General features: G+C 41.7%; 2 long non-coding RNA genes across 2 annotated transcripts in view; both read right to left on the bottom strand.

Annotated features, from left to right (window-relative positions):
* The window catches only part of LOC141148523 (uncharacterized), a 19248-nt gene extending 12852 nt beyond the window's left edge, over window positions 1-6396 (bottom strand). The window contains exon 1 of the long non-coding RNA XR_012245230.1: window positions 6220-6396. This is a non-coding gene — a long non-coding RNA (uncharacterized lncRNA). The remainder of the gene's footprint in view (window positions 1-6219) is intronic.
* A 17795-nt stretch (window positions 6397-24191) lies between these two features.
* On the bottom strand, window positions 24192-68989 carry LOC141148522 (uncharacterized). Its single transcript, XR_012245229.1, has 3 exons — window positions 68803-68989; window positions 28327-28419; window positions 24192-26985 (listed from the first exon to the last, which is right to left on the bottom strand). It is a non-coding gene; the product is annotated as an uncharacterized lncRNA (long non-coding RNA).
* Between the last annotated feature and the right edge of the window lie 3100 nt (window positions 68990-72089).

The raw sequence follows: 72089 nt of genomic DNA, 5'->3' as shown, positions 1-72089 counted from the left end.
CGCGCAGCGTGACTGAACCAGGCTGTGAAGGGTACCAGCCGCAAGGCTTCTCTTCCTGATTCCCTTACTGAAGATGGCGGCGCCTCCACCTGGGAGCCAAGGGACAGATCGGCTTCAGGTGAGGACATTGTGGGATCCCTGGATAGGTAAGTGTCTTAATATTAAAAGTCAGCATCTGCAGTATTTGTAGCCGCAGACTTTTAATTGTTTGTTTTTTTTCAGAGAAACCCCTGATTTAATAACTTGGACTGTCTGCATTCCAAAAAAGGGGTTTCATTTATGGGGATATCTATACTGTCCTGACATTTTTGGGCCTCAAGTAATGAGATCGGCCGTCTGTACATCAGTATTGATCGATTTTCAGATACAGTATGTTCTATAGTTTTTGGACTCTATAACTTATTTGGTTTATTTTCAACAAAGAAATGTAGCAGAATAGATTGTGACCTAAATTTATGAAGAAACATTATTTATTTGCAAAATTTTATAACAGAAACAAAGAAAACTTTTTTTTTTTCAATTTTTTTTGGTCTTTTTTAACCATTTCAATACCTGGCATTTTTACCCCCTTCCTACCCAGGCCAATTTTCAGCTTTCAGCGCTGTCACAATTTGAATGACAATTGTGCGTTCATGCAACACTGTACCCAAATTAAATTTTTATCATTTTTTTCCCACACAGATAGAGCTTTCTTTTGGTGGTATTTGATCACCTCTGTGGTTTTTATTTCTTGCGCTATAAACAAAAAAAGAGCAACCATTTTGAAAAAAACACAATATTTTTTACTTTTTGCTATAACAAATATCCCAATTTAAAAAAAAAATTTTTTCCTCAGTGTATTCTTCTACATATTTTTGGTAAAAAATCGCAATAAGCGTATATTGATTGGTTTGCGCAAAAGTTCTAGCGCCTACAAATTAGGTTTGTGGCATTTTTATTTATTTATTTATTTTTTACTAGTAATGGCGGCGATCTGCGATTTTTATTGTGACTGTGACATTGCAGCGGATAGATCAGACACTTTTGACACTATTTTGGGACCATTGACATTTATACAGTGATCAGTGCTAAAATATGCACTGATTACTGTATAAATGTCACTGGCAGGGAAGGAGTTAACACTAGGGGGCGATCAAGGGGTTAAATGTGTTACCTAGGGAGTGATCCTAACTGGGGGGGGGGATTGGACTGACTAGGGGAGGAGACCAATCAGTGTTCCTATGTACTAGGAACACACGATCTTTCTCCTCTCCCCTGACAGGACATGGACCTTTGTGTTTACACACACAGATCCACGTTCCTGCTCTGTAACGAGGGATTGCGAGTGCCCGGCGGACATTGCAGCTGCAGGGCACACACATCAGCTCCTCAGTGACGCAGTGGCGCATGCGCGCCCCCTATACTGCCGGGAAGCCGAGGACGTCATATGACGCCCGCCCAGGATGGGAGATCCCATCTGTGGATGTCATATTACTATAGGCGGGGAAGGAAGTGGTTAAATTTCTTTAGAGAAAATAAAAGACCCAGTGGTGATTAAACACCACCAAAAGAAAGTTCTATTTGTATGGAAAAAAATGATAAAAATTTAGTTTGGGTCCAGCATTGCGTGACAGCGCTGAAAGCTTTAAATTGGCCTGGGCAGGAAGGGGGTAAAAGTGCCCGGTATTGAAGTGGTTAATAACATTTAATTACAATATGACTTGCGTCACAATTGTATATGTTATACTATTTTTTTATTTGCTATTTTTTTTTTAACAAGAAACTGGAGTTACCCTATGTGATGGACTCACCCGGGACAGAGGCATTTGGAGGGGATTGAATGCTGGCCTCTTGCCTACTGATTATGGGCCCTGGACTTTGGGGGAACGATGCTCTTTGTTAGCTGTATGCCTGGGGACCCTTGAGGTGGTGTTACTTTGGATTCAGGTCCATGACATCTGTACCACATCTGCAGCAGTTCCGGAGGCCCAGGGGTAGAAGGAGATGGTCACTCCCCAACAAGGATTCATGCACCTGGGATATAGTGACAGAGAAATGTCATCCCAGCAGCCAGATGAGGGAACGGCTGAGGAAGCAGCTGGCTTACCTCCTCAATGGCAGCTACACAGTTTGGTAGAGATGGAGGTCATCCTTTCACCCCAGGAGCAAATCCACAGTCTGGGAGTGGAGGAAGCCGCCTCCCGCCCCAACGGTAAGCCGGAGCGGATGATGTGGAGTCCCCAGCAGAAGTGCTGGCAACAGGGCAGAGTGCTACCAACCTCTGCCCAGCACCGGCAACAACTACACAGTTCCAGGGAGCCGAAACAGTCGGCCCCTCTCCCCAACGACAAGCGGATGTAGTGAAGCTTCTACTCTCAACTGAATCGCTGGCAACAGGGCAGAGTGCCGCTGGCCTCTGCCTAGCACTTATAGTTTCCTCTCAGCTTCAGGAAACTGGGGCAGTTGGCCTCTCTTACCAGCAACAGGCGAAGCCGTGGAATGGTAAAGACCACCCAGCTGAAGCGCTGACATCTGGACAAAGAGTCCATGACCTCTGCCCCACAACTACTAATGACAACAATTCCTTGCAGCCAAGAATGGGGATCATGCGGACTGACTATGTGACATCACTCTGCCCGACAAATGCATGTCTAGACCAGGTGGAGGTCTGGGACCTTGTTAGTCGACTTTTGATGGGGGAGAAATGTGATGAACTCAAACGGGACAGAGGCTATTGGAGGGGACTGAATGCTGGCCTCTTGCCTACTGATTATGGGCCCTGGATTTTGGGGGAACGATGCTCTTTGTGAGCTGTATACCTGGGGACCCTTGAGGTGGTGTTACTTTGGATTCAGGTCCATGTCCCCCCCAAGACACACAGATTCTGGGAACCCTGTATATGCCATATTAGAAATAGTGACTGATTCATACTGTTGGGAGACATACTGTTAGAAGATGCTGATGTCATCAACTTCAGCCACCTGTCTGTTATCTGCTATAATGTAAATAAGTCTAGTATGGTTTCTAAGAGTCTTTCACCCATTGTTGTTTGTGCTAATTAACCCTGCAATTGTATGAAGGAGTTCTGTGTTTATACTTATGATAATGTATATATAATCTACTGTGTGAAGCTTGGTGACAAGTCTGACCTGTAGTGAAATCCTGATTAATCACAACAATGGCCAGGTGGGCATGGAGTCACCTCGGCTGCTTTAGGCTGGGTTCACACTGGTGCGACACGACAGCCGTCCTACTTTGGATCCGACTTTGCCCTGCGACATAAAGCCGGCATGTGTCCGACTTTCAATGAACGGGGATCCGACTTGGATCCCCGCCAATGCCCGGCATTGTTTGGTATTAGGGGGAACTCCGCGCCAAATTTTAAATAAAAAACCGGCATGGGTTCCCCCTCCAAGAGCATACCAGGCCCTTGGGTCTAGTATGGACCTTGAGGGGAACCCCCTACGCTGAAAAAACGGCGTGGGGGGTCGCCCCCAATCCATACCAGACCCTTATCCGAGCACGCAGCCCGGCCGGACAGGAATGGGGGTGGGGACGAGCGAGCGCCCCCCCCCTCCTGAACCGTACCAGGCCGCATGCCCTCAACATGGGGGGTGGTGCCTTGGGGGAGGGGGCGCGCTGCGGCCCCCCCACCCCAAAGCACCTTGTCCCCATGTTGATGAGGACAAGGGCCTCTTCCCGACAACCCTGGCCGTTGGTTGTCGGGGTCTGCGGGCGGGGGCTTATCGGAATCCGGGAGCCCCCTTTAATAAGGGGGCCCCCAGATCCCGGCCCCCCACCCTATGTGAATGAGTATGGGGTACATCGTACCCCTACCCATTCACCTAGGGAAAAAGTGTCAATTAAAAAAAAAACACTACACAGATTTTTAAAGTAATTTATTAGACAGCTCCGGGGGTCTTCTTCCGACTTCGGGGGTCTCTCCGGTTCTTCTCCGCGCTCTCCGGGTCTTCTGCCGGGCTCCTCCGCTATTTTCTGCTCTTTTGCTATAGCGGAGGAGCCCGGTCTGCTGCCTTCTTCTCTTCGGGGGTCTCTCCGGTTCTTCTCCGCGCTCTCCGGACCTTCTGCCGGGCTCCTCCGCTCTCTTCTGCTCTTTTGCCGCTCTTTTGCTATAGCGAAGGAGCCCGGTCTTCAATCTTCTGCCTTCTGCCTTCTGCTCTCTTCTCCTGATGTTGACACGACGCTCTCTGGGGCTGGAATGCACTCTGAGCGCTCCGCTCTGACTTATATAGGTGGTGACCACGCCCCCTTATGCCGTCACAGTCCCTGGGCATGCTGGGACTACGCCCCCTAAAACGTCACAGTCCCAGCATGCCCAGGGACTGTGACGGCATAAGGGGGCGTGGTCACCACCTATATAAGTCAGAGCGGAGCGCTCAGAGTGCATTCCAGCCCCAGAGAGCGTCGTGTCAACATCAGGAGAAGAGAGCAGAAGGCAGAAGGCAGAAGATTGAAGACCGGGCTCCTTCGCTATAGCAAAAGAGCGGCAAAAGAGCAGAAGAGAGCGGAGGAGCCCGGCAGAAGGTCCGGAGAGCGCGGAGAAGAACCGGAGAGACCCCCGAAGAGAAGAAGGCAGCAGACCGGGCTCCTCCGCTATAGCAAAAGAGCAGAAAATAGCGGAGGAGCCCGGCAGAAGACCCGGAGAGCGCGGAGAAGAACCGGAGAGACCCCCGAAGTCGGAAGAAGACCCCCGGAGCTGTCTAATAAATTACTTTAAAAATTTGTGTAGTGTTTTTTTTTTAATTGACACTTTTTCCCTAGGTGAATGGGTAGGGGTACGATGTACCCCATACTCATTCACATAGGGTGGGGGGCCGGGATCTGGGGGCCCCCTTATTAAAGGGGGCTCCCGGATTCCGATAAGCCCCCGCCCGCAGACCCCGACAACCAACGGCCAGGGTTGTCGGGAAGAGGCCCTTGTCCTCATCAACATGGGGACAAGGTGCTTTGGGGTGGGGGGGCCGCAGCGCGCCCCCTCCCCCAAGGCACCACCCCCCATGTTGAGGGCATGCGGCCTGGTACGGTTCAGGAGGGGGGGGGGCGCTCGCTCGTCCCCACCCCCATTCCTGTCCGGCCGGGCTGCGTGCTCGGATAAGGGTCTGGTATGGATTGGGGGAGACCCCCCACGCCGTTTTTTCGGCGTAGGGGGTTCCCCTCAAGGTCCATACCAGACCCAAGGGCCTGGTATGCTCTTGGAGGGGGAACCCATGCCGGTTTTTTATTTAAAATTTGGCGCGGAGTTCCCCCTCAAGAACATCTGAGCACAAGTCGCATGCCGAAGTCGGATCATGCAAGACGGCAATCCGACTTTGATCCGACTTCAATGATAGTCAATAGGCTGAAGTAGGATCAAAGTCGGACCAAAGTAGTACAGGGAGCATTTCTAAAGTCGGAACGACTTGTGTCGGACCAGTTAGGACGGCTCCCATAGGGAAACATTAAATTTCACACGTCATGCGACATGAGCTCCTAATGTCGGAGCGTTTGTCGGACCAGTGTGAACCCAGCCTCAAGGGATTAGTTAATTAGCCCATGTTAATTAGGTTTCTGGTTACAGTTTGTATTGTCATCCTGGTGTATATATCTGTGTGAGATTTCAAATAAAGCAGGCTATTCCTGATGTACACCAAAACTGGTGTTGTCTGGTTCTTGGGGGTTAATATAGCCAGATCCATTGGTCTCGTATTCCAGGACTTAGAAAGCGATATACTGACGGAAGCACTCAAGTGGAGTGTGGGACGTTCCGTCACACCCTATAACGATCGGAGAGGTTGCAGAAAGGAAACTTCAGGGAGAAAGAATTTTCTGACAAAGTCTCCGAAATCCAAACAGCGTACAGAAACAAAAAAAACATTCCGCAGCTTTTTATAAACGGCTCGCTCTGCTTATTTTATACAAAAGCTGACTATTTATAGAAAGTTGCATCACAGATTTCTCTGCGTTCCAAAAAAGTGACAAATTTACGATCTATTATACACAACTTTCTTTTTTTTATTGCCGTCTATAACTCGCCACCACCCGCGCCCGGCTCTCACAGCATCAATGAGATTTCTGTTCTATATTAAAGGATGATGTAATGATTTAAAGGTCCTGATCTTGTTATCTACAAACCAAATCTAAACACAGATTCCTCTACGGCTACCCATCATAATAATTACTCGAACGTTCAGAACTCGCTCTATTATCCATCTACTCATTGGATCAGAATTAAATTCTTACCAGTGGTGGGGATAATGTTCGGTGTATCCTGGGACAGGATAGACAATAATAGTAGACGATCGCTGTCTGAGAAGTTCCAACACATAAGGAAGTGAGACGTCACTGTTAAAGGGCTTTATTATCGCAGGGACTTTAAATATGACATTGCTGCATGTGAGTGATCTGTGTATAGGAAAGGGAAAGGAAAACTATTTCTATTAGTCTTTTTTATGGAGAGCAATAACCAGAAATTTGGCAAACCTTCAACAAATAATAACACACCCATTAATACAATCACCTGCGAAGGAAAAACATTTTTTTTTCTGCATTACTTTTCTTGCCGTGGAATCAACAAAATTCTATTTAACAACTTCAGCTCTGGAAGATTTTACCCCCCTACACAGACAGTGTAGACAGGGGAATCCCACCTGCCGATTCATTGGCTATAGCCGCTAGCAATAATCGCATGTCAAATCCAGCAGGTTGCATGCACCGAAGTTGATCGATGGATCAACTTGGTACATTCAGCCTGCCCATACATGGTTCATATCTCGTCCAGTTCCCTCTGAACCGGGCGAGAGTCGAACCGTCTATGGCCAGCTATAATATTGCTTGTGCACGAATGCGGCTCAGGCTGGTCATGGGCATTGATGACAGCCTGGTCCTGGGCATTGATGACAGTGTTGCCTTATGAGTTTATGTGAAATCTCCATTAATAGCTGTAAAATATTGTAATTATGAATATATTTCATTTAGCTTGTATCTATGGAGGGTGTGCAACACAGCTTCACAGAAGCATCTGTTAGACCAGACAATTCGGTGCCTAGGCTTGTGTATCTAAACAATGGGACCCAAACCTCATTGTTCTACACATATTCACTTCAAAGGATCCCACGTTTGGATATGCAATGAAGGGAGGCCAACCCGCAATCAATACTTAACTTCCCGGGAAAAGGTCAAGTTAATCTCCTGCTCAGAATAGTCACAAGGATTTGCATTAAAGGGGGCTGACTTATGCAAAGTATAGGGATTGGAGATGTAGCCAGTCCTTAACCAGGAATAGGGAAGCCCACCAATCAGAGCCACGCCATGCCAACCAATGAGGCATCAGTCTGTAATGATATACACAGACTACATGGGAGGGAAACACACACTCTATGGCAGAGCAGTCATGCAAATGGAACCTCTATGGGAATAATAAATATGGGAAATATCCCTTGTACGTGTATCTAAATATGTTGGTCTTATGTATTTTCTGTCCTACTGTTTGTAGATTAATGTTTTAAGGAATATACTCTGTATTCCTTCATGCAATCCATGATTTTTACCCTTTTCCTGTACAATTAGATAGCTTGATGTGTATTAGTCTAGGCCTACTTTACTATATACCAATACATTTTTGTTATTGTGTTAAAGCTTTCACTCATGGTCAAAGAACTCTCATTTAACCCAAATCATATCTGAGAGATATTAAATCTCAAATATAGTATAGGGGTAACATAATTGGTGACACACAAAGTTGAGGACCAGGACTCAAAGTATTTAATATAATACCGATATTTGTGTAATGCAGATTTAGGTTATTGGGCTGGACTTTAAACTGAGTCAGTTTTTCCGGTAGTTTGGAGGTCACGGCAAGTTTATCTAGGGAAAAATATAAGTAAATGTTTTGTTTTTTTAGTGGATATCAGAATAAATCTAATGGGGCATACACACGGTCAGACTTTTCGACCGGACTGGTCTGACGGACGCCGACAGGCCAAATCCGGCGAACAATCCGATCGTGTGTGGGTTTCACCGGACCTTCAGGGGACCTTTCCAGTAGCAAATCTGACAGACTTTAGATTTGGAACATGCTTCAAATCTTTACATGGTAACTCCTCCAGACCCAGAAATCCGTTTGTCTGTATGCTAGTCCGATGGACAAAAACCGACGCTAGGGCAGCTATTGGCTACTGGCTATCAACTTCCTTATTTTAGTCCGGTGTACGTCATGACGTACGAATCCGTCGGACTTTGGTGTGATCGTGTGTAGGCAAGTTCGGTCGTTAGAAAGTCCATCAAAAGACCGCCAAAAGTCAGTCGAAAGTCTGTCGAAAGTCTGTCAGACAGGCTGTCGGACTTTTGTAGCTGAAAAGTCCGACCGTGTGTACACGGCATAAGGAGAGAGGATACACCACATATTGTTTTTTTTAAAATATCCCGTAATTATAGTTGAAAAAGTACATTGGAAGTACCATTATAATGGGGAGGAAGTACTTAGTGGGAAAAATTTTGTTTTTATTTATTTGTTTCTTTTGTGCTCCCAAAGCTTCATTGATCTCACTAACCATCGTTTGAGTGTGCTGGATGGTGAGTACATATGTGTTTTATTGGAAAGACACTGAAAGAGTGTGGTCTTGGTTGTTTTGTTGATAAGGTTCAACAGGTTTTTGTTATTTATTTAAATGGTGTGTCCACTAAAGCCATAGGGGTTGATTTACTAAGGGCAAAAAGACTGTGCGCTTTGCAAAGTGTAGTTGGCCACTGCAAGTGCAGTTGCTCTAGAGCAGTGGTTCTCAACCTGGGGGTCGGGACCCCCTCGGGGGTCGAATGATGATTTGCCAGGGGTCACCGAATCCTGGGCTGTTCCTGAAGCCTGCACTGTTCTCTCAGCCTTTTCGTGGCAGGGCTGTCCCTGGAGCCTGCGGCCACCCACTCTTCGCAGGTGCCCATTCAGTTCACGGCATGGTTGGGGGGCAAAGACTATAGGTCAGCTGACTGGTGAGGAATGTGAAGTGGGAGGGGCTGAAGGAGACCCCATCTTCTGATTTCATCATAGGTGTCACTGCTGCGAGACACCACAAAGTCGGAGATACAGTGAAGCCGGAGGCACAGTGAGTAACACTACTTGTGATTATAGTTGCCATTAAAAGTCCCCACTACAGTTCTCAGATCAGCAGATGACCTTGATCAAGAACACCTAAGTTGGCTGATTAGAACTCCCCCCCACCCCCACCAAGGAGCAAGAGAAGGAATAAAAATGGAGAATACATGGAAGGGAGAGGAAAATAAGGGGTTTTAATACTGTAAGAGTGGGACGGACTATGCAACGAAAATAATTTTACTGTTAGGGGTCCCCACAACTTGGAAAATTTTATCAAGGGGTCACGGCACTAGGAAGGTTGAGAACCACTGCTCTAGAGCTTAGTAAATGAGGTAAGGCATCACCTTGCAAAGAGTACCCAATCACATGCAAGGAAAATAAAATAAAACTGAATTTTTGCTTGAACATGATTGGATGGTGGACATCAGCAGAGCTTCTACTCATTTACTAGGCTCTGGAGCAAGTGCACTTGCAGAGTGCAACTGCACTTTGGAAAGTGCACAGTCTTTTTCCCTTTAGTAAATCAACCCCCTAGTATTTGTGTGTAGGACATTGAAACTGAGCTACAAGAGAGTTGTTTGTTGTTTTTTTTTTGCGGTGGGAATTTACAAGCAGTAATATTCTCATTGTTTTCTGTTAAAATACCAAACTGTGGAAGTCTGGTTACTGAAGCTAGTATCTGAGAACAATTAATTTTACAGTGTAAAATATGGTGCATTTACCATACTATATTATACCTTGAAATTATTTTTTTTAGGAGAAATCCTACCAATAATTTGATAAGCTCAATTTGTTGTATAATATTTTTTTGTATGTTTTTTTTTTTTAAAACTGAATTGGGTGTAACAGCTATTGATGTACACCTGGCTGTGTTTACCTTTCTATTGTCATCCTAGAGGGTTACTCTATTGTTCCTTGTGTGCTTATCTTACCACTATTGTTTGTGGTGTGTATACTGTACAGTATCTTCATCTTTTAGCACGTCTCCTCTATCTTTTGTTTCTTGGGTGTGGACTCTATTCTGTGAAGATTATAAGCATAATGGGGCGTACACACGGTCGGACTTTTCGTCTACAAAAGTCCAACGGACACCAACGGACTAAAGCTGGCTGGTAATCCGACCGTGTGTGGTCTCCATCGGACTTCCAACGGACCGTTTCGGCCGGAAATCCGACGTACTTTAGATTTGAAACTTACTTCAAATCTTACGTCGTAACTCCGCCGGACTCAGTTCCTGACGGCCCTTAGGTCTGGTATGGAACTTTAAGGGGAAGCCCCTACGCCGAAAAACCGGCGTGGGGGTCCCCCCCAAATCCATACCAGACCCCGATCCGAGCACGCAGCCCGGCCGGTCAGGAAAGGGGGTGGGGACGAGCGAGCGCCCCCCCCCCCTCCTGAGCCGTACCAGGCCGCATGCCCTCAACACGGGGGGTGCCCCCCCACCACAAAGCACCTTGTCCCCATGTTGATGAGGACAAGGGCCTCTTCCCGACAACCCTGGCCGTTGGTTGTCGGGGTCTGCGGGCGGGGGGCTTATCGGAATCCGGGAGCCCCCTATAATAAGAGGGCCCCCAGATCCCGGCCCCCCCACCCTATGTGAATGAGTATGGGGTACATGGTACCCCTACCCATTCACCTAGGGAAAAAGTGTAAATAATAAAACACACCAAAGGTTTTTAAAATATTTTATTAAACAGCTCCGGGGGGGGGATCTTGCTCCGGCTTCGGGGGTCCCTCCAGTTCCTCTTCTCTCGGCGTCCGGTTGGTTCTTAGGCCGGCCCCTCCGCTGTCCTCAGGTAGCTCTTTAGCCAGCGGAGGTCCGGGCTTCTCTTCCCCAGATGTTGACACGACGCTCTCTCCGGCCTCTTCTCCCGGTGTTCCAGGTCTTCGGCCGGCCCCTCCGCTGTCTTCAGGTAGCTCTTTAGCCAGCGGAGGTCCGGGCTTCTGGGCTTCTGGGCTTCTGGGCTTCGCTTCTCTTCCCCAGATGTTGACACGACGCTCTCTCCGGCTGGACTGGTGTCGACCACGCCCCCTAAAACGTCACAGTCCCAGCATGCCCAGGGACTGTGACATCATATGGGGGCGGGGTCTCCGCCTATATAAGTCACAACGGAGCCCTCAGAGACCAGTCCAGCCGGAGAGAGCGTCGTGTCAACATCTGGGGAAGAGAAGCGAAGCCCAGAAGCCCAGAAGCCCGGACCTCCGCTGGCTAAAGAGCTACCTGAAGACAGCGGAGGGGCCGGCCGAAGACCTGGAACACCGGGAGAAGAGGCCGGAGAGAGCGTCGTGTCAACATCTGGGGAAGAGAAGCCCGGACCTCCGCTGGCTAAAGAGCTACCTGAGGACAGCGGAGGGGCCGGCCGAAGAACCAACCGGACGCCGAGAGAAGAGGAACCGGAGGGACCCCCGAAGCCGGAGCAAGATCCCCCCCCCGGAGCTGTTTAATAAAATATTTTAAAAACCTTTGTTGTGTTTTATTATTTACACTTTTTCCCTAGGTGAATGGGTAGGGGTACCATGTACCCCATACTCATTCACATAGGGTGGGGGGGCCGGGATCTGGGGGCCCTCTTATTATAGGGGGCTCCCGGATTCCGATAAGCCCCCCGCCCACAGACCCCGACAACCAACGGCCAGGGTTGTCGGGAAGAGGCCCTTGTCCTCATCAACATGGGGACAAGGTGCTTTGTGGTGGGGGGGCACCCCCCGTGTTGAGGGCATGCGGCCTGGTACGGCTCAGGAGGGGGGGGGGGGCGCTCGCTCGTCCCCACCCCCTTTCCTGACCGGCCGGGCTGCGTGCTCGGATCGGGGTCTGGTATGGATTTGGGGGGGACCCCCACGCCGGTTTTTCGGCGTAGGGGCTTCCCCTTAAAGTTCCATACCAGACCTAAGGGCCGTCAGGAACTGAGTCCGGCGGAGTTACGACGTAAGATTTGAAGTAAGTTTCAAATCTAAAGTACGTCGGATTTCCGGCCGAAACGGTCCGTTGGAAGTCCGATGGAGACCACACACGGTCGGATTACCAGCCAGCTTTAGTCCGTTGGTGTCCGTTGGACTTTTGTAGACGAAAAGTCCGACCGTGTGTACGCCCCATTATGCTTATAATCTTCACAGAATAGAGTCCACACCCAAGAAACAAAAGATAGAGGAGACGTGCTAAAAGATGAAGATACTGTACAGTATACACACCACAAACAATAGTGGTAAGATAAGCACACAAGGAACAATAGAGTAACCCTCTAGGATGACAATAGAAAGGTAAACACAGCCAGGTGTACATCAATAGCTGTTACACCCAATTCAGTTTTAAAAAAAAAAAACATACAAAAAAATATTATACAACAAATTGAGCTTATCAAATTATTGGTAGGATTTCTCCTAAAAAAAATAATTTCAAGGTATAATATAGTATGGTAAATGCACCATATTTTACACTGTAAAATTAATTGTTCTCAGATACTAGCTTCAGTAACCAGACTTCCACAGTTTGGTATTTTAACAGAAAACAATGAGAATATTACTGCTTGTAAATTCCCACCGCAAAAAAAAAACAACAAACAACTCTCTTGTAGCTCAGTTTCAATGTCCTACACACAAATACTAGGGGGTTGATTTACTAAAGGGAAAAAGACTGTGCACTTTCCAAAGTGCAGTTGCACTCTGCAAGTGCACTTGCTCCAGAGCCTAGTAAATGAGTAGAAGCTCTGCTGATGTCCACCATCCAATCATGTTCAAGCAAAAATTCAGTTTTATTTTATTTTCCTTGCATGTGATTGGGTACTCTTTGCAAGGTGATGCCTTACCTCATTTACTAAGCTCTAGAGCAGTGGTTCTCAACCTTCCTAGTGCCGTGACCCCTTGATAAAATTTTCCAAGTTGTGGGGACCCCTAACAGTAAAATTATTTTCGTTGCATAGTCCGTCCCACTCTTACAGTATTAAAACCCCTTATTTTCCTCTCCCTTCCATGTATTCTCCATTTTTATTCCTTCTCTTGCTCCTTGGTGGGGGTGGGGGGGAGTTCTAAGAAGCCCGGACCTCCGCTGGCTAAAGAGCTACCTGAAGACAGCGGAGGGGCCGGCCGAAGACCTGGAACACCGGGAGAAGAGGCCGGAGAGAGCGTCGTGTCAACATCTGGGGAAGAGAAGCCCGGACCTCCGCTGGCTAAAGAGCTACCTGAGGACAGCGGAGGGGCCGGCCGAAGAACCAACCGGACGCCGAGAGAAGAGGAACCGGAGGGACCCCCGAAGCCGGAGCAAGATCCCCCCCCCGGAGCTGTTTAATAAAATATTTTAAAAACCTTTGTTGTGTTTTATTATTTACACTTTTTCCCTAGGTGAATGGGTAGGGGTACCATGTACCCCATACTCATTCACATAGGGTGGGGGGGCCGGGATCTGGGGGCCCTCTTATTATAGGGGGCTCCCGGATTCCGATAAGCCCCCCGCCCGCAGACCCCGACAACCAACGGCCAGGGTTGTCGGGAAGAGGCCCTTGTCCTCATCAACATGGGGACAAGGTGCTTTGTGGTGGGGGGGCACCGCAAGGCGCCCCCTCCCCCAAAGCACCCCCCATGTTGAGGGCATGCGGCCTGGTACGGCTCAGGAGGGGGGGGGCGCTCGCTCGTCCCCACCCCCTTTCCTGACCGGCCGGGCTGCGTACTCGGATCGGGGTCTGGTATGGATTTGGGGGGGACCCCCACGCCGGTTTTTCGGCGTAGGGGCTTCCCCTTAAAGTTCCATACCAGACCTAAGGGCCTGAGATGCCTGCGACGGGGCTCGCAAGGTTTCAATCTCGCCAAAAAAAGCGGCGAGATTGAATTCCTTTTCTAGTCCCGTCGTACCCGAGTCACGTTCAAAATGAACGGACTTGTCCGTGTGTGGGAAAGTCCGTTCATTCTGAAAGTCCGGCGGAAGTCCGTCGGGAAGACAGGATTCCGGAAAGTCCGGCCGTGTGTAGGCAAGTCTGGCCGTTCAGAAAGTCCGGCGGTAGTCCGCCGGAAGTCTGGCGGCAAGTACGTCGGACCTAGCTTTCCAGAAAGTCCGACCGTGTGTACGCGGCATAAGTGTTATTTTAATGTTTGTGTCTCCACTCTTGTGCATATTCTAAGCGGTAGACTACTGTCAGAAGTCTGTTCTGTGGTGGATTGTTGTATTGTCACTGAACTTGTACATCATGGAGAAATTGATGGCCAGGATTGCTAAAGTTAAAAATAGCTCTGAAATAATAAGAGCAATGGAAAAAAGCCCATGGCACCAGGCACAAGAGTATTTAAATTTAAAGCTTACAGTGAAAAAAATACAGCAAACGTGAGGGTAAGACTGCACTAATTCTTGCGGCTGGCTGGTTGGCTAACAATTACAGACAGTTATTGTTGCAAAATATATCTCTCAAGGAGGATCTAGAAATAACCAAAAGTAATATTAGTACTCTAATGCCCTGTACACACGACCGGTTTTGCAGTCTAAATATCAAAATAAACTGAAGGTTTTAATATATATGTGCACAGGGCCCTTGCCAACTACATTTGGTCTCTTCCATTTACCATATCCTCCAGAAGTCAACCCCCCTCACTGAGGACACACATTTGTATATGATAAGATGGGCTCATCTGATAGGTCGGCCCATCAGCTCTCAGATGTGGGATAGGATCTGGTCCTCCATTTTCAAGTCTTCCAAATGTATCCAGCAGAGGGAGACATCCATTAAGATCCTCATGCACTGGTATAAGACCCCAGGAATCATCCATAAGTATGACCCTTCGAGTTCAGCTAACTGTTGGCGGTGTGGGCAGGCTGTGGGGTCTATATTTCCTATTTTTTGGCAATGTGCCCTGATACAGCCCTTTTGGCATGAAGTGATGTTGCTAATACAGAAAGTGGTGGAGGTATCTCTACCGCTTGACCCACTACATTACTTACTGGGCCTCCCTTTTTCAGGTATTACTAAAAAAAGCAATAGACTCATTTCTTACATCCTCCTTGCTGCTAAGAGACTGATTCCTTTATGCTGGCTATCCAATACTCCCCCACCATGGTCTAGACTTCTAGAGCTTATTGCTGAGACTCGCAGAATGGAGTATATGACGGCCATTGTGCATTATACTATACCCCAATTTGATCAAATCTGGGAGCCTTGGGACAGTTCGGAATATGGGGCACAACTTTCGTCCATCGAGTCCTGAAATCTTCATGCTCCACTCTCTGACTCCACTCGCAGAGTCTCGCCTCCCTCCCATCTCTACCATCCCTCCCAGGTATATAGTAAATTGATACCCTCTGGAGTTTTTTTACCATACTTGTATACCCTAAATCAGCTTTGCCTTACATGTATGACCTCTGTATATGTTTTTGTTATGCTTATAAGTTGATGTACATTCTTTATATTAAGATGTGCAGTACACTTCTGTGTCCTGCCTTTGTGGACATTTCTTTTGTGTTTTAAACCTTTGATTTAATCCTGTACTCAAACGTTCTGTAACCTTTTCTTTGTAAAAATTTTTAAAAAATACAATTAAAAAAAAACAAAAAACTGAAGGTTTTTCTGAGCTCAAGCTGTCTTGCGTACACACGGTCACACCAAATTCCGACCATCAAGAACGCGGTGACGTACAACACGTACAACGGCACTAGAAAAAGGAAGTTAGATAGCCAGTGCGGCACCCTTTGGGCTCCTTTTTCTAATCTCGTCGGAACAGCATACAGACGAGCGGTTTTTCCGATAGTAATTTGTTCCGTCTGAAAAATATAGAACATGTTCTCTAAGTCTGTCTGAATTTTTGACGGAAAAAGTCCGATGGGGCATACACACGGTCAAAATATACGATGAAAAGCTCCCATTGGACTTTTTCTGACGGAAATTCAGACCGTGTGTACGCGGCATAAGAGTTTCTATGACAAATTTGAATGCTAGCCACCAGCAACCAACAATAGAAAACCAAAACAAACAGGGAGAGGTTGGTCAGCTGGCACAGGGGCTAAAGGAGGCAGAGAGTAAATGTAAACAAATGCACCTTCCAGCCCAGGGCAGCTTGTGCAATCTCCACATACCATAGATTGTAATGCAACCAGTTTGAGTATTTCTAGATGCAACAGGAAATTATCTCCATCTGGAGTTTATGTGCTAGTTTCAACAACTCATTGAAAGGTGGGAGCTCTTTTGAAAGTGCCCCTATATCTCGTATGAAGACAGAAAAAGTTGTTAATCAGGTTTTAGCCATTGAATATTCTCAGCCTAAAACCACACCAGTTGTTAAGAGAAACTTTAATACTTTACAAAAAATTTAATGCTACATCTTTTGTTTATTCGGTCACATCGCTCGGTTTTGTTTGTCTTCTGGTGAAAAGATATTAAACCAGAATCAATATACAACAAAGAGGCGTGACGTGGAAGTGTACTCACCACGCTGGGGTGAAGGGCCTAAGGGTTAATAAATATGAAAATACAAGATCATACATCCCTTCCTCGACGACTATTAAGGCTGAGAATGAGGCTTTACCGTATGAGATTAGCAAATGAAACAGAAACGGGATGAGTTTGTGAAGGCATTCCAATCCTTTAAAAGAAACGTTATTGAATCCTTGAATTGGAAAAATGGAGGGAATAACTTGTCCATCGGGAACCAAATCAGTACACTAAAACCCGAAATGAAATACAAAATATAAGCTATGTTTTAGAGGTCTATGGCATTTTAGTTTCACTAGATCAAAGTGGGAATGTCATTGACCATTTACCAATGTACACGTAAGAATGTTGCATTGTTTGCTTTAGATAGGTTAAAGAAAAATAGGGGGATAGAGTAATAACTGTTGTCTACAAGTTATCTTTTTTAGGTTAAGTGAGTTCCTGAAAGTATTTTTACATATAAAGCAGCTGTATGTAGATAGCTGTACACATGCATAAATACACACACCTAACAGAAGGTAAAGTGTAATATTCCATTGTTTTTTTTTTTTTTCTTTCTTTTATATTCTCCCAGTGGCCATAAACGCCTAGCAATTCATTGCAATTCCGAAGGTCTCTCTATCCAGAATGTATGGGATTCAATCTAAATGAATGTGTGTGTCTGAGTGATGTAATGGATGTGCATGAACTGTCTATGTGCAAACAAAGACACACCATTATTGGATGGCCATCAATAAGAAATGTGATCACATTAACCTCTTATGCTTTTATTTTTGTTTCTGTTTGTAATGAGCTCAGTACTGGTACCAGTTTACATTTATACTTTTTTTTTACAAATTTAAATTTATTCGCAAATAAATGAAGCTGTGCACAGATATGAGATCTCAATCCCTATAACTCTGAGAAACTGTAGGGATTTTGTTTTGTTTCTTTCTCCTTTCCTGTGGTTAATGCCCCATACACACGATCGGAAATGCCACCAGCAAAACACCGATGTGAGCTTTTGGTCGGAAATTGCGACTGTGTGTATGCTCCATCGGACTTTTGCTGGCGGAATTCCTGCCAGCAAAAGATTGAGAGCAGGTTCTCTATTTTTCGGTCGGAAAAAGTTCCTATCCGAAAATGCGTTCGTCTGTATGCAATTCGGACGTGCAAAAAACCACGCATATACCAAATAATTTCAAATCTTGTGACGTGCTAGTGGTATCCTCCACCCACGTGAAGGATCAGAAATTGTGGCGCTATCAAAACACACTTGTGTTAACACTATATCCAGTGTACCAAACTAATCTAGTGTACCCATTATTTCAGGTGTAAAAAAATAAAAAATCGAAATGAATACTGAATAAATCAGCTAAATACATCAAATAACTACCATATAAACAGTGACTTGGTGCTGATAATAACAAATTATATATGTGACACCTTCCTTAGATAATAAAAATATATAGATAACTTAATATAAATCATTAACACCTTGCACTTTAACAATGTGACTGATAAATAAAGTCTGTGGAGGATACACACATGTGTGTGAAAAAAATCTGTGATAGTGGTTTAGTAAAAAACAACAATTGTGCCACAGCAAGTCCTTAGTGTATCTTGATGTTAGATGGAACCTTCCACCACACCTCTGTGTTCCGTGCTCCCTCTCCCTATAGACAGTCTCTCACCAGCTCACTTTGCCTCCACTCTCGTATGAGGCTACAAAGCATAGGAGTATCCAGGTTACCAGCAGGGGTTAGGTCTCATCCATCCAGGGATTTGCTCCATATAAAAATGAAAAAACTCCCAATAGTGTGATAACGTACCAACTTTTAATAATCCACACTTCAAATGGTACGTTATCACACTATTGGGAGTTTTTTCATTTTTATATGGAGCAAATCCCTGGATGGATGAGACCTAACCCCTGCTGGTAACCTGGATACTCCTATGCTTTGTAGCCTCATACGAGAGTGGAGGCAAAGTGAGCTGGTGAGAGACTGTCTATAGGGAGAGGGAGCACGGAACACAGAGGTGTGGTGGAAGGTTCCATCTAACATCAAGATACACTAAGGACTTGCTGTGGCACAATTGTTGTTTTTTACTAAACCACTATCACAGATTTTTTTCACACACATGTGTGTATCCTCCACAGACTTTATTTATCAGTCACATTGTTAAAGTGCAAGGTGTTAATGATTTATATTAAGTTATCTATATATTTTTATTATCTAAGGAAGGTGTCACATATATAATTTGTTATTATCAGCACCAAGTCACTGTTTATATGGTAGTTATTTGATGTATTTAGCTGATTTATTCAGTATTCATTTCGATTTTTTATTTTTTTACACCTGAAATAATGGGTACACTAGATTAGTTTGGTACACTGGATATAGTGTTAACACAAGTGTGTTTTGATAGCGCCACAATTTCTGATCCTTCACGTGGGTGGAGGATACCACTAGCACGTCACAAGATTTGAAATTATTTGGTATATGGTTTATATTCACTAAAGTGGCAGCTATAGATAGGACAGCACCAACTGAGGATAGTCATAATCTAGGTTGTTTTCCAGAGGCGCAGTGGTGGTCTACTAAGTATAGGAAGGGTGTCACACCTACAAGGACCGCACGTTAATAAAAAAACCACGCATGCTCGTAAACAATTCGACGCATGCTCGAAAGCATTGAACTTAATTTTCTCGGCTCGTCGTACTGTTGTATGTCACCGCGTTCTTGTTGGTTGAAAGTTCAGAGAACTTTTGTGTGACCGTGTGTATGCAAGCCAAGCTTGAGCTGGAGCGGAATCCCGTCGGAAAAACCATCCAAGATTTTTCAGATGGAAATTCCACTCGTGTGTACGAGGCATTAGAGTGAAGTTCCATCCACTCTGACACTCAGAAAGTACATAATAATACATTACTTTGCACCTTGTGGCATCTTATGGATTCAGTATGTCTTGTGTTTTGTTTTTCTTTCCAAATTGACTCATGTCCTGTTAATATGTTTTATGTCTACATGTTGTCTTCTTAGACTTTAAGTACTTACAAACCCACCAAGTTTGATGCTTATCTCTGCTGGAAGTCTGTTCCAAGCATCCACAACTAGTGTAGTCATTGGAAACCTCTCAGAGAGGTAGAGTAAGGTGTTATTAATGGTTTTTAAGTTTTGTATTTTAGGGTAAATACACAAACATAGATGGATAATCCAGGGCGGACCCAGACTGGGCAAATTATTTTGAAACACAAAGGACCTTAAAGCATAGTTTTTATGTTTGTTTTAGGGAGAAGCCTTGAATGGAATTAATTGCAGTCAGGCCTAACTAAATTCTAAAATATATATTTTTTGGTGGTTCTAATACAACTTCTTGTGGCCTGCTTGACTTGCAAATTGATCTTCACTGAGAATCAATTAATATGTTAACCACCACCGAGAGAGGGCGTTGCCTTTTGTATAGCTGCAATGTTTGAAGGCAGTTTCAATTGTTTTTTAACAATTTAAAGAGAAAGGGGTATCACAAATCTCAGGTTGAGGCAACATTAAATCTGTACCTTTTTTTTCTTTTTCTTTTAACCACTTGCCGACCGCTGTCAGCACATATACGTCAGCAAAATGGCACGGCTGGGCAAAATAACATACCTGTATGTTACTTTGAATTTCCCGCCGTGCACGCACGCTGCGAGCTCCGTGTCTGTGCCTGCGGGACCCGCAGACTCGATCGCCACTGGGATACCCACGATCGTGTCACGGAGCTAAAGAACGGGGAGATGCTGATGTAAACAGCATCTCCCCGTTCTGCCTAGTGACAGGACCCCGATTGTCTGCTCCCTGACATCGGAAGCAGCGATCAGTGTCATGTCACTGCTAGCCCATCCCCCCCACAGTTTCAATCACTGCCCAGGACACACTTAACCCCTCCCCACCCCCTAGTGGTTAACCCCTTCACTGCCAGTGACATTTTTACAGTAATCAATTAAATTTTATAGCATCGATCGCTGTATTAATGCCAATGGTCCCTAAAATGTGTCAAAATTGTCCGATGTGTCCGCAATAATGTTGCAGTCACAATAAAAATCGCTGATCGCCGCCATTACTAGTAAAAAAAAAATATTAATAAAAATGCCATAAAACTATCCCCTATTTTGCATACGCTATAACTTTTGCGCAAAACCAATCAAAAAGTTTTTTTTATTTCAAAAGTCAAAGCCAAAAGTTCCAAACATAAAACACTGTAATTATGAATATGTTTCATTTAGATTGTATCTATGGACAGACAATTCGGTGTCTAAGCTCGTGTATACAAACAATGGGACCCAAACCTCATTGTTCTACACATACTCACTTCAAGGGATCCCATGTTTGAATATGCAATGAGGGGCCGTGGCCAGTCCGTCATGTATACTTCATTTATACTTACAAGGTTAAGATTCCTGCTCAAAATAGTCTGGGACAAGGAATTGCATTTAAGGGGCTGACTTATGCAAAGTAACGGGATTGGAGATGTAGCCAGTCCTTAACCAGGAATAGGGAAGCCCACCAATCAGAGCCACGCCATGCCAGCCAATGAGGCATCAGCCTGTAATGATATACACAGACTAGAAGAAGGGAAACACACACTCTATGGCAGAGCAGTCATGTGAATGGTAAATATGGGAAATCTCCCTTTGTATGGGAGATTTGGTCTTATGTATTTTCTGTCCTACTGTTTATAGATTAACATTTTAAGGAATATACTCTGTATTCCTTCATGTAATCCATGATTTCTCACCATTTTCCTGTACAATTAGATAGCTTAAGGTGTATTAGTCTAGGCCTACTTTACTATATACCAATACATTTTTGTTATTGTGTTAAAGCTTTCACTCATGGTCAAAGAACTCTCATTTAACCCAAATCATATCTGAGAGATATTAAATCTTAAATATAGTATACAGGTAACAAGGTGTACTCACTTTTGTTGCCAGCGGTTTAGGCATTAATGGCTGTGTGTTGAGTGATTTTGAGGGGACAGCAAATTTACACTGTTATACAAGCTGTACACTCACTACTTTACATTGTAGAAAAGTGTAAATTCTTAGGTGTTGTCACATGAAAAGATAGAATAAAATATTTACAAAAATGTGAGGGGTGTACTGACTTTTGTGAGGCACTGTATATATACATACAGTGAATTCTGGAATTATTCACAGCGCATCACTTTTTCCACATTTTGTTATGTTACAGCCTTATTCCAAAATGGATTTCATTTATTATTTTCCTCAAAATTCTACAAACATTACCTCACAATGACAACGTGAAAGAAGTTTGTTTGAAATCTTCGCAAATTTATTAAAAATAAAAAATGAAAAAAATCCCATGTACATAAGTATCACAGTCTTTGCGCAATACTTTGTTGAAGCACCTTAGGCACCAATTACAGCCTCAAGTATTTTTAAGTATGATGCTACAAGCTTGGCACACCTATTTTTGGCCAGTTTTTCCCATTTTTCTTTGTAGGACTTCTCAAGCTCCATCGGGTTGGATGGGGAGCGTCGGTGCAAAGCCATTTTCAGATCTCTCCAGAGATGTTCAATCAGATTCAAGTCTGGGCTCTGGCTGGGCCACTCAAGGACATTCACAGAGTTGTCCTGTAGCCACTCCTTTGTTATCTTGGCTGTGTGCTTACGGTCATTGTCCTGTTAGCAGATGGACCTTCGCCCAGGAGCAGGTTTTCATCAAGGATGTCTCTGTACATTGCTGCATTCATCTTTCTCTCAATCCTGACTAGTCTCCCAGTTATTGCCACTGAAAAACATCCCCAAAGCATGATGCTGCCACCACCATGCTTCACTGTAGGGATGGTATTGGCCAGGTGATGAGCAGTGCCTGGTATCCTCCAGATATGATGCTTGCCATTCAGGCCAAAGAATTCAATCTTTGTTTCATCAGACCAGATCATTTTGTTTCTCATGGTCTGACAGTCCTTTAGGTGCCTTTTGGCAAACTCCAGGCAGGCTGTCATGTGCCTTTTACTGAGGAGTGGCTTCCGCCTGGCCACTCTACCATACAGGTCTGATTGGTGGAGTGCTGCAGAGATGGTTGCTCTTCTGGAAGGTTCTCCTCTCTCCACAGAGAAACGCTGGAGCTCTGTCAGAATGACCATCGGGTTCTTGGTCACCTCCCTGACTAAAACTATTCTCCCCGATCACTCAGTTGGACAGGCAACCCACTCTAGGAAGAGTCCCGGTGGTTCCAAACTTCTTCTATTTATGGATGATGGAGGCCTCTGTGCTCATTGGGACCTTCAATGCTGCAGACATTTTTCTGTACCCTTCCCCAGATCTGTGACTCGATACAATCCTGTCTTCGGAGGTCTACAGACAATTCCTTGGACTTAATGGCTTGGTTTGTGCTCTGACATGCACTGTAAACTGTGAGACCTTATATAGACAGTTGTGTGCCGTTCCAGATCATGTCCAATCAACTGAATTTACCACAGGTGGACTCCAATCAATTTCTATAAACATCTCAAGGATGATCAGTGGAATCAGGATGCATCTGAGCTCAATATTGAGTGTCATGGCAAAGGCTGTGAATACTTACTGTATGTACATGGGATTTTTTAATTTCATTTTTTGTTTTTAATAAATTTGCAAAGATTTCAAACAAACTTATTTCATGTTGTCATTATGGGATATTGTTTGTAGAATTTTGAGTAAAATAATGAATTTAATCCATTTTGAAATAAGGCTGTAACATAGCAAAATGTGGTGATCCTGTGGCGCAATGGAGATCCTGCCATGAAGGTCCTTATGCCGGCAATTCCTTTTCTAAGGTGACAACGCTTTGGTCTTTCCTCCAGGTTGCACTCTCCTGTTGTCACACAGGCTTTCCATGGAGACTATAATCTTACACGGGCCTCGTCTAATTTTGTCACCATCAGGAAACATACCCTGAGAAATGTCATACAGCCATCACTGGACTGCATGTAGACAGAATGTTGCTGTAAATAGGCTGCAGAAAATCAGCAGCAATGGGGTGAAGCAGGAGGATATAAAAAAAAAGGTTAAGCAATTGAATGAACAAGCAATTGTTTATAATACGCATGGCTTTAGCTATATTTATCTTATCCGACTTTACATCCACTTTAAAGGAAACCTTCAACAGAACCGTGCAGGCCGCCATGGCTGACCTCTCCTTCTGGAAATACTAGCCACCTGTCTGCATGTTTATCCGGCCACTTTACTGAATTTGAATAAATATACAGGCTAGGAGTTATCACTCCCAAAATGCATCTAATTCAGAGACAGCCAGGTAAGTAGCATTTTCAGGATGAGACTAGCTAGCTATGGCAGCCTTCGTGTTTTATTGTAATAGAGAATGTAGCAAGAATGCGCTTTAATGTGCATCGCGCCTAGGGCAGCGCCCATTACCTTGAACGTCTGCCCTACGTGCGACAAACACCCCAAAGTAGCTCCGGGTTCCAGAACTTTTTTGGTTGCAGAGCGTAGTGCGTTTTTTCAGTACGCATTTGGCGCGTTTGTAGCGCATTTTGTCATGTGACAAACACGCAGCAAAATGCACGTCTGTGGCCCACGCTTGATGACCCGGGATTGCAGCGTGTTTTCAAAACGCGTGGCAAAGCGCACTTTTTTTGTGTGTCATGTCACAAGTTTAGGAAACGCTCAGGTGTGTATGCAGCCTAAGGGACTAATGCAAAATGAAAGATTTGTCTGAAGAATTTGCACATAGAAATAATGTATTACAAACATTTTTAATTTTTTAGGAATACACAAAGTTACAAACATAATGATTCATAATACACAAAATATACAGTACAGTCATTATCCATATGGCTTTCACATCTATGCATATTAGGAATGCATGCAAAATGGCACGCTTTCCCGACATGAACAGAAACCCGCTGCTCTTTAGCAGAGGCATTGTCAACCATGTGTGATCTCGTGGGCAGCAGCACAATGCAGTTTAATGCGGCACAATTTTACAAAAGGGTTGCAGACTTTTTTTTTTCCTGTTCTTTTCGCGGATACGGCAGCCGTTGAAAATAGCGGGCTGGCCTATATGTGACGTGTGAAAACACGCATAAGATGCACCCGTGCAAGTGCTAACCTGCGCATACATAGCTGTGATCCAAGACTAAAGTTAATATATTTCAAATAAAGTATTCTGCAATTTTTTTGTAAAGTTTTTGGACTTAAAAAAATCTGTCATAATGAGATAATAAAAATAACATAGTATGTGTATATAAAAACAATGGTGCTATAACCATCTAAACAATTTGTGTTAATATACTGAGGATAATTAATAGACATAGCAAAAAAAAACCAGTTCTTATGAAAAAAAAAAAAAATTGAATTAATTAATATGTCAAATTATACAATATGTATTATAACACTAACCTTATATCCTAAAGTAAATCCATTGAAAAACGTAAAAACGCATTAACAAACTTAACAAAAGGTGTAGACATACAAGCATAAACAAAACAAAGAAAAAGCGTGTCACTCTGAGAATCCCTTCATTTGATTTTTTTTTTCTCCAGAAGGGTGGCACCATATTTGTTGAGGCATCATGCAGGTTCTACTTGCTGGACTGAGAGACCAGCGCAGAGATCATGTAAATCCTGGTGCCTGTTACTGGGGAATGGCGGAAAGTTGAGGAATGCTTCCTCTTGCCTACAGCAGACTGACAGCAGGTGGAGTTTCTTTGTAAAATAACACAGATTTTGTATCCTGTCATTAATCTGGTGGCCGTGGAATGTGACTGCTGATAGTGCTGGAACACTTCTGCTGGTGAAGTGATAATTTAAACAAACCCCTTGTGCATTCACTTTTCTTCCTAAACATCACCACGTGCATTAGTGCTATGATATAATAACATCAACAGTCCAATTCCAATCATAGTCCTTTTATATTTGTGCTTGTGTTCCACAATCACTCCCGTTTCTGAAAATGTGTCCTACGTGTTCCTTCACCTTCCAAACTAAGCTCTCACCACTTTAGGCAATATCCAGTTTGAAAAAGTGTATGGTAGAAAATACATTCCCAGCACACAGGTTAATTTGTTACTTTTAATGTATTTTATTTTATTACTAGTATTATTGCTATAAACTTTTGCCTTTTTCTGGATTTAAAATGTTGTGGACACTATACACATTGTTTTGGTATATCATATTGCTGAGCTGCATTTAAAATTTTCTATACATCTGCTGGTGATCCTAGAACACATTGGCTGATGATCTAGGATCACACTTGCTATAACACATCTGCTGGTGATGCTGGAACACATCTGCTGATGTTGATGGGACACACCTGCTGGTGATCCGGGAACACATCTGCTGGTGCTGATGGAACACACCTGCTAGTGATCCAGGAACACATCTGCTTTTGATCCTGGAACACATCTGCTGGTAATCCTGGAACACATCTGCTTTTGATCCTGGAACACATCTGCTGGTGATGCTGGAAAATTACATTGCAAGCTCTCACGAGCATGGCCCTCCTCCCCCTTTTTTTGTATTGATTATTTTTGTAACCGTACTGTCTCTGTTTATATTGAAAAGTGTTGTGTAAACTGTTGGCACTATATAAATCTTATATAATAATAATAATGTCAGTCTTAAAAGGTTTCAAAGAAAATAATCAGTAATATTCAAAGCAGAGAGAGAGGCAAGCTCCAGGAATACATACCTTCTGCCCTACTATGGAACTGCCTTCATATATTCTGCAAGGGACTGCGCACAACCAGATTAAAGTAAACCAAGTGGCTTAAGCATAGCTGTCGAATTTGCTAGATATTATTGGCAGCTCTTTGAGTTTGTTCACTCGTTTCCCGAAATGGTTCTTTAAGCTAACTAAGAAGACCATCTCCATACCTCTATTATTATCATATATGAACCTTAGAGTTTTGATCAGGATATTCACTAAGCCAGCTACTGGAGGTGGTTTAAGCTGTCTGACATCTCCTTTACCAACATTCATACAATCATCTTTCTATGCTTTCCAGTTCTAATTATGAGTTTGGAGATACCTTGTCTTCTTTAAGAAGTCTTACAGCTTTAATATTTTGAATATATATATATATTACCAACTGCAAGTTGTTTTTTCTTTAAGGCAATCTAAAGATTAAATGTTTCTCCAAGGTGAGACTATATTGCTAAACTTCAGTATTGCAGCATAGAAAGGCAATGCATGAAAAACAACATCCTGTTCATTTCACAAAGCTTATTAAATATTACATATGTGATGTTCTGTTAGGCAAGCTGGTGTGAAGATACAGCGAATGTTCTCAAATGTGCCCATAAGACACAAATTTGTCTTCTGGAACTTTGCTAGGAATAAACACGGTGTCAAGAAACGTGCAGCTCAAACCATGTTATCGTGTGCTGGGGCACGGAAATGGCCGAGGCTGAAGCTGCCAACAGGAGCACCTGCGCCAAAGCTGTTAAGCAAGACTATGCAACAGTTGTCATTAGTATCTTCTTCTTCACCGTCTGCCCTTTCCTCATCTCTGACTGGTCGCACCTGGCAAACTGAAACAAAACAAACGTTTTAGAGCTTTAAATTGGAACTGTATTCTTACACCTTTCAGAAAGGTCCCCATCTCAAATTTTGCCTCTATCATGACTCCACTTCAAAATCTGTCTCTATCATGACCTCATAAACAGGAAGTTAGCACCCATTAGAGAGGTCCCCACTTCAATTTCTGGGCTCTATCATGACTTCATTAAGTGAAAGCTAGAACCCTTCAGATGTCTTCAATTCTAATTCTGCCACTACCATGAGTTCATCAAGAGAAGGTCCCAACTAAAATGCTAAGATCCCAACTAAAATGCTACTATCATGATTTCATCAAGAGTATTTAGCACCCTCCTGAGAAGTCCCCACTTCAATTCCATCTCTACCATGACTTCAACAAGAAAACACTGGCACGCTTCATCTGCGCTCCCAGTCTCCTCAGCACTCCTTCTCCATCTTCCACCTGCCTGTCCCTGCTGGCATGACTTATACCTATTTATGAAGTGGCCTGCCCCCTGCCAGCTCATTTTCTGAGGATTGGATGGGGGCCTCATAAATATGCCCAGCAGCTCCTTCTAGCTTCCGGCCACTACATCTGGAAGCTTCTCCAAGGTTCCAGAAGGCAGGGGGAAGCACCAAAGAAACTGCTTGCTGAGTCATCCAGCCTCCCTGACTCACTCAACCCTGACCCAGTTTCAACCCAGGCCTGGCTCTCAGCAAGGCCAAATTTTCCTACACTATAAATCTATGAACACCTAGCACACTAGAGGGTTATACAGACAGCACCCTTTAGAGAGATTCCCCACTTCATTCCATCTCTATCATGAATTCATCACAAGAAGGTTAGCACTCATCAGAGACATCCCCACCTCTAATTCCACCTCTATCATGACTTTCTCAAAAGAAGGTTAGCATCCTTCAGAGAGGTCCTCACTTTAAATTTTACCTCTATCATGACTTCATCGAGAGAAGGTTAGCACCCCTCAGAGATGTCCTCTCCCACTTTTCATTTATTTGAAGCTTGAGGCTTTCATTTTGTCCATTCAATCCCCACCCCTGACCCATTCAAAATCACCTTTGCCATACTCCCACATTATTCTTTTCCATTGCTTTCTATGAACCACCTGAAAAAAATACTTGGTGCTTTTGGGTAGGGGGCATAGGACCTCCTCCTATAATACAGTGCGGGAGTCTAGCTGTCACAATCCAAGCCCAGATAGGCTAAATCATAACCCAACTCCTGACCTAGTCCTTAACCAGATCTCCAACCCATCATTGAGATCTCAGTGGTGGGAGCCGGTAGATGGGCATTTTGCAGCTATTGCAGAATATTGAAGGTAACGTGTTTAGCTCACCCAGCCTTTTTCCGGAGTTTGCAAGAAACATGAAAGGCCATAAGAGGAAAGAGACAACGCGGTCCATCTTTAACCTTCTAATCAGTGAGAAATCTGAAAACATTAAGAACATTCATGTGAACTTTTCGGGTCCAACACTGCAGTTTGAAATCACAGCAATATACATAAAAAAACATACTGTACATACATGAGAGACATTTCCCTTCAATTCCTGACCCATAACCAAAACAGGAAGTTAGCAGAAATCCCTTCAAAGTGAGAGTGGAATTAGTGTCCCCATTTGAAGATTCTCCCGCCTATATCTGTTCTGGTGACAACCCAAAATTTGGTATTTTCTTTCACTTTCAGAGATAACAGTAAACAAGACATATAGATAACGTGAATATCCCTAATGGGGGCACAGACCGCATTAAAAACTGAAAAGCGCTTTGTAAACTTTTGGCGCTATATAAATATTGTATAATATTAATTATAATCCTTCTCCACTCTATCCAAAACTAAAAAAAAAGTTTTGCCTTTAGCTATACTTTAATTGAGCACACAATTGCCTTTAGAGGGGACTGCCTTAAACGCTCACAGATCTTTTGAAAGCCAGAGCATGTTGCTCTACAGAGAGATACTGTGTGGTGGCAGCTTTGCAAGTAAGAATTTATTTTTTTGACGGGGATCAATAGTCAAGACGCAAGATTTGTTTTTCTGTAATAGAAAGGGACGTTTGGTTTGTAGTTAGAGCTTGTCAGGAAAAGATTTATTTCTAAGTGTCTCGCTTTATTGCTGTTGACGTTGCAGTTGATAGAGCATATACATACATACAGGGGGACCATGGAGAATGAACATAGCCAACCTCTAACAGGAAGTCAGATGACAGCAACGGGAAAGAAAAATTGAGATTTTGAGGAGACTGAGAGCAATAGAAGAGCTTTTTTGAGTTAAGAATATATATCAAATAGAATATATTTTTTTAAACCAGAGTTAAGAGTCATCTTAACCACTTAAGCTCCGGAAGGTTTTACCCCCTTCATGACCAGGCCATTTTTTGCTATTCAGCACTGCCCCACTTTAACTTGTAATTGTGCATTTATGCAGTGCAGTACGCAAAAGAAATTTATTTTATTTTTTTTCACATAAATAGAGCTTTCTTTTGGTGGTATTTGATCACCACTGGGTTTTTTATTTTTTATTATATAAATCAAAAATATACCAAAAATTGTTGAAAAGAAAAAATATATTTTCTACTTTCTGTTGTAAAACATAATCAATCAAATCAAATTTTTTCATAAATTTAGGCTAAAATGTATTCAGCACTGCGCCACTTTAACTGGTAATTGTGCGGTCATGCAGTGCTGTACGCAGATTACATTTTTTATTATATAAATCGAGACATACTGGAAAAAAATAAATAAATAAATAAATTTAAAAAAAAAATAATAATAATAATATATAGATATATATATCTATATATTATACTTTCTGTTATAAAACATATCCAATCAAATCAAATTTCTTCATAAATTTAGACTAAAATGTATGCACCACTTTAACTGGTAATTGCGTGGTCACACAGTGCTGTACGCAAATTACATTTTTTATCATATAAATCAAGAAATACTGAAAAAAAAAATATATATATATATCTATAGATATATATATATCTATAGATATATATATATATCTATAGATATATATACATATTATATTATATAGATATATATATATATAGATATATATATCTATATCTATATATATATATATAGATATAGATATATATATCTATATATACTTTCTGTTATAAAACCTATCCAATCAAATCAAATTTCTTCATAAATTTAGGCTATTGATATCGTTTTTTTTTTCACACAAATAGAGTTTTCTTTTGGTGGTATTTGATCACTGGGTTTTTTTATTACATAAACGAAAAAAAGACTGAAATTGAAAGAAGAAAATAAAATTTCTACTTTCTGTTATTAAACATATCCAATCAAATCAAATTTCTACATAAATTTAGGCTAACATGTATTCAGCACTGTGCCATTTTAACTGGTAATTGCGCGGTCATGCAGTGCTGTAGGCAAATTACATTTTTTATTATATAAATCAAAAAATACTGAAAAAAAAATATATATATCTATATATATAGATATATATATATAGATATATATATTCTACTTTCTGTTATAAAACCTATCCAATCAAATCAAATTTCTTCATAAATTTAGGCTAAAAATGTATTCAGCACTGAGCTAGTTTAACTGGTAATCGTGCGGTCATGCAGTGCTGTACGCAAATTATATTTTTTATTATATAAATCAAAAAATACTAAAAATTAAAAAAAAAAAAGATATTTTCTACTTTCTGCTATAAAACATATCCAGCTAAAATGAATTCAGCACTGCGCTACTTTAACTGGCAATTGCACGGTCACGCAGTGCTGTACGCAAATTAAATTTATATCATTATTTATTTTTACACAAATAGAGCTTTCTTTTGGTGGTATTTGACCACTATTGGGTTTTTTATTTTTTATTAAACGAAAAAAGACTGAAAATTTTTAAAGAAAACATATTTTGTTATATTATAATATTTTGTTATAAAAAGATATATAAAAAAAAAAAAATTAGGCCAAAATGTATTCTGCTACATGTCTTTGGTAAAAAAAAAAAAAAAAATCACAATACGTGCATAGTAATTGGTTTGTGTGCAAATTATACTGTCTACAAACGATGGTGTATATATTATATACTGGAAATTTTATTTATTTTTATTTTTTTATACTAATAATGGCAGCAATCAGCAACTTATAGTGGCACTGACACTAACTGACACTTTGATGGGACCTGACTAACTGCCACTGACATCACCAGTGACACTAATACAGTGATCAGCGTTAATAATATGCACTGTCACTGTACTAATGACACTGGCTGGGAAGGGGATAACTTTTTAGGGGCAATTAACATTTTGCACCCTGCTTTATAGGCAGAAATAAACTAATACAGCTGCTGTGTTGTTTACCAACACAGAAATAAGACGTACCTCTGATCAAATCCCAATATCTTGTACAGTACATGTATTTAAACTACCAGGTGCTAAAGGGGTGTGACCACATATTAACACTACAAATTCTGCAGGGACCCTCTGCACACTGCCATACACCCTTCCCAGCAAACTATGCCATGAAAAACAGGGATGTTTAGTTCACACATATTGCAATACATTGTTTAACCACTCGATCTCTGGAGGATTTACCCCCCCATCCTGACCAGGCCATTTTTGCGATACAGCACTGCGTCACTTTAACCGACAATTGCGCGGTTGTGCGACGATGTACCCAAATAAAATTGACGTCCTTTTTTCCCCCACAAATAGAGCTTTCTTTTGGTGGTATTTGATCACCTCTGCGTTTTTTTTTTGAGCTATAAACAAAAAAAAAGACCGACAATTATTTATTTTTTACTTTCTGCTATAAAATATATCCAATTAAAAAAAAAATCGAATTTCTTCATACATTTAAGCCAGTATGTATTCTGCCACATGTCTTTGGTTAAAAAAAAAATCCCAATAAGCGTATATTGATTGGTTGGCACAAAATATAGCATCTACAAACTATGGGATATTTTGATTTATTTCATTTTTTTTTTTTTTTTACTAGCAATGGCGGCGGTCAGCGACTTATAGCAGGACTGTGATATTGCGGCAGACAATCAGACACTAACTGACACTTTTGACACATTTTGGGGACCAGTGACACTAATACAGTGATCAGTGCTAAAATATGCACTGTCACTGTACTAATGACACTGGCTGGGAAAGGAGTTAACATCAGGGGCGATCAAAGGGTTAACTGTGTGCCTAACCATTGTTTTTCTAAACTGTGGGAGGTGCTTTTACTAGGGGAAGAGCTGCATACGGATGGGATATTTTTATTTATTCATTTTTATTTTTATTTTTTTACTAGTAATGGCAGCGATCGGGACTTATAGCGGGACTGCGGACAGTTGGAAACTAATGCCCCGTACACACGATCGGAATTTCCGTCAGAAAAAACGTGGATGGTTTTTCCGACGGAATTCCGCTCAAGCTTGCCTTGCATACACACGGTCACACAAAAGTTCTCTGAACTTTCGACCGTCAAGAACGCGGTGACGTACAACACGTACGACGAGCCGAGAAAATGAAGTTCAATGCTTCCGAGCATGCGTCGAATTGTTTCCGAGCATGCGTGGTTTTTTGCGCTTCCGAATTGCACACAGACGATTGGATAGGAACTTTTTCCGACCGAAAAATAGAGAACCTGCTCTCAATCTTTTGCTGGCTGGAATTCCGCCAGCAAAAGTCCGATGGAGCATACACACGGTCGCATTTTCCAACAAAAAGCTCTCATCTGAGTTTTGCTGGTGGCATTTCCGATCTTGTGTACGTGTTACTGACACTTTTTGGGGACCAGTGACACTAACACAGTGATCAATGCTAAAAATATGCACTTGCACTGTCACTGTACTAATGACACTGGCAGGGAAGGGGTTAACATCAGGGGCAATCAAAGGGTTAACTGTGTGCCTAGCCAGTGTTTTTGTGTATTGTGGGAGGTGCTTTTACTAGGGGAAGACATCGATCCATGTCCCTGCTTTGCAGAAACACAAGATCCATACCTTCCCTCTTGTCAGAATGACGATCTGCCTTGTTTACATAGCAGACTGCCGTTCCAGCTCTGTGCTGGATGATCGGCGTGTGCCGGCAGACATCGAGTTTGAGGTACGGTGGGATCAGCTCCGCTGTGTATAGTATACATTTACAATATACAATTATACACAGCGGGAGCGGGCCGGCGGCGGCGTGCATGTGCGCCCCCTACCTGGAAGTGTTGGATCATGTACTAGGTACACCATCCGGTGCAGCAGTGCCACCGTATAAGTAAGTTATATGTTCGGCAAGTAGTTAAGCAGACCAACTGCATTAAAATAATCCCTTTTTTGGCCAGTCAAGTTCTTCCCCCTACAAACTCCCTCATCCATGTTTTTATGGACCTTGCTTTGTGCACTGGTCCCAATCATTTGGTGGAGGGGGGGTTATGGTGTGGGGTTGTTTTTCAGGGGTTGGGCTTGGCCCCTTAGTTCCGGTAAGGGGAACTTTTAAGGTGTCAGCATACCAAGACATTTTGTACAGTTTCATGCTACCAATATTGTGGGAACCTTTTTTATGGGTGGCCCCTTCCTGTTCCAACATGACTGCACGCCAGTACACAAAGCAAGGTCCATAAAGACATGGCTGAGCGAGTTTGGGGTGGAGGAACTTGACTGACCTGCACAGAGTCCTGACCTCAACCTGATAGAACACTTTTGGGATGAATTAGAGCGGAGACTGCAAGCCAGGCCTTCTTGTCCAACGTCAGTGCCTGACCTCACAAATGTGCTTCTGGAAGAATGGTCAAACATTCCCATAGACACTCCTAAACCTTGTGGACAGCCTTACCAGAAGAGTTGAAGCTGTTATAGCTGCAAAGGGTGGGCCAACTCAATATTGAACCCTACGGACTAATGCCCCGTACACACGGTCGGACATTGATCGGACATTTTGACAACAAAATCCTAGGATTTTTTCCAACGGATGTTGGCTCAAACTTGTCTTGCATACACACGGTCACACAAAGTTGTCGGAAAATCCGATCATTCTGAACACGGTGACGTAAAACACGTACGTCGGGACTATAAACGGGGCAGTAGCCAATAGCTTTCATCTCTTTATTTATTCTGAGCATGCGTGGCACTTTGTGCGTCGGATTTGTGTACACACGATCGGAAATTCCGACAACGGATTTTGTTTTCGGAAAATTTTATAGCCTGCTCTCAAACTTTGTGTGTCGGAAAATCCGATGGAAAATGCGTGATGGAGCCCACACACGGTCGGAATTTCCGACAACAAGGTCCTATCACACATTTTCCGTTGGAAAATCCGACCGTGTGTACGGGGCATTAGACTGGGATGCCATTAAAGTTCAAGTGCGTGTAAAGGCAGGTGTCCCAATACTTTTGACATTATAGTGTATATCTTGTTTCTGTTGCAATGCAGGTCAGTGACCAGACCTGAACCTAGTAGCTCTCCCTCACCTTGTGTCTCTTTGCCCCAGGTTGGAATGGTGTCCGCCGTAGCATTTGCAGTGGCAGAGCAGAGTAGGACTGGCCTTAAGAGTGATTGGAATAAAATGTAATAAAATACTGCGCCAACCCCAAAAGTGAGCAGCCAACACAACAATAAGACTAATTGTGAACAAATGTGTAAATAAAAAGTGTGGCGCTGAAAGTAAGTGAACGTAGCGAACCTTAAAAAAGGGGCTATGTAAACAAAAGATATAGTGATCCGTCTCTCATAGTGAAGAGCACAACATATAAGAATCACACCGTGAGTAAATGTAAAGGACATCATGCGATAGTGAGTCGCAAGGAAGTCGCATCACTATAATAAAAATTATTAACAAAGGTGATGTGATATGGTGACTGGATACAAACACAGTATCATATACAAATAGTCAATGAAATAAACTCATGTGTGATCTAAAATATACATCAAAGCATGAATGTGGTAACATGGAATTTGCAATAATAGTGACCTGTTAATAAAAACACACTATCAGATATAGGTGAAAACAAACCCATGTGTAACCATAGGCATGTAATAAAAAACAAACACAATACTAATTCCAAATGTGAGTGAGAGCAAACGTGTGATAGTCCATGAGGCATCAAAGGTAAACAGTGACGAGTGAAAACACATTGTTGCTACAAATGTCTGACAGTCTCTTAGGTAGATGTGTTGAACAGTGGATAAATACACCCGGGAGTGCCTTCACCTTCCAGGAATTGGGGAGAGAAAAAGGTACTCTTACCAGAAGTAGTGGACCCAGCTCACCGTACGGTGGTGGATTTGTCAGGCATGGAACCGGAGACGTGGAGTCAAGCTCCCAGGACGAACCATACGATCCCCTCCTCTGTAGGCCGATGAAAGTCCAAAACGCCAGTGATTGCGGAGATAGATAAAACTCCCCAACAGTAGGCAATGGTAAACACAGCTCTCCAAAAATGTCTCCTCCAGATGCAGGTATTATATTCAAGGCATAAAAAAGAGAAAAAGCCTCCACATAGCGTAAATCCAAATGATGGAATTTATTAAAGTAAAAAATATCCAAGCGAATGAATATCAAATAAAAACACTTCAATTGAACAATAAAAGCAGCGCAGTATAAGGTGGCTTGGGCCGCCGCCTTAACCCTACAAGTTTCGTCTACAAAGACTTCAACTGGGGTATATGCTAGCCGACCACCTCCTGCTCTTATATGTGACTACTAATTGCTAAATCACAAGCCTGTATCTCCGACATGGAATCTAACTTCCGGTATCCCACGTGCGTTCCAAACGCCATGATGTCACATGACGCGACGTCCTTACGTGGCTCTCGCGTGCGTTCCAAACGTCAAGGCGTCACACACCACGACGCCATGCTGTAGGTCAGTGTAGAATTAATCTACCGGATAAGTGACCCAAAACGTAGCGCCGTAACCAAGCCTCTATATGAATCGCCAATCTGCGCCAATCTCTTGAGCCATGTGACTACCACGTCATCCGTCTGGCTCCAGGATATGCCATAGGCTAAAAAATCCCTGATTGCACTAGTCCGGCGTAGTGACGTAGGACTCGGGACGACGCAGACCACGTTTGATGTGGGGATGATTCACTCGGGGTGGGCTACAAGCTACGTCACCCATCCGCGCTGGGCGCATCCAACACGACGTCACCAACACCACACCTGAGATGAGCCGACAGGGGAATATGCCAACGGCTCAAAACCCCGTTTTGCCAACGTGATGTGGTGACGTCAGGCACGTGTACGCACACCTCGCGTAAAAAACCTAAACCAAAATAAATAAATATGAAATGCAAATGCGATCCAAGCCTGATAACTGGATACACATCAATTAAATATATATTCTAAAACATCAATGCCAATATGAAAATAATGTTCTAGTAAGGACATTAGGAAGTAAAATTTGGTAGGGCCGCACAGACTTTGACAAAAAATATAAATATTATACAATACAGTATATAAATATGAAGGAAGATATATTGGCAGTACGAGAACATATAGATGTATAAAAGAAACATACTGTTAGATTCATCTAACAAGAAGCAAGAAATAGTAACTACATGATGATAGAGTACGAATATCCGTGTGTAAAAAAAAAGAAACTAAAAATAAAAGAATGTTCTATACAGTCATACAGACCATCTAATGTAAATAGAACGTTCTCGGGTGAGTACTACACACATAGTGCCAAAACAACTATGCGTTGAAAAAACATATAGTTCCAATGAGTCAGGATTTTGGTCCTCACCCAAAGTAAACTGCACCTGATATGCATCCTGTGCAAATATCATAATATCTCCTAATCGTAGGATGGGGAAATAATCACAATAGATGTTCAAAAGGCCAGAGAAGAAAGTGAAAAGGACACTACATCTAATGGTTAATGTGTAGAAACACATATCAATCCTACCAAAGGCAGAAATTAAAAATATGTCTGCCCAAAATAGATGGTTATCATCACTTCACACAAAGCGACTTATTGGAACAAAGGTATAGGATAGTGCAATCAGGCCTGGTTAATAAAAGCATTGATATAACAGTCAATGTTTAACCCATAGGGTATATAACATTTTAACTGGTATATCCAGAATGTTTCTAGCCTAGAAACACCTCTAAGACATGATTCACCCCTCCAGTGTGGAAGGAATTTATCTATAATTTGAAAACTAGTACCTGCAGGGTTTTGGTTGTGACACTCTAGGTAATTCCTGGGCACGCTATGGTTAGTGCGTCCCTTTTTTATGCTGGTTATATGTTCACTTACCCTTGTGGAAAATGTCCATATGGTACGCCCCACGTACTGTTTCCCACAAGGGCAAATTATCAGGTAGACGACATACCTAGTGGTACAGGTCGTAAAGTGTTTCATATTATACTCCAATGACGTAGAAGTGGATTTGAACTTTTCGGGTCTTTTTACGTCCACAGATGTTATGTACACATACCCTGCATCTACGGCATGGATAATACCCTTTCAAGTTTTGAAAAAAGACTGGGGTGATTGAAGGATCTATCACATTGAGTGCGATCTGTCCACTCAAAGGGAGGGCTCCCCTATAAATCACGCCTGCATTGTCAGGAAGTGTTGGACCCAATACTTGATCACTTTTAAGGACCTTCCAATGCTTACGAATGATGTCCTTAATTTGTTGTACGGAACATGTAGTGAGGAAAGACCATCTGTTGATTTCTTCATCAATATGAGAGGACTGGTATCCTCTACAAATCTGGATTTAGGTATGTCTGCTTGGTGGTAGAAGTCCTGGAGGTTGGTACAGTTTCGTAGCAGTTGACTACATGGTACTGACTTTAGCCAAGCCAAGTGGTGACAGCTGTCAACCGGAATGTAGCCATTCCGGTCAGTGGCTTTGAAGAAAGTTTTAGTCACTAGTTGTTTGTCTGATGCAAAAATTTCAAAGTCTAGAAAATGTATGCTAGAATAGCTTGCTTCATAGGACAACTCAATCCCAATATTGTTGTTGTTAAGAGTTGACATAAAGTAATCGAGGGAGCCCCGATCTCCCCTCCTTAGGAGGAGGATGTCGTCTATGTATCAAGTCCAAAGAACAATCTTGGGTCGATTTTGAGCATAGACGACATCCTCCTTCCACCGGGCCATGAAGATATTAGCCAGGCTGGGGGCAAATTTAGCCCCCATAGCCACACCCTTTTGTTGGAGGAAAAAGTCATTATTGTACCAAAAATACTATGTTTGGTGGCAAAATGTAACAGGTCCATGATGTACCTTTTCTGAGTACCGGGAAACCTACTGTTTCTAGCTAGAAATAATTCAACAGCTGACAGGCCTAAGTCATGTGATATACATGTATATAAAGAGGCAACATCTGCTGTAACTAACAGTAAATCTTCACTGTAGTTAACTTGTTGTAACAAAGAGACAGTATGCCTCGTATCTTTAAGATAAGATAGGAGAGCTTTAACTATAGACTGCAGGTGGAAATCAATGTATCGCCCTATGCGGGAAGTCACAAGTCTATCCCGCTGCGGGATGGTGAAGGCACTCCCGGGAGTATTTATCCACTGTTCAACACATCTACCTAAGAGACTGTCAGACATTTGTAGCAATAGTGTGTTTTCACTCGTCACTGCTTACCTTTGATGCCTCATGGACTATCACGTTTACTCTCACTCACATTTGGAATTAGTATTGTGTTTGTTTTTTATTACATGCCTATGGTTACACATGGGTTTGTTTTTCATCTATATATGATAGTGTGTTTTTATTAACAGGTCACTATTATTGCAAATTCCATGTTATCACATTCATGTTTTGATGTGTATTTTAGATCACACATGAGTTTATTTCATTGAGCATTTGTATATGATACTGTTTTTATCCAGTCACCATATCACATCACCTTTGTTAATAATTTTTATTATAGTGATGTGACTTCCTTGCGACTCACTATCGCATGATGTCCTTTACATTTACTCACGGTGTGATTCTTATATGTTGTGCTCTTCACTATGAGAGACGGATCACTATATCTTTTGTTTACATAGCCCCTTTTTTAAGGTTCGCTACGTTCACTTACTTTCAGCGCCACACTTTTTATTTACACATTTGTTCACAATTAGTCTTATTGTTGTGTTGGCTGCTCACTTTTGGGGTTGGCGCAGTATTTTACTACATTTTATTTCTGTTTACTTTTGACAACTAATACTGCGGCCTTCCATTATATATATATACATTTATATTTTCAAATTATCCATTTAATCATGGATGTTTTTGATTATCGCACCAGTCGTTTATTCAACATTGAGGGTGTGTTTGTTTCTTTAAATACTGACTCCGAAGTAGGAGGTTTATTTTTGAGGTTGAGGAACCTTATGGTATCAGAATTACATTTAGAGTGAGACATAGCGTTCTTGGAGCAATACTCCAAAGAACGCATGGTTCCCAGAGGTTTAAGGTGGGACGTCCATCCCCAACAAGGAGATCTTGAACTAGAATCATGGTTTTGCTACTTTAACGAGGCAGGAATTTCCTTTTTAGGATTCCTGGTCGAAAAGAAGCGAACCAGAGTAAGTAACATAGACAAAGAAATCAAGGATAGTAGAGACAAACTCCTGCCACATAAGTCTACGTCCAAATATATTACACTTTCTACTAACTTAAAAAATCATTTAGAGAAGGAAGAACGAGAACAAAAAACTAAAAAAACAGAAAAAATACACAAGGGATGTTAATGACTACAAAAACAGTTGTGTATTTAGTTGGCAGAGGAAAGACAATATACCTGAAGGTAGGGAAAATGAACAAGTGCATATGGAAACGTCTGAGACCACCTCCCCATAGCGCTCCCTTACCTAAATCAAGTAAGGCAGAACCTTTGCAGATTGCCAGAGAGTCTAATTATAGACAAGCTGGCCCACACACTCCTACTACCCATCATAGGGGTTCTTCTCTCAACAATGGAGGTAGGGGCAGAGGAAATTGGGTCAAAAGTAGGGGTAAAAAGACAACTTTCATGGATATCATAGATACAACCAATCACCACGTGGAAGAAGAACAAGTCAAAATGATTATTATCAATACCAGTCGCAGAGAACACCTGTACACACCTATAACAGATTCTCACCATTGAGACTAGAACAAGCACGTGGGACATACAATTCACAGTATGCCTATATGGATAGAGAGGAGAACCAATGCAACAGATCTCCGTTCAACTATACAGTTGCAAAAAAAGTATGTGAACCCTTTTGAAATGATATGGATTTCTGCATAAATTGGTCATAAAATGTGATCTGATCTTCATCTAAGTCACAACAATAGTCTGCTTAAACTAATAACACACAAAGAATTAAATGTTACCATGTTTTTATTGAACACACCATGTAAACATTTACAGTGCAGGTGGAAAAAATATGTGAACCCTTGGATTTAATAACAGATTGAACCTCCTTTGGCAGCAATAACTTCAACCAAATGTTTCCTGTAGTTGCAGATCAGATGTGCACAACGGTCAGGAGTAATTCTTGACCATTCCTCTTTACAGAACTATTTCAGTTCAGCAATATTCTTGGGATGTCTGGTGTGAATCGCTGTCTTGAGGTCATGCCACAGCATCTCAATCGGGTTGAGGTCAGGACTCTGACTGGGCCACTCCAGAAGGCGTATTTTCTTCTGTTTAAGCCATTCTGTTGTTGATTTACTTCTATGCTTTGGGTCGTTGTCCTGTTGCAACACCCATCTTCTGTTGAGCTTCAGCTGGTGGACAGATGACCTTAAGTTCTCCTGCAAAATGTCTTGATAAACTTGGGAATTCATTTTTCCTTTGATGATAGCAATCCGTCCAGGCCCTGATGCAGTAAAGCAGCCCCAAACCATGATGCCCCCACCACTATACTTCACAGTTAGGATGAGGTTTTGAAGTTGGTGTGCTGTGCTTTTTTTTTTCTCCACACAGAGTGTTGTGTGTTTCTTCCAAACAACTCAACTTTGGTTTCATCTGTCCACAGAATATTTTGCCAGTACTGCTGTGGAACATCCAGGTGCTCTTGTGCAAGCTGTAAACATGCAGCAATGTTTTTTTTGGACAGCAGTGGCTTCCTCTGTGGTATCCTCCCATGAAATCCATTCTTGTTTAGTGTTTTACATATCGTAGATTCGCTAACAGGGATGTTAGCATATGCCAGAGACTTTTGTAAGTCTTTAGCTGACACTCTAGGATTCTTCTTCACCTCATTGAGCAGTTTGCGCTGTGCTCTTGTAGTCATCTTTACAGGACGCTCACTCCTAGGGAGAGTAGCAGCAGTGCTGAACTTTCTCCATTCATAGACAATAGACAATTTGTCTATTTGGAGATACTTTTATAACCCTTTCCAGCTTTATGCAAGTCAATAATTCTTAATCGTAGGTCTTCTGAGAGCTCTTTTGTGCGAGGCATCATTCACATCAGGCAATGCTTCTTGTGAAAAGCAACCCCAGAACTGGTGTGTGTTTTTTATAGGGCAGGGCAGCTGTAACCAACACCTCTAATCTCATCTCATTAATTGGACTCCAGTTGGCTGACACCTCACTCCAGTTAGCGCTTGGAGATCTCATTAGTCTAGGGGTTCAAATACTTTTTCCACCTGCACTGTGAATGTTTACATGGTGTGTTCAATAAAAACATGGTAACATTTAATTCTTTGTGTGTTATTAGTTTAAGCAGACTGTGATTGTCTATTGTTGTGACTTAGATGAAGATCAGATCACATTTTATGACCAATTTGTACAGAAATCCATATCATTCCAAAAGGGTTCACATACTTTTTATTGCAACTGTAATCAAAGTCACCCTGGACCATCATATTCAGGGGGTTTTCCCAGGGAACAGGAAGGATACAACAGAGGTTCAGAACCAAGCGTGGCTCCAGAGGGGGGCGGCGCGCCAGGAAAAAGAAAGCGAACATAAGAGATGACGGCATTTTTAGTCTAAGTAAAGCTACCTTCACAGAGGCAGAAAAATTAGTTTTAAATAAAGGACTTAAGTTTGTTCCCCCAAAGCAATTAAATAAATTCACCACATTTATTGATGTGCAAAAGTACGTATGGAAACTGAATATCCAGAAATATTTTATCACTAATCCTACTAGACCATCCTTGCCTAAAGTTACCACTCACACGGTACATTCAGGTTTTTCAAATCCTTCCCTTTTTAACCCACCATGCCCAACTGCACCGTCCATTAAAGTTTTTAGGGACATGGTCCTGAAGGATCTGGATGCCCTCCCAAGAAAGAAGATATATAATGACCCTAATATCAAATTGGGTCTTAAATCACTTTGTGAACGGAAGGATCTCACCATACGTCCAGCAGATAAGGGTGGGGGCATTGTTGTTCTTGATAAAAAGGACTATCATTTGGAGATGACTAGTATTTTGAGCGATACGGAAACTTATGTTCGTTTGCCAAAAAACCCTACGTCTGAATTCAAGAAAGCACTTGCTGACCTTATCGATACAGGATCACAGTTGGGCATTTTAGACAAGAAGGAAAAAAGTTATCTTGTACCAGTTGCGCCACGCATCCCTATTATATATTACCAGTCAAAGGTACATAAGGATGCTACCCACCCTTTGGGACATCCAATCATCAGCGAAATAGACTCTGTGACTTCCGGCATAGGGTGATACATTGACTTCCACCTGCAGCCTATAGTTAAATCTATCCCATCTTATCTTAAAGATACTAGGCATACTATCTCTTTGTTACAAGAAGTTAACTCCAGTGAAGATCTACTGTTAGTTACGGCAGATGTTGCCTCTTTATATACATGTATATCACATGACTTAGGCCTATCAGCTGTTGAATTATTTCTAACTAGAAACAGTAGGCTTCCCGGTACTCAGAAAAGGTACATCATGGACCTGTTACATTTTGCCACCAAACATAACTATTTTTGGTACAATAATGACTTTTTCCTCCAACAAAAGGGTGTGGCTATGGGGGCTAAATTTGCCCCCAGCCTGGCTAATATCTTCATGGCCCCGTGGGAGGAGGATGTCGTCTATGCTCAAAATCGACCCAAGATTGTTCTCTGGGCTCAATACATAGACGACATCCTCCTCCTAAGGAGGGGAGATCGGGGCTCCCTCGATAACTTTATGTCAACTCTTAACAACAACAATATTGAGATTGGGTTGTCCTATGAAGCAAGCTATTCTAGCATACATTTTCTAGACTTGGACATTTTTGCATCAGACAAACAACTAGTGACTAAAACTTTCTTCAAAGCCACTGACCAGAATGTGAGTAGAAGAGAAAGTCTGGACAGCCGCACACCAGGAATATATAATCCAACGAAATTTCTTTATTGTAAAATCAGGATCAAATCATATACAAGACACCATGGATAGAATGTACAGGCAATCAGCTAACGCGTTTCACGCTCTTGTGGAGCGCTTACTCATAGCTAACAATAATGAAAAATAAAACCACATATATATACTATCTGTCATGAATCATGTGACCAAGTGATAAATCTAAAATGTAGAACAGCTGGGGTCCAACTGTGAAGGGTGTGAACACTGGTTAATGATCAATGAACACGGGGGATAAGAATCCCTGTGAGTGCAGAGTATATATGTGTAAGCAACGGAAAAATATATAAGAAAAAAGCTAATTATGTGAAATGCTAAATGTGCATTTAAATGTAAAAAACATGAACTTGGTATTAAAAAATATATAGGTAAAAAAGGACTATATTAGAAGTGAGATAAATAGTGAATGAAAATAATGAAAAGAATAAAAACTTGATGAATGGTGAGTATTGGTATAAAACTAAATTATACCGGGAAGAGAAAGAGAATCAATACGTGTTGGGTATATAGGTGGAATGGAACTAAAGAGAAAAAAGAAAACGTGGAGTTGCCGTATGTGCAAGCAATATCACTGTGATGTGATACTTGTGCTATGTGTAGTGAATGTAGAACCAAAAAAAAATAAAACATGACAATAATTATCTAGTGATGAAAAAGTATTGTTGTATTATGGGGAGAGGAAGACATGTAAAAAATGTATGTTTAATATGTCAAAGAACCACAGACATATGTGTGTTTAATGTATATGAGTAAGTGAGCTCTATAACCAAGGTGCATATAAGTGTGCATAAAACAAACATATGTTTTAATTTTATATATAAAATGCATGGTCACATAGAAAAAAAAAAGGGGAAAAGAACATGTAAATACATACTTCATCTGCTCCCAATAAAAACAATACTATTATATCAAAAAGTATATGTATTTATGTCCACATATAAATTGTTCTAGTACGTGATATCAATTTTCTGTGATTTGTAAAATGAGGCACCCTTCCTAAAAAAAAAAAAAAAAAAACAAGAGAGAAGGGAACCTACATCAATTGGCATATGTGGACATATTTCTGTACCCTAAATACATTTTTTTTTAGATGGTATCATAATAAAATTGAAATGAAAACCATATTTGTAACAAAAACAGCTCCATATTTTACAATATGTGTATAAAAACCCATAAACAAAGCCACCCCCGATTTGGTCTTTAGAAGGGCCACCTCGTTGAGGGACAGATTAACACATAGTCATTACAGGATTCCCTTTCCTAATCCTTCGGAACCAGGGGCACCTATAAATGTGGCAACTGTCCACATTGCCCCTGGATTCAAGAAGGACAACATTTTTTACTTCCCAATGGTGAAATGTTTTTCCCCAAACATTCAGCCCACTGTGGCACACGTGGAGTTGTTTACCTTATGACCTGTATTTGCAGTGCTTTTTATGTGGGGAAAACAATTAGAGAGCTACGACAGAGACTGGGGGACCATTTATATGCCTCTACAAATGGCAAGCTTACTACTGTAGGCCGCCATATAGGTATTCATCATCGCTTCAACTTGGATTATATTCGGTTTACGGTGTTAGACGTTGTCCCTGAGGACCCCCGTGGGAGCAATTGGGACCGCGAAATTTTAAAACGTGAATCCATGTGGATTGAGCGACTTAATGCATGTGTTCCTCCCGGCATTAATGAGGCACATTCATATAAATATTTTCTTGAATAAATTAGTTATATCCCTATCTCTTTTTCCCCCTTCTTCTTCCCCCAGTCCCTGCTGTGACTTAATCACACCAAAAACTAAATAAGTTACATAAATATCATAAAAACCTTTGGACTTTATTCACTAGACTTCAGGTCTTTTTCCTAGGACTATATCACAAGTGGACTCTCGTTATATATAGTGGTCTCACTATATTTTTTTAAAAAAATTTTTCTATTTAAATAATCTGTTACTCCTTACTGATTATTGTTTGTTTTTTCTGTGGCTGATTTCAAAACTCTAGTAGATGACTTGCTTTATTAATCAAAGCGATGTTTACGTTGATTGTAACAATATATATCTGTATGCTGTTTTGGGACAGGTTGCGATGTGTACCTCCTCAACTGTGGGTCCCTTGGCGCTCCCGCCGTCGGAGACTACACATCGCTCCCCTCCCTCAGTTCATTCCTCATTAACATCAATTGTACTTGAATTGTTATTAAAATTGCACTGGCCATTCTACTCTGGGGTATGTGAGGAGTTAATTCTCCCCCCGTGGCGGGCCTGCGCTCCTCCGGCGGTGGGCGGGGCTATGTTTTAAGCCCAGCTGCTGCTTCGTTTTGATCAGTACCCTGGCACTGATCATCTTTGAGCTGTGCGCCTGCGTCGGGTGACCTCCCCCCCGCGCCTGCGCAACAGTGGAGGACCGGACCCGGAAGTAATCGCGGCGGTCATGCCGCCGTTGAACTTCCGGGTTGGAGGCATTTAAGATGCCCAGACCCAGCTGTTCACCGTCACTGACGGACACCCAGCATCGCATTGACGCCTTCCGGAGTTCCTGTAAGTACTTATGCTGTGTTTATTCATGTGGGATGGAGGTGCCCATTACTTCTATGGGGCACTCCTTCCCCTCCTGCTCGGCATAAAATACTTTGCAATTTTTTTCATTCCTCATACCACTTACAATATCCCTTTTGTTGATTTATATTTCTCACAGTGACTCCTTGTAGAGGAATGATGTGGCGTCTTGACCACTGACTATACTAGTCATGTCACTCTGGGTACCAACAGCCTTTTAGTCTGGGTTTTCATTACAGCAAATAATTTTATAGGTAAAAATCCCTTTGTTACCATTAATTTTCTTGTTGTTATTTCTGTGTGTTTTTCAATCCCTCTGATAGGTACTTTGGGGTACTTGTTTCATTCCACACTTCTTCCCTCCTGTTTCCTCCCCCCTTTTCTTCCCCCCCTTTTCTCCCCCCCCCCCCCATTCTTTCTTTTTTTCCCTCCTTCCCTCCCCTTCCCTTCTCCCCCTTCCCCTTCCCCTCTTTCCCCCCCATCCCCCTCCCTCCCCCTCCCCCTCCCTTCCTTCTCTTTTTATCCTTCCTTTTTCTCCCTCCCCTTCCTTCTTACCTCTCACTCTATCTTCACCCCATCTCTTCCCCCCTTTCCCTCCCCCTCTTCTCCCCTTCTTTCTTTCTCTCTTTTTTCTGTTTTCTCCCCTCTTTTCTATCCTTTTCTTTACCTTGACACATCCGGGTGATTCTTTACACAGAACACACCATTTTTATCCTTAATAACCTTACCCCATTGAAATTTTCTACAATAGTATTACCCTAATCTGCCTCCCTGGCCCGCCCCCGGGGGAACGCCTCTTTGAGGGCGTCTCACAACATCGCTCCAGAGAACCTACAGGGTTATAGTTTGGTGAGTGCAATTTTTAAATGTTAATATCCTAGTTATATTCTCCAATTTCATCCATGCACCATGTGACAATTACATATGTATTTTGCTTGTCATGTTGATACTGTATTGTCTTTCGTCCTTATAGACCACATACTATCAGACGCCTCCTGAAGAAGCGGCTGTGACCGCGAAACCGTAGAGGTCACGTCTGCAAGTATCACACTATAGAACCTCTGTCCATGTCTCTATATGGGCACTAGCTATATCAATTTAGTATCAACAATGTTGTAAACAATTATCATTGTTTGTGTATGTGTAATCATGACTATGTACAATATATGTCCCTTGTAGGACTTTTTTATTATTAATTTTGAAATAAACTTATATTTTTATATACAAATTTCTTTTCTTATGGTACCGCAATAGTCCCTGTATTTTTGTGAAAGAAGCAGGACCCTATTGGAGAGGCCTCTGCTTTGTTTTCTCTTTCAACCCCATTCCTTGTTTATATTCATAATCGGGATGATGGTACCCTTCAATGTACTTTTACTTCTTTTTGTAAACCACGTGGCATATTTGTCAAGTCTAAAGCGCTTAAATGCACAAAACAATATTTATATATTTGTGTGTCTGTGTGTGCACGGGTAAGAATCACATTTAACAAGACCAAAACGCCTTCCATGTCAGTGACCTCGTGCACACTCATCCACACAGAAACCGTGCTTATTAGGACTCTAATTTTCTATATATGGTGAGAAAAACATTATTGTAAAAATTATATACTAATTGGAGTAAAAAACCATACAGAGAATTATATATCTGTCCTAAGCCTAAATCAACAAACCATGGGAATACCATAAAGTATATATTTATTAATGATATTGGTCATATTTGAAAATGGATTCCCAGGAACAAAGATGAAAAGGAGAACTCTCACAGGACTCAATCACCCTGACAAACAGATCAATAAAGCTATGTCAGTGCTGGTAAGAAAAATGTAAAAACTTTGCTATAGACATAACAATATGTAAATGAGTTTGGAAAGGGTGTAATTTCTCTACAAAGCTAAGGGTGAACATCGCTGTGTCAATGGTCTCTCAACGATCTGTAAATATGTTTTAATAGATTCTAGTGTGAGTCTAACCATTAATCTGGGTATGGAAAAACACCTGTGGGGCTCTAAGATATTACAAACATCCTGTCCCTATATTGGAGGGTAACAAGGTGTCTAAATAAATTCTGTCAATCAGTAAATATAATAAGGCTGCATGCGGAAACACATGGCTAGAATGACTCGGTAAGAATATGTCCATGGGTACAGCGGTCCATGGTTACGCTAAGGAGTGAAACATCTCATGGAGCCGAGCGAAAAACCACATCATATATGTGTCAAACTCTGTGAAAATACAATAGAAATCGGGCAAGAATGTCACTGTGTCCATGGGTACAGCCAACTCTCACAAGGTTATTTATTATTTTATATATTTTATTCTTTTTATTTTTATTTTTTATTTTATAATATGAAGGGTAAAATGGTTAATGTGTTTATATAAGAACCCTGAAGAGTATTGATCAAAGTGATTGTCGGTCGTGTTAAACCCTGCCAGATGTTAAGGTTATCTGAATGTTCAAATATGTTAGAATATGTTAAAAATGACCTCAAACACCCTAACAAAACAAATAAATGAAGCTATGTCAATGCTGATAAGAAAAATGTGAAAACTTCGCTATAGACATAACAATATGTAAATGGGTTTAGAAAAGGTATGGTTTCTTCACAGAGTTAAAGAGGAGTTCCACCCGAGGTCCAGTCAAAAAAAAAAAAAATTAAAAGTCAGCAGCTACAAATACTGCAGCTGCTGACTTTTAATTGGACACTTACCTGTCCCAGGGTCCAGCGATGCGGGGGATCGAAGCCCCGCTCGTCTCCCCCTCCGTTCGGCGGCGCCAGCATTGCAACTGTGGGCGCCAGGCTGCGGCTTCACAGCCTGGCACCCACTGCGCATGCGCGAGCGGCGCCGCGCACCGTGATTGGCCTCTCATTCACCTGGGACCTGTAATGGGTCCCAGATGATTGACAGGAGGGAGGGAGCAGAGCTGAGCCCTTCCTGTGCCGAGGGGGAAGTGATGTCACCAGCCCAGGCACTGGAAGAGGCAGACTACGAGGGACCACCTAGCAACAGGCATTTAGAGGTAAGTTAAAAAAAATATATCCAAATGTTTTTTTGTTTTATTTTTTTAGGATTTTTCATGTATTCTTTTTTTTTTTTGGGTGGAACCCCACTTTAAGGGTGAACATCGCTGTGTCAATAGTACAATAATGTTTTGCTCACCATATATAGAAAATTAGAGTCCTAATAAGCACGGATTCTGTGTGGATGAGTGTGCATGAGGTCACTGACATGGAAGGCGTTTTGGTCTCGTTAAATGTGATTCTTACCCGTGCACACACAGACACACAAATATATAAATATTGTTTTGTGCATTTAAGCGCTTTGTTTATGGGTTTTTATACACATATTGTAAAATATGGAGCTGTTTTTGTTACAAATATGGTTTTCATTTCAATTTTATTATGATACCATCTAAAAAAAAATTATTTAGGGTACAGAAATATTTCCACATATGCCAATTGATGTAGGTTCCCTTCTCTCTTGTTTTTTTTTTTTTAGGAGAGGTGCCTCATTTTACAAATCACAGAAAATTGATATCACATACTAGAACAATTTATATGTGGACATAAATACATATACTTTTTGATATAATAGTATAGTTTTTATTGGGAGCAGAGGAAGTATGTATTTACATGTTCTTTTCCCCTTTTTTTTTTCTATGTGACCATGCATATCATATATAAAATTAAAACATATGTTTGTTTTATGCACACTTATATGCACCTTGGTTATAGAGCTCACTTACTCATATACATTAAACACACATATATCTGTGGTTCTTTGACATATTAAACATACATTTTTTACATGTCTTCCTCTCCCCATAATACAACAATACTTTTTCATCACTAGATAATTATTGTCATGTTTTATTTTCTTTTGGTTCTACATTCACTACACATAGCACAAGTATCACATCACAGTGATATTGCTTGCACATACGGCAACTCCACGTTTTCTTTTTTCTCTTTAGTTCCATTCCACCTATATACCCAACACGTATTGATTCTCTTTCTCTTCCCGGTATAATTTAGTTTTATACCAATACTCACCATTCATCGAGTTTTTATTGTTTTCATTCTTTTCATTCACTATTTATCTCACTTCTAATATAGTCCTTTTTTATCTATATATTTTTAAATACCAAGTTCATGTTTTTTACATTTAAATGCACATTTAGCATTTCACATAATTGGCTTTTTTCTTATATATTTTTCCGTTGCTTACACATATATACTCTGCACTCACAGGGATTCTTATCCCCCGTGTTCATTGATCATTAACCAGTGTTCACACCCTTCACAGTCGGACCCCAGCTGTTCTACATTTTAGATTTATCACTTGGTCACATGATTCACGACAGATAGTATATATGTGGTTTTATTTTTCATTATTGTTAGCTATGAGTAAGCGCTCCGCAAGAGCGTGAAACGCGTTAGCTGATTGCCTGTACATTCTATCCATGGTGTCTTGTATATGATTTGATCCTGATTTTACAATAAAGAAATTTCGTTGGATTATATCTTGCTGGTGTGCGGCTGTCCGGACTTTCTCTTCTACTTACAGCATGGATTAGCATTACCCAGCACCTGGGGCTCCTTATCTCTGGAGAGCAACATCCATTTTATACCTAGGTTGGATCCATACTGGTGCGGGGAAAACATTTGTACTGCACTGACCGGAATGGTTACCACTCTGTCACTGTCACCACTCGGCTTGGCTAAAGTCAGTACCACATAGTCAACTGCTACGAACCAGGTGAAACTGTACCAACTTCCAGGACTTCTACCACCAAGCGGACATACTTAAATCCAGATTTGTAGATAGAGGATGCCAGTCCTCTCATATTGATGAAGAAATCAACAAAATATCGTTGGTGGACAGGAATTCATCAGAACAACCTAAAAGTATACAAGATTCTAAACACAGATGGTCTTTCCTCACTACATTTTCCATACAACATAGACAAATTAAGGACATCATTCATAAGCATTGGAAGGTCCTTAAAAGTGACCAAGTATTGTTTCCAACACTTCCTGACAATGCAGGCGTGATTTATAGTGGAGCCCTCCCTTTGAGTGGACAGATCGCACCCAATGTGATAGATCCTCCAATCACCCCAGTCTTCTTTCAAAACTTGAAAGGGTATTATATATCTATCTAGATGTAGGGTATGTGTACATAACATCTGTGGACATAAAAAGACCGAAAAGTTCAAATCCACTTCTACGTCATTGGAGTATAATATGAAACACTTTACAACCTGTACCACTAGGTATGTCGTCTACCTGATTACTTGCTCTTGTGGGAAACAGTACATTGGGCGTACTATACAGAACTTTTCCACAAGGGTAAGTGAACATATAACCAGTATAAAAAAGGGACGCACTAACCATAGCGTGCCCAGGAATTACCTAGAGTTTCACAACTAAAACCCTGCAGGTACTAGTTTTCAAATTATAGATAAATTCGCTCCACACTGGAGGGGTGAATCATGCCTTAGTGGTGTTTCTAGACTAGAAACATTCTGGATATACCAGATAAATGTTATATACCCAATGGGTTAAACATTGACTGGGATATCAATGCTTTTATTAACCAGGCCTGATTGCACTATCCTATACCTCTGTTCCAATAAGTCACTTTGTGTGAAGTGATGATAACCATCTATTTTGGGCAGACTTATTTTTAATTCCTGCCTTTGGTAGAATTGATATGTGTTTCTACACATTAACCATTATATATAGTTTTCACTTTCTTCCCTGGCCTTTTGAACATCTATTACGATTATTTCCCCATCCTACGATTAGGAGATATTATGATATTTGCACAAGATGCATATCAGGTGCAGTTTACTTTGGATGAGGACTAAAATCATTGGAACTCATTGGAACTATATGTTTTTTCAACACATAGTTGTTTTGGCACTATGTGTGTAGTACTCACCTGAGAACTTTCTATTTAAATTAGATGATTTGTATGTAGAACATTCTTTTATTTTTAGTTTCTTTTTTTGCACACACGGATATTCGTACTCTATCTTCATGTAGTAGTTACTATTTCTTGCTTCTTGTTAGATGAATCTAACAGCATGTTTCTTTTATACATCTATATGTTCTCGTACTGCCAATATATCGTCCTTCATATATACAGTACTGTATTGTATAAAATTTATATTTTTTGTCAAAGTCTGTGCGGCCTTACCAAATTTTACTTCCTAATGTCCTCACTAGAACATTATTTTCATATTGGCATTGATGTTTTAGAATATATATTTAATTGTATCCAGTCATCAGGCTTGGATCGCATTTGCATTTCATATTTATTTATTTTGGTTTAGGTTTTTTACGTGCGGTGCGTGTACATGTGCCTTATGTCACCACATAACGTTGGCCAAAAGGGGTTTTGAGCCGTTGGCATATTCCCCTGTCGGCTCATCTCAGGTGTGGTGTTGGTGACATTGTGTTGGATGCGCCCAGCGCGGATGGGTGGCGTAGCTTGTAGCCCACCCCGAGTGAGTCATACCCACATCAAACGTGGTCTGCGTCGTCCGGAGTCCTACGTCACTACGCTGGACTAGTGCAATCAGGGATTTTTTAGCCTATGGCATATCCCGGAGCCAGACGGATGACGTGGTAGTCACGTGGCTCAAGAGATTGGCGCAGATTGGCGATTCATATAGAGGCTTGGTTAGGGCGCTACTTTTTGGATCACTTGGAGGTGGTTGGCTAGCACATACCCCGGTTGAAGTCTTTGTAGACGAAACGCATAGGTTAATATGCCGGTCCAAGCCACCTTATCCTGCGCTGCTTTTATTGTTCAATTGAACTGTTTTTATTTGATATTCATTTGCTTGGATATTTTTTACTTTAATAAATTCCATCATTTGGATTTACGCTATGTGGAGGCTTTTTCTCTTTTTTATGTCTTGAATATAATACCTGCATCTGGAGGAGACGTTTTTGGAGAGCTGTGTTTACCATTGCCCACTGTTGGGGAGTTTTACCTATCTCCACAATCACTGGCGTTTTGGATTTCCATCGGCCTACAGAGGAGGGGATCGTATGGTTCATCCTGGGAGCTTGACTCCACGTCTCCGGTTCCATGCCTGACAGATCCACCACCGTATGGTGAGCTGAGTCCACTACTTTGGGTAAGAGTACGTTTTTCTCTCCCCCCATTCCTGGAAGATGAAGGCACTCCCGGGTGTATTTATCCACTGTTCAACACATCAACCTAAGAGGCTGTCAGACATTTGTAACAACAGTGTGTTTTCACTCGTCACTGTTTACCTTTGATGCCTCATGGACTATCACATGTTTGCTCTCATTCACATTTGGAATTAGTATTGTGTTTTTTTTTTTTTTTACATGCCTATGGTCACACATGGGTTTGTTTTTCATCTATATATGATAGTGTGTTTTTATTAACAGGTCACTATTATTGCAAATTCCATGTTACCACATTCATGTTTTGATGTATATTTTAGATCACACATGAGTTTATTTCATTGAGCATTTGTATATGATACTGTGTTTGTATCCAGTCACCATATCACATCACCTTTGTTAATAATTTTTATTATAGTGATGCGATTTCCTTGCAACTGACTATCGCATGAGGTCCTTTAGCGGACCGCATCCACCCCAGTCCAAGGGGAGGGGACTGGAACAAGAGATATAGTTATAAAATTGGCAGATAAAGGGGGAGGGATAGTTCTACAAAACAAAGTGGATTATGTGGGAGAGGCGAAGAGGTTACTCTCTGATAGTACCACTTATATCAAAATTGCCAGGGACCCTACACTTTTGCCAAAGAAGTTGACCTTATAGTCTCCACAGCATTTCAAGATGGTATTATAAACAAAATGGAAAAAGTTTTCCTTTGTAAAGATTTTTACCAGATACCGTATATTTATCCCCTCCCGAAGGTCCATAAAAATCTACAATCCCCTCCAAGCAGACCTATTGTGACCACGATGGATAGCGTGACCACAGGGTCTAGTTTATATATTGACCAGTTCCTACAGCCTATAGTGCATCAGCTACAGTCCTACATCAGAGATGGCACGCATTTGTTGGAACTATTATCTCCATAGAAGTGGGAGCCTACCTACATATGGCTCTCACTTGATGTTAGTTCCCTGTACACGTCCATCCCTCACACTTTTGGCCTAATGGTCTTAGAACACTTCCTAGCTCAGGATCCATTAATCAATTCTCGCCAAGCTGTTTTTATTTTAGAAGCAGCACGTTTTTGTCTTATGCATAACTATTTTAACTTTGATGGAGATTTTTACCTACAACTACAGGGCACTGCGATGGGGGCTAATTTTGCCCCATCATATGCGAATTTAGAGATGGGATTTTGGGAGAAGCACCATATTCTTAGAGAAAACCCTGTTTTGGTCAATATTTTTTTTTTCGGGCGGTATATAGATGACATAATTGTCATCTGGGATGGTACCCCTGATAAAATTAGCCAATTTTTAAATTATTGTAATGATAATCCATATGGCCTGTCCTTCACATTTGTTACTGACCCAAACACTCTGGCCTTTTTGGATTTGGAATTAGGCCATGATGAAGATAATACTATTTTTGCAAACAATTATATCAAACCAACTGCTGGTAATTCATATCTACACCATAAAAGCTGTCACTATCCGAAATGGATCGAAAACATTCCTAAAGGACAATTCTGCCGTCTGCAACAGAATTGTACAAGAGACAGCAATTATATAGATCAAAGTGCTCTCCTAAAAAGAAGTTCACTGTTAAACAATTCCCTGAGACTCTAGCAGGGGGGCACACATTTGCAACTGGGCTCTTTCTCAAAGTGGGCTATTTCTATAAGTGGGAGCACTTCTGACTCTGCACTTATTATTAACTGATTATCTGATTGTCTCATCTGAGAAATCTCTTCTCTCATCCTACGGGTATGTGCTAACTGAACCATCTCCACCCAAAAACTGAAACACTGCTATTTGCTTTTCTTATGTGTCTTTAATAACGCTGGTATGTGCTAACTGAACCATCTCCACCCAAAAACTGAAACACTGCTATCTGCTTTTCTTATGTGTCTTTAATAATGCTGGTATGTGCTAACTGAACCATCTCCACCCAAAAACTGAAACACTGCTATCTGCTTTTCTTATGTGTCTTTAATAATGCTGGTATGTTATTTTTACTTAACCGTCTGTAGACCCATCCACATTACAATGTTGTATTATCTCCCTTGTCTTACCCAAAATTATGGCCCGTTTAACTTCAGTGCCCTCTTGCTAGTCTGTTTCTGAAGTTACAATTTTGCCATATCAACCAGCCAAGCTTTATTACCTCCTGAGTGATAATTGAAATCCACCCACACCCCACCCCATCAGTATAAATATAAGCTTCTTTTGGGGGAAGCATTTGCAGGGGGCACACATTTGCAACTGGGCTCTTTCTCAAAGTGGGCTATTTCTATAAGTGGGAGCACTTCTGACTCTGCACTTCAGCAAATGCACAAAGCGAAGGGACACAAGAAAAAACTTTGAAAAACACCACACAGACATCAGGTGACCTTGTTTACCCCTTTACTCTTTCTCCTTGTAACATGCATTCTCTACCACTCCTTTTGACAGCTCTGTCCTCTATCCTAAAACTATCTCTCCTTCACCCCTCTATTCCCCTCCACAGCATATATATATCACCCTCACTCCTGTCCTCTCCCTATTACTGCTTCCACCAACTCCTGCTAATTCTAAATCCACACACACTAAAAATCTCCAAGACCCTGGGGCATGTCCCTTCATATAAATCCCACTCCCATATTATCTCTCTCACCCTCCTGCTTCTCCTAACCTCTCTCCTAACTTCTGGAGATATATCCCCAAACCCTGGGCCTCCATCATTTAACTGTACCCCATGCACCATTACCCTGCACCCTCAGGCAGCAGCCGCAATCAACACAATTTAGTTCCCATTTCTAGTCTTCCCAAGACCAGACTCCCTTTCTCTTGTGCCCTTTGGAACTCCCGCTAACAAACTCACCTCTCTCCATGACCTCTTTATCGCCAACTCATTTAACCTACTTGCCATTACCGAAACCTGGCTCCACGAATCCGACACTGCGTCTTCTGCTGCCCTATGCCATGGTGGTCTTCTCTGGAATCACTTCCCCAGATTCAGTGGATGTAAGGGAGGAGGTGTCAGAATCCTAGCCCCACATAGCACCTTTCAGGTACTTCAGCCACCTCCCTCTCTGTCACTTTCCTCTTTCCAAGCACATTGCATTCTTCTTTTCACTCCAATTTCTCTAAGGACAGCCGTGATCTACAGGCCCCCTGGACCAGTATCAACCTTTCTTGATGACTTCTGCCTGGCTACCCTACTTTCTTTCCTCTGAAATCCTCACAATCATTCTCGGGGACTTCAACATCCCTATTAATACTAACACTCCTGCCCCTTCCAAACTTCTCAGCCTAACCTCCTCTTTTGACCTGAAGCTGTGGATATATGCTCCTACTCACTCCGAAGGCAATACCCTTAACCTCGTTTTCTCTCACCTTTGCACTCCATGCAACCTCTCTAACTATCCACTTCCTCTCTCTGATCACCACCTTATTAGTTTCACTCTCTCCCTCTCCTCCACCTCCTCTCCCTCCAACTGCCTAAAAGTTACCCGCAGAAACCTACGTCATCTCAACCCTTCTCTTCTCTATTGGGCTATCGACAACCTCTACGACAAAATCTCACCCCTATCCTGCACCAGCCTAGCCACTTCTGTCTACAACGCTTCACTTCTAGCCTCACTGGACTCACTGGCCCTCTCACTACACAGAGAATCAGGCGATGACCCCTTCAACCTTGGCAAACAGATAATACCAGAAGTCTGAAAAAACGTAGTCGTGCTCATGAGCGCCTGTGGCTTAAGACTAAGTCTCAGAGAGATTTTAACCAATATAAATCTGCCCTCCAAAAATACAATTCCAGCCTCCTCTCTGCCAAGCAGACCTATTTTATCACTCTCATTAGCAACTTATCATCCCGTCCCCGTCAACTCTTCTCTACCTTCAACTCTCTACTTTGTCCTCCACCGCCTCCACCCGCCAACTCACTCACTGCCCAGGAGATCACCAATCACTTCAAACAGAAGATTAATACAATTCGCGCAGAGATCTCTGCTGTTCCGATACCCTCCACACTTTACACTTTTCATGCCCACAGGTACAATCATTACTTCCCTCTTTCAACCCCACCACTATAGACGAGGTTGCTAAACTACTTGGTAATGTCCACCTTACCACCTGCCCTCTGGATCCTATTCCCTCACAAATGCTCAAAACATGCACTTGTCAGACCCATACTTAAAAAGTCCTCACTGGACCCATCCAACCTTAACAACCTACGGCCCATCTCCTTGCTCCCCTTCTTATCCAAACTCCTCGAACATCTGGTCTACAACCGACTGAGCATCCACCTAGCTGATAATAGCCTTCTTGATCCCCTTCAGTCTGGATTTCGTCCTCAACACTCCACAGAACCTGCTCTCCTAAAACTAACAAACAATCTACTAACGGCCAAAACCAATTGACCCTATTCTGTACTCCTACTCCTGGACCTCTCTCAGCCTTTGATACGGCTGACCTCCTCCTCAAAAAACTCCACGCCTTTGGTCTCTGTGACTGTACTCTTCGCACTTATCCAACTGCACCTTTAGCGTTTCTTACAACTCTACTTCCTCCTCTCCTCTTCCTTTCTCTGTTGGGGTCCCCCAAGGTTCTGTTCTTGGACCTCTCCTATTTTCAATCTATACCTCCTCCCTGGGTCAACTAATAGCCTCCCATGGCTTCCAATACCACCTCTACGCTGATGACACCCAAATTTATTTCTCTACCCCTCTGCTCACTCCCTCGGTCTCCTCACGTATCACTCATTTACTATCAGATATATCAGTCTGGATGTCACACCACTTCCTCAAACTCAATCTATCTGAAACCGAACTTATAATTTTTCCTCCCCCTTATGCCCCTTACCCTTCCCCTGATCTCTCTGTCAAAATCGATGGCATAACTATAAGCCCATACCCACATGCCAAGGTTCTAGGTTTTGTCCTGGACTCTGAACTCTCCTTAAAGGAACACATCCAATCACTGTCCAAATCCTGCCGCCTCAACCTCCGCAACATCTCCAAAATACGCCCCTTTCTAACCAATGACACAACAAAGCTCTTAATTCACTCGCTGGTCATCTCTCGCCTCGACTACTGCAACTCCCTTCTCATTGGCTTACCTCTACATAGTCTATCACCTCATCAATCCATCATGAATGCTGCTGCCAGACTCATCCACCTTACCAATCGCTCTGTGTCTGCCACTCCTCTCTGTCAATCCCTCCACTGGCTTCCGCTCGGCCAAAGAATAAAATTCAAAATACTAACAACTACATACAAAGCCATCCACAATTTCGCCCCCAAGTACATCACTAGCCTAGTCTCTAAATACCCAGTGGCGTATCTAAGGTATGGCAGCCATGGCAAGTGCCATGGGCGCCATGGGGGGAAGGGGCAGCAAAAAGCCGCCCTCTGCATGAAAAAAAAACCCCACCTGTCCTCCCAGACTAATTTAGCCACCGGCGCCGTGGTCAGCCTTCAGGATTGCGGCGCTGGTGTTTTATCAGATGGCTGTCGGGCTCAGTTTAGGCTGAGGGAGGCTCTGTCAGCAGGGAGGGGTGGGGCAGGGAGCTCCACTGACGCTCTGACCCTGCCCTGCCCCGCCCCATGTACTCTGTATGTGCTCAGAGCACTGGCATTGCCTCTCCTGGACCACGAATATTCCCGCCCCCTACCGCCGCAAGCCCCGCCCCTACCGCCGCAAGCCCCGCCCCTACCGCGGAAAGCTCCGCCTCCGGACCTCTGAGAGGTGAGCCCGGCTGGTCAGGTAGGTCTTTCTACCTATAGACTCAGTGTTACAAAACCCTCCCTGACAATGTTCTTTATCCCCCGTATAGCTGTGCATTGCTGAAAGCTTAGATTTTTAAACTGGCTACTTGGTCATCTGCTGTAGTATGTCGCATTCGCAGTCTGGTCATCTGCTGTAGTCGCATTCGCAGTCTGGTCATCTGCTGTAGTCGCATTCGCAGTCTGGTCATCTGCTGTAGTCGCATTCTGGTCATCTCCTGTAGTCACATTCGCAGTCTGGTCATTTGCTGTAGTAAGTCACATTCGCAATCTGGTCATCTGCTGTAGTCGCATTCGCAGTCTGGTCATCTCTTGTAGTATGTCGCATTCGCAGTCTGGTCATCTGCTGTAGTCACATTCGCAGTCTGGTCATCTGCTGTAGTCGCATTCGCAGTCTGGTCATCTTCTGTAGTCGCATTCGCAGTCTGGTCATCTGCTGTAGTCGCATTCGCAGTCTGGTCATCTGCTGTAGTCGCATTCGCAGTCTGGTCATCTGCTGTAGTCACATTCGCAGTCTGGTCATCTGCTGTAGTATGTCGCATTCGCAGTCTGGTCATCTCTTGTAGTCGCATTCGCAGTCTGGTCATCTCCTGTAGTATGTCGCATTCGCAGTCTGGTCATCTGCTGTAGTATGTCACATTCGCAATCTGGTCATCTGCTGTAGTCGCATTCGCAGTCTGGTCATCTGCTGTAGTCACATTCTGGTCATCTCCTGTAGTCACATTCGCAGTCTGGTCATCTCTTGTAGTCGCATTTGCAGTCTGGTCATCTCCTGTAGTATGTCGCATTCGCAGTCTGGTCATCTGCTGTAGTCGCATTCACAGTCTCTGGTCATCTCCTGTAGTATGTCGTATTCGCAGTCTGGTCATCTCCTGTAGTATTACTTCGCATTCGCAGTCTGGTCATCTGCTGTAGTCGCATTCGCAGTCTGGTCATCTTCTGTAGTCGCATTCGCAGTCTGGTCATCTGCTGTAGTATGTCACATTCGCAATCTGGTCATCTGCTGTAGTCACATTCGCAGTCTGGTCATCTCCTGTAGTATGTCGCATTCGCAGTCTGGTCATCTGCTGTAGTATGTCGCATTCGCAGTCTGGTCATCTGCTGTAGTATGTCGCATTCGCAGTCTGGTCATCTGCTGTAGTATGTCACATTCGCAATCTGGTCATCTGCTGTAGTCACATTCGCAGTCTGGTCATCTCTTGTAGTATGTCGCATTCGCAGTCTGGTCATCTGCTGTAGTCACATTCGCAGTCTGGTCATCTGCTGTAGTATGTCGCATTTGCAGTCTGGTCATCTCTTGTAGTCGCATTCGCCTTCTGGTCATCTCCTGTAGTATGTCGCATTCGCAGTCTGGTCATCTGCTGTAGTATGTCACATTCGCAATCTGGTCATCTGCTGTAGTCGCATTTGCAGTCTGGTCATCTGCTGTAGTCGCATTCGCAGTCTGGTTATCTGCTGTAGTCGCATTCTGGTCATCTCCTGTAGTCACATTCGCAGTCTGGTCATCTCTTGTAGTCGCATTCGCAGTCTGGTCATCTCCTGTAGTATATCGCATTCGCAGTCTGGTCATCTGCTGTAGTCGCATTCGCAGTCTCTGTTCATCTCCTGTAGTATGTCGCATTCGCAGTCTGGTCATCTCCTGTAGTACGTTGCATTCACAGTCTGGTCATCTGCTGTAGTCGCATTCGCAGTCTGGTCATCTTCTGTAGTCGCATTCGCAGTCTGGTCATCTGCTGTGGTCGCATTCGCATTCTGGTCATCTGCTGTAGTCGCATTCGCAGTCTGGTCATCTGCTGTAGTCGCATTCGCATTCTGGTCATCTCCTGTAGTATGTCGCATTCGCATTCTGGTCATCTCCTGTAGTATATCGCATTCGCATTCTGGTCATTTCCTGTAGTATGTCGCATTTGCAGACTGGTCATCTCCTGTAGTATGTCGAATTTGCAGTCTGGTCATTTCCTGTAGTATGTCGCATTTGCATTCTGGTCATCTCCTGTAGTATGTCGCATTCACAGTCTGGTCATCTCCTGTATTCGCAGTCTGGTCATCAGCTGTAGTCACATTCGCAGTCTGGTCATCTGCTGTAGTCACATTCGCAGTCTGGTCATCTGCTGTAGTCACATTCGCAGTCTATATAAAAGTAGTACCTGCTGTTGCACAAATCACTTTATTACACTTTTATTTCTGATATTTATGGCTATGCATATTAATGTAATCCATATTGAGCACCATATTTGATTGGCTGCTTGTGCTTGGCATATACACACAATCAAATAGTGCTCAATATGGATTAAATAAATAGATATCATAAAGTTTAATAAAGTGATTTGTGCAACAAGCTCCTTAAACATTCTACATTCAGTGAAAGTTCATGCAGAGCAAACTTTGCAGTACACTAACTTTCACTGAATGTAGAATGTTTAATGACCAGGGGCGAACTGATCCATTGGGCAGTTTATGTAGCACTAATTTGTTAATAGAAGGATTAAAGAGCTTGACTTGTAGTTTTGTTAGCTGTTTTTTTTTGTTTTGTTGTTTTTTTTTTTGACAGGGACGCAGTTTCAGTGCTTGCCATAGGCGCCATTTTCACTAGATACGCCTCTGTAAATACCAACCTACTCATTCTCTTCATTCCTCTTAAGACCTACTGCCCTCTGGCTCCATCATCACCTCCTCCCATGCTCACCTCCAGGACTTTTCCAAAACCTCTCCAATCCTATGGAATGCCCTACCCCAATCTGTCCGCTTATCTCCTACTTTATTAGCTTTTAGACGATCCCTGAAAACCCTTCTCTTCAGAGAAGCCTACCCTACCCTCACCTAACAACTGTATTTTCATTTTCTCCATCAACTCATCCCCCACAGTTATTACCTTTTGTTTTCACTTGACCGTCCCTTCTAGGTTGTAAGCTCTAACGAGCAGGGCCCTCTGATCCCTCCTGTATTGATTTGTATTGTAAGTGTACTGTCTGCCCTCATGTTGTAAAGCACTCCGCAAACTGTTGGCGCTATTTAAATCCTGTATAGTAATAATAATAATAATAATAATAATAATAATAATCAAGAGTTTGAACATTATCTTAAAGTGAAACCCCAAAAACAACTCGTGAACCAGAAGATCACTCGGTTCGATTCACCACTACTTTTCATTTTCATTTTAAAAAGATGGAGAAAATACTGGCCAATCATTGGAATATTCTACAACAGGATCCTCATCTCAGAACTATTATTCCTGAACATCCTAGGGTGACTTACTTTAGAGTGCCAAACCAAAAAAACAGAATTGCCCCTAGTAAATTTAGACCAAGTACAGTCCCTTCAATCAGACCAGTCCTTATACCACTTGTAGGAATGTACCAGTGTCGTAAGGCTCTCTGCAAGACATGCAAATTTGTAAAGCATGGTCAGAAATCTTTCAGCACAAAAGGTAAAACCTACCAATTGAAAGACTTTTTTAACTGCTCCTCAGATTTCGTAGTATATGGGCTCACTTGTCCTTGCGGCCTAATCTATGTAGGCCGCACCATACAAGCCTTGAGAACGAGATTTGGTGAACACAGGAGTCTTATTGAGGGAGGGACTGATCCACATAGCGTCCCGAGACATTTTGCTGAGGCTCACCAACATTCTACCAGAGGCCTGAGGAAGGAGCGTAGCTCCGCAAACGCGTCGCCTATCCCAGCACAGACCCGGAAGTGACCCTGCTCCCCGGATTGTACACAGTGCGTTCCAGCGGCAGGACACAGCAAGCATTCAGCAGCGCAGCCTGTCAGAAGAACAGAACGCCACCACACGATGTGATCCTATACTTCATCTGGGACACCTGGCATGATTATCTTACTCTTTGCACGCCTGTTAACTTGTACCCTTGTGAGTACTTGATTTTAAAGATATATTAAATTTGGTTTTAATACTGCACTTAGAGTGGCGCCACTGTTGTTTTTTTTTTTCCTTCAGTACCAATGGCCTACAAGTGTGGGCCATTGAGCCGATACCTAGTTCTTTTCCGGTGGCTGAACGTTTCAAGAAACTATGTGCCAGAGAAACATTCTGGATATATAACCTTGATGTTCTTTCGCCTGGTGGTATTAACGAAGGCATCGAAATTTCCACTATTCTGTAAATTATCAACATAATATATCATATATTATCATCATATATACTTACTTCATAGGCGCGCGCACAGGGTGTGCCAGGTGTGCCTGGGCACACCCTAATTACCCCATGTGGTGCAGATTTCCCCTGTTAAGACCCCTAATATTTCACCAAAGACCCCTAAAGGCTCCAAAAATGTTTTAGGCTCGGTTCACACTAGGACGACTTGGGATCTGACTTGTAAGCCCTCAAGTCGCCCCAAGTCGTCCCAGAAAGTGAATGGGAGCGTCTTAATAGACACTACTGAAGTCGCTCCGACTTCAGAGCGTACTCCCTGTACTACTTGGATCCGACTTGGTAGGCGACCTGTACCATAGAAATCAATGGAAGTCGCCTCCAAGTCGGATCTCTCTCTACAGTCAAGCGACTTTGCAGGGAAAAAATTTAGTTTGCCCAGGCAAACCCCTCCCTCCCAGAGAGCTGATTATCCTGTGATTGGCCACAGCCAAAGTCGCCTGGCCTGGAGGCGACTTGAAGTCGCGTTGTAATTTGCTAAAGTCGCGCTGAAGTTGCGCTGAAGTCGCGTTGAAGCCGCGTTGAAGTCGCCGTACAAAGTCGCGCTGAAATCGTGTTGCCCCTGTGTGAACCGAGCCTTAAGATAAAGTAAAAAATTGTAAAAAATAAAAACTACTGCAAGCAATCTCTTCCCTACTGACACCGTCAGTATATATACACATGCAAATGTGTTTGAGTTTTGGGGGTGCACACCCTAATGCAATAGGCTGCGCACACCTATGACTTACTTTTATTAACAACTTAGTTTATAAACAAATGTCTAACTTTTATTTACTTTACTTCAGGTTCTTACATCATGGGGGTGGCGGGAACTATTTTGTAAGTATTGGTAGCAATATAATATAGAGGTAGTTTAAATACTGTAATTCCTATATAATATTATATGTGCTCAATATGTGTGTATATATATATACCAGTATATATATATATATATATATATATATATATATATATATATATATATATATATATATATATATATATATATATTGTTATATATATATATATATATTGTTATATATATATATATATATATTGTTATATATATTTTTTATACATATGTTTTTATTATATATTTATATATACATATTTTTATTACGTTTTATATATTTTTTTAATTTATGCATATTGTGTGCTAAATATTGGCTGGTACCAGCAACTCTTTATAGCTCAATATTGGATCTTACTAGTTCCTTCCCTTGGTTACAAGATTATGTTTGAACAGGTATATATACATATATCTTTTTTACATCCATATAATTTCAGCAGATTTTTATTATTATTTTTAAGTGTCTATTTGCCTGTGTGTGTGTGTGTGTATATATGTGTATGTATGCATATATATACATATATATATTTATATGAAGATAGGTGGAAATGCTATGTTGTGCATGTCCTGTCAAGATATGTATACATATACATATATATATATATATATATATATATATATATATATATATATATATATATATATATATATATATAGATATCTATAGATAGAATGTAACACACACACACGTTATCATTCCTACTTATCTATTGTATCAATTGCGTGACTAACCTAGATTATATGTCTTAATGTCCTTGCTGAAGGACATTACAATTGTTGCTTTATGTCTTACACAGCATATGGATGAATCATGAATCATGAATCATGATTCATGCCTATATCACCTGATTGCCCATCCTTCATTTGGTTTTCATGTTTTCACAGATTATATTATTGTTGTAATTGTGGTTATAATTTTATGATTGTATGTATTACTGTTTCTTATTTTAATCTTCTAATATTATTATTGCTTTTTTTTTAAAAATCCATTGTTAGCAGTATTGGGCTATATAGATATTTGATTAATTATTTTGATTTATTATGCTATATTACATTTTATTACAATAGTTCATTATAATAGCTCATTAGAAAACGCTTTATTGATTCACCATACTTTAGGCTTATTTTTATTTGTTATCTATGATCTGTACATGCACGTGTGTTAATTGTCTCTGGGCTGCATTTCCGTATTTATTCATTAGAATTAGTCCTGTCCACATTCCCGAGTAATACTCCCCTCCCCTTCCTTGTATATTTCCTTTATAATGGCCCAGTATGGTTCCTACAATGTAGTCTGTTTGAAAAAGGAGTGCGGCTTGCCGTAAAAGCAGGATCTTCATCACCTGGACTTACCCTTGCTGGGACCTATATGCTCATACTTACCACTTAAATGTGAGTTGATAACCTAATGTATTATTAAACTTTTAAGAAACGTCTACACTCAGAGGCGCCTCTTTCCTTGTTTCTTGCAGTGCTTTTGGAACCTGGTTCCTGTTCCTATATGATGGCAGCCTTAAGTGCTCTGGACTTTTTATTTCCCATATGCTATTGATTATCTACATTGACTTATACAGACTGTGTATTCTATAACAGACGTTTTAATTGCATTTGGAATATTAATGGTTCTAAGTTTTTGCGTCTTTACTTGTGTTTTGAGTATCTCACCAAAAATGAAATTTTTGTTGCAGGGGTTGCCAGAAATCTGACTTATGTATCTTAGTGCCGACTTGGAAAATCAGTGAGCCAATCACACAAGCGGGAAATGATGTTTCTAGGGGGCATTCTGTACAGACTCTCTGTATAGGCGGACATATTGCATTTTACAGAAAATTACAGAGCTGCAGATTGAAAAGGATTTTTATCATTTTTAACCGGTTCCCACCCGGCCTTTGGGCAGGTGACACCGGGGGGGCGGCCTCTCGTCAATCTGGGTGGACATCATATGACGTCCTCTCAGGTCATGCCCTGCAGATGACTGATCACCGTACCAGCCTGCTGCCGGTACCCAGGGGCACTTTCCCCAACTTGTTCATTCCCCGACTTAGTTGGGGTAGGCGGAACACTTTGGTTGGGGTGGGTCAGCCACGCCTCTTGACTTTTGACCTCTGGGGACCCATCTTCTGACCTTTGGAGGAGGTCCCTATTCCAATCCCTGAGTCCTAACTTTGTTCTTCAAGGGGAAACCCTAACCCTTACCCTAACCCTAACACCCTAACCCCCTAACCCTAACCTTGTTCTTCAAGGGGAAACCCTAACCCTAACTCTAACCCAAACCCTAACCTTAACCCAGCTAACCCTAAACCTAACCCAAACCCTAACCCGAACACCAACCCTAAGTTCTAACCCTAACCCCAACTAACCTTTGACCTATGAACTTTAACCCTAAGTGCATCTCCACTTTATGAATCCCCTACCTTTCCCAGATCCTGCTCAGTTTGTCTGAAAAAGGGTAAAAAAAAAATTTACGGCTCGCCCGCTGAAGCTTGTAGGACACGCGGGCTGCCAGGGCGGATCCAGAGTCTAGTGTTGGCAAGGGGCACTGCCAGAAAATAGGTTGTTGCTTACAGAACTGTATTTAACGTATCATACAGTCCTAACCTTGTTTAACCACTTACGGACCGCCCGCCGTCGTTTTACATCGCTACTTTGAAGAGGGATATCGTTGTTATGGCAGCAGCTAGCTACCATAAACCCGGTATCCTCTTCTTCAGCGGGCGGTCCGCTTTCAGATAAAAGTGGTCTCTGCGGCGGATCCGCCACAAGATCGCTTTTATCAGTGGCTGGAGAGGGCCCCCCCCCTCCCACCACACTCCGATGCCCTCCGCTGCTTACCGGAGCTGTTGGAAGATGGCCCCCATATCATCGCAGGGGGAAGCGACGTCAAAACCTCACTACCGCCCATAGCTCTTAAAGGGACATTTTTTCAAATGACCAAATTTTTTATTTATTTATTTTTTTATTGCATTTTAGTGTAAATATGAGATCTGAGGTCTTTTTGACCCCAGATCTCATATTTAAGAGGTCCTGTCATACTTTTATTCTATTACAAGGGATGTTTACATTCCTTGTAATAGGAATAAAAGTGACACAATTTTTTTTTAAAGAACAGTGTAAAAATAAAAAATAAAAAGGTAAAATAAATAAGAAAAAAAAAAGAGAATTTTAAAACGCACCCCATCCCGCCGAGCTCGCGGGCAGAAGCGAAGGCATATGTGAGTAGTGCCTGCATATGGAAATGGTGTTCAAACCACACATGTGAGATATCGCCGCGATCGGTAGAGCGAGAGCAATAATTCTAGCCCTAGATCACCTCTGTAACTCAAAACATGCAACCTGTAGGATTTTTTAAACGTCACCTATAGAGATTTTTAAGGGTAAAAGTTTGACGCCATTCCACGAGCAGGCGCAATTTTGAAGCGTGACATGTTGGGTATCAATTTACTTGGCGTAACATTATCTTTCACAATATAAAAAAAATTGGGCTAACTTTAACGTTGTCTTATTTTTTTAATTCAAAAAAAGTGTATTTTTTTCCAAAAAAAGTGCGCTTGTAAGACCGCTGCGCAAATACGGTGTGACAGAAAGTATTGCAACAACCTCCATTTTATTCTCTAGGGTATTAGAAAAAAATATATATATAATGTTTGGGGGTTCTAAGTAATTTTCTAGGAAAAAAAAAATGTTTTTAACTTGTAAACACCAAATCTCAAAAAAAGGCTTGGTCCCTAAGTGGTTAAAACAGTGACACGTTCCCTAAGTGTCAGAGGTCCCAAAAAAGTGTCAAAAGTGTCCGATCTGTCCACCGCAATGTTGCAGTCCCGCTAAAAATCGCTGATCGCCACCATTACTAGTAAAAAAAATAAAAATTTTGTAGACGCCATAACTTTTGCGCAAATCAATCAATATACGCTTATTGCGCTTTTTTTTTTTACCAAAAAAATGTAGAAGAATACATATTAGCCTAAACTGATGAAGAATTTTTTTGTTTGTTTTTACACAGCAGCTGCTTCAGTTTATTTCTGAATATAAAGCAGGCCATAAAAACAGGCACAGTAAAAGCAGCACATACTACATACAGTAAACATTGTTAGGCACACAGTTAACTCTTTGATGTGATATAAATAAATGTATAATAAAAAAAAAAAAATCGAAAAAACATTTGTTTTTATTTTTTATTTTTTTTAGTACTGTCACCAGTTCAATGTCCCTGCTACACCCGTTATATGAAATTTCTTTAGAGAAAATAAAAGACCCAGTGGTGATTAAATACCACCAAAAGAAAGCTCTATTTGTGTGGGAAAAAAATGATAAAAATTTAGTTTGGGTCCAGTGATGGATGACCGCGCAACTGCCATTCAAAGTGTGACAGCGCTGAAAGCTTTAAAATGGCCTGGGCAGCAAGGGGTAAAAGTGCCCCGTATTGAAGTGGTTAATAACATTTAATTACAGTATGACTTGCATCACAATTGTATATGTTATACAATTTTTTTTTTTTTTTTTTTTGCTATTTTTTTTTTTTTAACCACGAAATTGGAGTTACACTATAACGATTGGAGAGGTTGAAGAAAGGAAACTTCAGGGAGAAAGAATTTTCCGCCAAAGTCTCCGAAATCCAAACAGCGTACAGAAATAAAAAAAAAAAAAACATTCCGCAGCTTTTTATAAACGGCTCGCTCTGCTTATTTTATACAAAACCTAACTATTTATAGAAAGTTGCATCATCTCTGCGTTTCCAAAAAAAAGTGACAAATTTATGATCTATTATACGCAACTTTCTTGTTTAATTGCCGCCTATAACTCGCCGCCACCCGCGCCCCGGCTCTCACAGCAACCAATGAGATTTCCGTTCTATATTGAAGCATGATGTAATGATTTAAAGGTCCTGATTTTGTTATCTACAAACCAAATCTAAACACAGATTCCTCTACGGCTACCCATCATAATAATTACTCGAACGTCCAGAACTCACTCTATTATCCATCTACTCATTGGATCAGAATGGAATTCTTACCGGCGGTGGAGATGATGTTTGGTGTATCCTGCGGCAGGACAGACAATAGCAGGAGACGATCGCTGTCTGAGAAGTTCTAACACATAAGGAAGTGAGACGTCACTGTTAAAGGGCTTTATTATTGCAGGGACTTTAAAAATGACATCGCTGCATGTGAGTGATCTGTTTATAGGAAAGGGAAAGCAAAACTCACAGCCGTGAGTTTCTATTTCACTTTTTATGGAGGGCAATGACAAGAAATTTGGCAAACCTTCAACAAATAATAACACGCCCAATAACACAATCACCTGCGAAGGAAAAACTTTTTTTTTTCTGCATTCTTTTTCTTGCCATAGAATCAACAAAATTCAATTTAACCACTTCAGCCCTGGAAGATTTTACCCCCCTTCACGACCAGGCCATTTTTTTAGCTATTCAGCACTGCGCTACTTTAACCGGTTCCTGACCGTGTCACGCAGATATACTGCGACACAATGGCTCTCCTGGGTGAAATCCCGTACAGGTACGTCCTACTCATTTTAGGCTGGATTCACACCTGTGCATTTTTAGTGCTTTTTGCAGATTTGCACTACAGTCCATTTAACATGGTTTCCTATGGAACACGTTCTGTAGTGCAAATCTGCAAAATGCAAAAAGCACTTAAAAAGGCATAGGTGTGAATCTAGCCTTAGGCCACCAGAGGGCGCGCGCGCCCCCGCTACACAGCGGGGGGACCCGATGCGCGTGGCCAACAGGCCGCCGGCCACATGCGATCGCGTGAACGAGCACCAGCACGGGGATTTGTGTATGTAAATACACAAATCCCTGTGCTGTCAGAGGAGAGGAGTCATATCGTTTGTTCCTACTAAGTAGGAAAAACGATATGTCTCCTCTCCTTGTCAATCTTATCCCCCCACAGTTATAACACACAGAAGGAACACACAATTAACCCCTTGATCACCCCCTAGTGTTAACCCTGTTGCCCGTTTACTATATTTGAGATTTAATATCTCTCAGATATGATTTGGGTTAAATGAGTGAAAGCTTTAACACAATAGCAAAAATGTATTGGTATATAGTAAAGTAGGCCTAGACTAATACACACAATCTATCGATTTGTACAGGAAAAGGGTAAAAATCATGGATTACATGAAGGAATACAGAGTATATTCCTTAAAACATTAATCTGCAAACAGTAGGACATAAAAGACTTAAGACCAACATATTTAGATATTTAGGCTCTGATTGGTGGGCTTCCCTATTCCTGGTTAAGGACTGGCTTCATCTCCATTCCCTATACTTTGCATAAGTCAGCCCCCTTTAATGCAAATCCTTGTCCCAGACTATTTTGAGCAGGAAACTTAACCTTGTAAGTTGATTACATTTTCAGGGCCCCTCATTGCATATTCAAACATGGGATCCTTTGAAGTGAGTTTGTGTAGAACAATGAGGTTTGGGTCCCATTGTTTGTATACACACAAAAAATAAAAACCACCAGGTGATCAAATACCACCAAAAGAAAGCTCTATTTTTTGGGGAAAAAAGGATGCAAATTTTTTTTGGGTACAGCATCGAACGACCTCGCAATTGTCAGTTAAATGGACGCAGTGCCAAATTGTAAAAAGTGCTGTGGTCAGGAAGGGGGTAAAATCGTCCGGGGCTGAAGTGGTTAACTGGCAATTGCATGATCATGCAACGCTGTACGCAAATGACACGTATATTCTTTTTTTACACAGAGCTTTCTTTTTGTGGTATTGGTTCACTATTGGATTTTTTATTTTTTTATTATAAAGACTGAAAATTTTGAAAGAACCCCCCCGATATTTTCCACCTTTGGTTATAAAACATAACCAATTAAAAAAAAAAAATAAAGATAGAATATCTTCATACAGTTAGGCCAAAATAGATTCTGATACATGTCTGTGGTAAAAATGAATTTAATTGGTTTGTGTGAAAGTTATAGCATCTACAAACTATGATATATATATATATATATATATATATATATATATATATATATATATATATATTTGAAAATTGGTTAAAGGGTAACTCCACTTTCGTGGGGAAAAAAAATAGCAAATAAAAAAAAAAAAAATAATATAGCATCTACAATTGTGACACAAATCATATTGTAATTGAATGTCATTAAAAATTAACTTTCCTCTTCAATTTGCAGCCACAGTAATTTTTTGAAAATGTGATGCAATATGGCAAAGAGGAGGTGTTCTGTATACAGAATGTGTTGAGAATGCCCCCCCCCCCCCCAAAAATAATTTCCTGCTTTTGTGATTGGCTCACCAATTTTCCCAGAAGTCTACATTAAGATACAAGTCAGATTTCAGGCATCCCCTGCAACAAAAAAGTCATGTTTGGTCAGATATTCCCAATAGGAACACGTCTAAAGGGATGCAGACCCTGGAATTTTTCTCATTAGTGTCCTGCAAGTGCACAGCTGATTGATAATTATGAAACCACTCCCATTACACTCACTTTCCCACATGGACGCAGAGGAACACAGAGATTTCCTCAGAATAACAAAATGTAGGAATCTGCAATAGAGTTTGTTAAAATCTTTGCAATGTACAGAGATCACCCCGAGGGGAATATTTTTTTCTCAACAAAAGTGGAGTTACGCTTTAATCCCGATGTACTGACGGCCCATCTCATTTCTTAAAATGCCAGGACAGTTCAAATCTCCCCCAAATTACCTATTTTTGGAAAGTAGACAGTTTAATGTATTTAGTTAGAGGCATGGCAAGTTTTTTTTTAAGTTGTAATTTTTTTGTCACTTTTTTTTGAAAATTAAGAAATTATATAAAAAAAAAATGTTTTCATATTTATTTTTGCCAGTGCAGTACGACGTCATCATATGACGGGTATGATCAGAGACACTGACTGGTGACAGTATGTTATTTTAAAATAATTTTATTATTATTATTATTATTACTATTTTTTTTTTTAATGTTTTAGTTTATTTTACTATTTTTTTTTTTTTTTTTTTTTTTACAGATGTTTACGGTACTACTACTGAGTGGAAACCATGGGTTGCAGGAAATAAATTTGCTTGATTCCCCCACCAACATAGACAGTGTAGACAGGGGAATCCCTCCTGCCGAGTCATTGACTATAGCCGCTAGCAATAATTGCATGTGAAATCCAGCAGGCTGCATGCACCCAAGTTGATCGATGGTTCAACTTGGTACATTCTGACTGCCCATACATGGTTCATATATCGCCCGCTGAACCCTGTGAGATTCGAACCGTCTATGGCCGGTTATAATATTGTTTGTGTACGAATGCGGCTC

Source organism: Aquarana catesbeiana, linkage group LG06 (assembly GCF_042186555.1).
Source record: "Aquarana catesbeiana isolate 2022-GZ linkage group LG06, ASM4218655v1, whole genome shotgun sequence".
NCBI lineage: Eukaryota > Metazoa > Chordata > Amphibia > Anura > Ranidae > Aquarana > Aquarana catesbeiana.
Note: the sequence above shows the minus strand (reverse complement) of the source record. Positions and strands in the feature narration are given on the sequence as shown.